Source organism: Chiroxiphia lanceolata, chromosome 2 (genome assembly GCF_009829145.1).
Source record: "Chiroxiphia lanceolata isolate bChiLan1 chromosome 2, bChiLan1.pri, whole genome shotgun sequence".
In the NCBI taxonomy this organism is placed as follows: Eukaryota; Metazoa; Chordata; class Aves; order Passeriformes; family Pipridae; genus Chiroxiphia; species Chiroxiphia lanceolata.
Window position 1 is genome coordinate 65,253,815 of NC_045638.1, and position 72,089 is coordinate 65,325,903.

Genomic DNA, 72,089 nt, shown 5'->3' on the forward strand with positions numbered 1-72,089 from the left:
GAAGCTGTTATTTCAATTTGTCTTCCTCTGTGACAAGACCAATGCAGATTAAACATATCCTTCTCTATCTTTAATATTTGAATCTCTGTACTGACATACATAAAGATAGTGGTTTGATTGTTCTTTGGATATTTTTCTTCTGTCAGACACTGCAGGACAGATTTACAATCAAAGTCTCTGGATGTATTCAACAAATCAACTCCTAAATTACAGTTTACAGCTATAGTTTTGAATACAACCCTGGGAAAGAAAAATTAAGCAAAAAAGTTTAACTTAAACCTTGTTGCAATAGTTGTTTATGCAGAGTGATTTTAATTGTGTTGCAATCAGGTATTATTTGCCAAGTACTGACTTCCAGCTAAGACATAATAAACATCAGATGAAAACTAATAAAAAAAAAATCCTGTTACACACTGGATATATTGCAATTGCTGCAGTTTTAGTCAGTTAAAAGATTTTTCTTTACTCAGTACATTAAAATTTATCACACTGAAACACTACAGGGGAACCACAATTACACCAAAAACAGATTATGATTTTGAAACTTGTCACCATTCCACATTTTTGGTGGAAAAGGAAAAATATTCCTGTGTGGAATATCTGTGACTGACCTTCTATTCATTTTGATTTTAAGAGCATTACAAAGCCTATTTGCATTTGTTTATAAGTTTAATATAGAAAAGGTAAAGATCTTTTGATAACCCATTCCAAACACTGTATTGTGTAGTAAGCAGTTACAGTAAATATGTCACTCAAATTGTTCCAAGAAACAGTGAATGGCGGGTAGACCTGACACAAGTTGTATTTATTAGATGACACAAATTCTTAGAAATTATACTCTACACCATTACACTTGCTAGTTTCCAGAATGGATATGGTAGTTCAATGCAAGTAGCATGGAAACATGCACCTGAAGCTAAACTGGGAACTGGATAACAATGGGCTTCTTGGAGCATGCACCCACCATGGACAAGATTTCAAAGTGTGTTGGCTTACAGATGAGCTGTTCCAACATAATGTGTTGGTCTAGCATAAAAACCAATCATTTATTCAGAGTATACACCTATCAGTTTGGGTATAAGACAAATTATTCAAACATTCCTGTTAATTGACAGATAGTTTAACAATTTTAATTTAAAATCTCCCTTGGTGGCAGATGAAATTAGGGATGAAATTAAAAAGTTATATTGAGTTGAATGATAAACCAGACTTTACCACCTATGAGTATCCACAATGGGAATTTTCTAAAGGGATTATTAGGGGAGGGTTAATTAGCGTTTCATCTGGGAAATGGTAACAGATGAGCTAAGGTAAATCTACATAAAATCTTGAAGCAATCAGAGAAAAACACTCAAACAAAAAAAAAAAAAAAAAACAAAAATCACAAAAATATATATTTAGCAAGTAAATAAAATGGATAAAAAGTAATTTATGTTACTGACCTATTACCTGAAAAGGAGGCATTTTTTTTACATACTTCAAGAAAATAGAATGTTGAATTATGGACTTAAGAAAAAGAAAAATCAAACATTTACTTATATATTTCCAAGTGGAAAACATGGAACTAAGCTACTGTGAAGTATCCAAGAGGAGGCCCCACAACCAATTCTCAGAATTATAATTATAAAAAATGGGCTTCATTTTTTCAGTAAGTCTTAACATGTAATTATCAGATCTTCATAAAACTAGATGCATTAGTCATCTGTTTAAAATTAGAATTATCAGCGCAGATGTTAAAATTTTAGCGCAGATGTTAAAATGAAACTGTGCATTTAAAAGATATATGATTACATAAGAAAATAAGTCCTCATTTTCCTGTCATTAAAGAAAAATAATGTATTTTTAGACTCAAAATCTCATCCACTAAATAGGACCCAAACTAACTGTAGCAGATAGCTAAGATTAAAAGCAGTACAGCACAAATGTCTTAATAAGATTATTCAGAAGGATATCACAGGACAGAGCATGGTAGATCACCTAATGAGTAACCAAGGCAACTAGAATGTTACCAAATTCATTACAGATGAAACATTCTTTCGAAATACTTATTGACAGGTCAACACAGCTCTCTTTTTTTCCCCTCCTCTCCAGACCTGGTTATGAACCTTGGGTTCCAAAGTTGTTTTGCTAAGAAGTTCAAGAACCAAATGAAGATGCCTTGTCCTGAGCAGAAGTAGTGCTATCTATTCACCACTGTAAACTCTTCTGAACCTTGTCTATAGGCTCAGGAGAAGTAAATGACCTCCATACTTACAGCACAGATATGAATCCACTGAAGTAGCAAACTTCCTCCGATAAATACATATAGCAAGGTTTTCAAACAGGAACATCTGAAAATAGTTTGTCAGAGTCTATTTTTTAAGAATCAGGAGTGCCCCTTTCTTTCTTATCTCTCCCTGGAGAACAGAATAGCATCATGATTTACGTTTCTTACAAAATAAATGTAAGAAAAAAAAAAGACAGGAGGAAAAAAAAGAAACTAAAATGAACAAGGGCCTTCTATGCAGTAAACTTCATAAAATGTTTTGTAACTTTGGTAAATAAAATAATTTTTAGTCTTCTAGGAATAATTTAAAATTCCGTGGTACTATATCCCTCCTCCTTTTTTTTTAAATGTTATTTGAAAATAGAGCTCAATGAAAGTCAGAATTGAGCCAGTCTGCCCAAAACTCAAAAGAAACAATAAATTCTGCACTTTATGACTGTCCTTCACTGATTTAAGATTCTTTATTTTTTTCATTCTTTCTGTTTATATTCATTTTCTTATTACATTTAGAATATGCCTAAAGTAGTAACAAAGTGTTTTGGCCTCCAAGTGATATTAAAAGTCAAATAACTGTCAAGAAAGAAGGCTTATCAACACTAAATCCAGCTTGTGTTACTTTACGGTCTATCTGGAATATAACAAAATGTAGATCTTTCAGGAATTTACATGTGTGATTCTCTTTAAATAATTGATGTTATTTTCCATATGGACATATATCAGAGACAATTTCTTTGAAAGCTGCTAAATTATTGTCATCCAATAGTAATGCGGAATGAAAGCAAGAGAAAGAATACCAATCATAGGATCATAGAATTGTATAGTCACAGCATGGCTTGGGTACAAAGGGACCTTAAACACCACCTAGTTCCAATACCCCTGTCCTAGTTAGAACAGCTGGGACCAGTTCATCGCTGTGTGGGTGTAACCCAAACTGTATATTTTATACCCTCTATGCCATTTCCCAGAAACTGTTAACAATAGACCATTTGCAACAGGTGCCCAGAGCACACCTGACCCCTCAGGCTATAAACTGGGTGTTAAGAGGCCTGTGAGATAGGAGAATGTTCCTGTCCTCACACCCAGGATTCACAATCACCCATTGTGGAACTCCCTGCCCTGGGGGAGGTACTGGGCATTCCTGCCCAAACTTGAGGGTGTATAATCTTGGGGTCTTGGGACTTTTGCTATCAATTGTGGGATCCAGAGGAGGACCAGAACCTCGACTGGACTCCAACCACCGCTCTCAACCAGACTGAGACCACCACTCTTGACCAGACTATGACCACCACTCTCGACCAGACTGCAACCATCACTCGCATCAACAGGTTTTTTCTCTCTTTTTACTTTTGGACTCAGGGGCCCCTGAGTGGGGCTTAGCACGGGGGCCAATGAACACCACTCTGTTCGTGCCCCAGGATGCTGGGTTATACGTCTGGGTTTTGTGGGTCAAAACCAATTGCTTGTCCATATAATTGTATTATCGTATTATTTTTTATTAAATTGTAACTCTGACTTGTGGTCTCTTTCGAGTGGGGTTCGTTTCTCCCACTGGTTTACCTTTAAACCAGCACAACCCCCGCTGGTTTAGTGAAAGGGAAACCTTTCACTAGACCAGGTTGCTCAGAGCTCCATCCAACTCGGTCTTAAACACTTCCAGGTATGGGGCATCAACAACTTCTCTGGGTAACCTGTTCCAGTGTCTCACCACCCTCACAGTAAAGATTTCCTTTTTTTAAGTTTAATCTAATCCTACTCTCTTTCAGTTGGAAACAATTGCCATTTGTCCTGTCACTACATGCCCTTGTAAATAGTCTTTCTTGTGAGCTGCTTTCAGGTACTGGAAGGCTGCAATTAGGTCACACAAAGCTGCCTCTTTTCCAGGCTGAATAAACCCAATTCTCTCAGCTTTTCCTCATGGGGGAGGTGCTCCATCTCTCTAATCATCTTGGTGACCCTCCTCTGGACTTGCTGCAACATTTCAAGTCCTTCTTGTGCTGGTGACCCCAGAGCTAGATGCAGTACTCCAGCTGGGTTCTCACCAGAGACAATCCAATTCTGTTGGGATGAGAAACAGTAAATTTTCCTTTCATTTCCTACACAGGTGAAGAGATATTTTTACACTTGGAAAGTTCAGATATTCTGCTCTCGGGAGATGAAGAGAAGTCGATTGATCATCCCTGCATCATCCTCTCCATTGTCTGTAAATTGAAATTATATTAAGAGAGTACATCCACATGTGTGTTTTCCCTGTGTTTATTAATCTGTTACCACCAGAGAGTAGTTGGGAATGTGTATAGCTCTTCTTGTATTAAGTTATCAGAAAGGATATTAAATCTTTTTCTTGCAAATGATGTTTGAAATGAGCACTGACAATCACACTACCAAAGAGTAAAGATGGAACAAACTAAACAACAACTCTGTTACTGAAAAAAAAAGGTTACTTGATACACACTTTCTCCCTCTCCAGTTATTTTTTCTTGTGCAAACACTCATCCAACCACACTAAACCATCTATTTAACCCATATATGTGTTAAATTCAACCAGTTAAACTGATAAACATTTGACATTTGAATTTAAAAAGATCAATAAAACCTGTTTTCTTTTAAATTTGTGGATTAATGCAGTATATGCCATTGTTTATAGCACTTCAACCCTAGGCCCCTGAAGGTAAATAGAACACTGAAAATATGAGCTCTGTGTCCAGTATGGTATCCTAAAAGCTAAAAATCCTGGAAAATGTATTTGTTATAAAAGCTCAGGCCATTTTGTCTATGAAAACTCTTAATGTGCCTGATTTTCTACTGTATGATTCATCTTCTGAACTATACTACATAAATTTGTGCAGTAATATATATATGGTATTTATTTCTATCAAGTGTATGTGGCTTATTATAATCTAATGATCAAGACTAAATTAAACAGTAGGTACTATAATGGAGTTAAAATTAGCCTGGTGTGACAAATTTCCAGTTTCCAACATTTTTTTTTTTCCTTAAATTTGCTCCAACAACTAGTCGAATGGTAGACAACAGAAGTTTGAATCCATATGCACTATGAAAATTAGGGATTTTAGTTGCAGGGAACTCCTCCCTTTGAAGTTCTGAACTTTACAACAGGAAGGACTGAAAGGAATAATTTTTAATGAAACCATAGTCTCCTCCCTTTAGCAAATGACTCACTGATCAGAGCACTCAGCTAGAATATAGGAGACCGTCTGCTACTTTTATTCACTGCCTAAAGGGAATTAAACTACAGATATGAGACAGACTACCTTCAATGTATTTTACAAGGACTTGATTTGTTCACTGCCACTTTTCTTGAAAAGGACTGTGATGAGGCAACAGTGTAGAACAGGGAATGCCTGTCTGCCTTGCCCCAGCTGCTGCAGTCTACTGGGACCTTTTGGAGAAGGGAAAACTGGTTCCTTTTGCAAACACATCTGAACATGGCCATATGAGAAAAAAAAAGTTGTGCATTGGCAACTGGGAACAGGAAGGGAATGAGAAAAACACAGATTATAGACCTAGCAGTAGAAATGAACAAAGGAAGGCTCCTGAGAGGGAAAGACCATTCGCCTGAAACAGAATGCTGATTCACAGCCAAGCTGCTGAAATGCCAGCAAAGGGATCCACAGAGAGTTTGGTTTGGCCAAGGAAGGCATTTAAATCTCCTGGACTGTAAAGTAAGACTGAGAGAAAGTGTTTATGGCTGCTTAAGGTTTCTGCCACAAATATGCTGGAAGCTGTTGCTAAGTGTTCTCTGATGAGACTTGTGGCACTTTCAATGCCTTTTTCTAACATTTCTAGTAAAGATCTGTTCCTTTTCTTAATCAGAATCCATGCTTATCTAAGTTCTTAAACCTGCATCTGATGATTTGCCATAGCCATACATCCTTTCAACTGATAAATATATTAATAATAAAATAATCTCAAACAAATTCTTCTATAGCTACTTAGAGATTGTTCGATTTCATTGTATTCTAACACTGAATTTGGGTGCCATAATGCTCTATAAAGAGGTTTACGCTCTTAATCTGAGACTCACACCTCACTTTTTTTTTCCATAAACAAAGAGATTTTTTCTTTTGTTTAATTCCTTTTTTAAAAAGAATATTGAAATTTTTAAGGCTCTTTAATTTCTTAAACTTTGTTCTTAAAAATTGTAAAAACATCTAGGTCTTAATAAAAATGTCCTTATTTGACTTTGGCAATGTAGACAAACTATATGCTCTTTAAAAAGGTCTGACTCAGATATGAAAAATATACCTTCTTTTTTTTTTTTCTGTTCACATAACCTGCTTGTACATTACTCTAAGATCAAACAACTGTTCGATGAATCACGCTATGGTATATACTGACACTTAGTTTTGATTTAACACAAACTGGTTCAAACTTAATTAATTTTGTTATCAATTTCTCCTTGCAAATGCTTAAGGTTTACTTATAAATATTGTTTTCTGTTTCAACATTTATAGCAATGTAGAGAAAACAGTGGAAAAACTGGACCTTATTTTGCTTTCTTTGTAAAAGTATCAGGCTTGTTTCATAGTTGAAAGAAAATTATTACTGACACTGTTTTTGATTTAATTTTTCTCTTCAGCTCTTTGCTTATCTTTTAAAATTCTGAAAGAAAAAAAAAAAGAGTCCCTGGGCTGCATATGAACTTTTCTTCCCTTCCTCCCCCACCTCCCACCTGAATTGTCCACACCAAAATGATTTCTGAAATTCTACCATCCACCTATTGCAATTTCCTATTTTCCACTCACCCATCTATTCCATTCATCCATCTATTTACCATGGTGGATAAGGGGAACAGAGTGGTTGTTGTGTGCCTAGGCCTTAGCTTGGTCTTTCACACACTCTCCGATAGCCTTCTTTTCATCTGATTGGTGAAATATGGGTTGGATACATGGGTGATAAAATGACTGATAAAGACTGCCAGACACAGAGAGTTGCAAATTTTCATGGAAAGTGCAGCTGGTAGCCAGGAATAAGTGACTTTTATCAGAGATCAATCATAGGACCAATATTTTGTGGTGTCTTTAATCACTATGTTGATGTCAGGGAGTACACTTTAATCAAACTTACAAATGATGTCACTTTTGAAGGAGGAGTTGGTATGATGGAAGGCTTCAGGGAAACCTCAACAGCCCAGAGAACTGAGCTAACAGTATCTCCATGAAGATCAGTGAAAGCAAATTAAAAGTCCTGCCCCAGAGGAGAAATAAACCCAAGCACCAGTACAGGAAGCAGTTTTGCATAAATGGACCTGGAGGTTACATCAGACAAGCTGAGTGGGTCAGTAGTGTACCCTGGCATTGAAGAAGGCCAACTGCATCCTAGGTACAGAAAGAATTTAGCCAACAGGTAATAAACCCTACCCTTTATTTAGAACTGGTGAGACCACATCTGGAGTACTGTGTATAGTTCTGGTCTCCCCAGCATAAGAAGGATATTGAAACGTAGTCCAGCACAGGCCACCAAGCTGGACTGGAGGTGGTGACTGGAGCACATGGCATATGAAGAAAGGCTGAAAGATCTGAGTCTCTTCATCCCAGAGAATACAAGTTAGAGTGAGATCTCATTGCTCTCAACAGTTACCCGATAAAGGATACAGAGAAGACGGATTCAACATCTTTTAAGAGGCATGCAATGATAGGATCAACTTGGACCATGGGACCTTCTGTTTAGATAAAGAGAAATGTTCCTTTACAGTGAGGGTGATGAAATACTGAAAAAGACTTCCTACACAGATTGGGTGATCTTCAGTCCTCATGGGTCTGAGCAATCTCACTTAACCAGTTCTTCTTTCAATAGATGGTCTCCAGACGTCCCTTCTACCAAGAAATAACTAGAATTCTATGAACCCTCTTGTCTCTTGCTGTTGCTGTATTTGTTAAAATTTTTCAAATCACGAAGGAGGCAAGTGTGATCTTTCTTTTTTATTTACTCTACCATTGTCTCTTCGCAGTAACTTGAATATCATTTCAATAAAATCTCAGTATGTCTTTCCTGAGGCTCTCAATTTGGTGTATTATGGAAAGACTCTTCAATCTTACTGTTGTCCACTGTTGTCTACAGTCTCAGATCTCTATTACACTTATCAGAGTAGCATGAAAACTTTATTTGGTTATCGAACAGCTTTTTTACTGTTTTATTTAGTGAAACTGCACAGCAGAATGTTCTATATAAATAACAAAAGTTAAGCAATCTGCTTGCTCTGTTGCAATTTTAATTAGACCTAATCAAAACAAGCCATTTTGCATGATAAACTGAACAAATGATGGGAAAACAAATTACAATGATTACTGATAAAATACCTTCATTATTATCAACTACTTGACTTTGATAGCATACCCATGAATATGTAATTGACTGTTCTAAATTGTTTTAGAGAGTTCATAATTATTTTGTCTAGTGGACATTATTTTGTGCTAGTACTTTGAATGTGGCTCTATTTTCTACATAAAAAGAAATACATTAGATTTGTCATTTCTATTACTTCATCTATAAAACCCAAGCAGCTTACTAAATTTTAATAGTGCACTTCAGTGTTCTAAAATGGCTGTGATTTTGTGTGCTCTTGTATTTTAATTAACTAGATTCAGTAATAGAAGTTCAAATTGTCCTATTTTCAGACTTAATTAGGTTTAGAATTTTATTCCCAAAAGTTTTCCATTTGTCAAGGTAATAATTTTCACTCCTTAGATATGATCCCTAGGTATATAGGTAAATATAATGAAATACATTGTCAAGTTAGTTCAAGAAATGTGTCTTATAATTTATTTATTATGAGGTTATAATTTGTGATAAATTGCTATCATTTCATCTCCAAAATGAGAAGACTTGAATCAGCAAAATAGAAAAAACCATAAAGATACTTTTTTTCCTGGAATCTGGGGGAAGAAGAGGGACAGGTACTGATCTTTTCTCTGTGGTGACCAGTGACAAGACCCAAGGAAATGGCTTGAATTTGTGTCAGGGGAGGTTTAGGCTGGATACTAGGAATGGGTTCTTCTCCCAGAGATTCATTGGACACTGGAACAGGCTCCCCAGGGAAGTGGTCACAGCACAAATCCTGACAGAATTCAAGAACTGTTTGGATGTTACTCTCGAGCACATGGTGTGACTCTTGGGGGTGGTCCTGTGAATCTTGCGTATTTTTCTGTCAACTGTACTGCACCAGATTTAATATGAAGGATGAGGGTACCTCAGACACATGCTTTTTAACCAGAGAAGTCCAATGTTGACCCTTGAAATCTATTTTCTTTCACTGTTCAAAATGTCAATGATCTCTCAATTCTCTAACAAAAAGGATTACCTCAACAATTATTAATACTGAATTTTAACATAACAATAACTGAAATTTCAATGTGAGACTGCAATGGCATATAAAGGCACTGCTAAAATAATATCCCATACATTTTACTGACTTGACAGTGGTGAGTCTCATATCACATTTTCAGTCTTTCCTTGGACTGAGATGGTTGGAGCTTGTAAAAAGACCCTAGTGACCAACTGTCTATTGCTTGACTGTAGCAAATGAAGCCCTGTGAAAAACCACGTAAGGCAGATCTCTGATGCCCCTAGGCAGTCACTTCATAATGAACAGTAGCCCTTTCTGTCAGCTAAGACTGTGGAGGCTGTTGTGCAGCTGTAAGACTTTGGCAGGTAACTGAACAGGAGGGAGCAGATTGATAAAAGAAAACATAATTCGTTGAACAATGTGTGATAAAAACTGGCATAACCAGAAAAATCCTCCACTATGAGCATTATACTCCCAGCAAAAAAGCGTGGGATGGTGCTAACCATTAGCAACCTTGCACTCTGAACCATGCTTAAGGAAAAACAAGTCTGTTAAGTTTGGGATTCAGAGGAGTGCTAGCTGGGTGAGAATGGCACCATAGGAAAGAGGAAGACTCTAGGATGTTTTATATAGCAACTATAACCATATTATTAGTGAGGTTTTTCTATATTAATTAGATAATATTGACTATTACACTGTTAAATATTTGTTGGATGAACAAAGAGCTCTTGTTTCCCTGTGTCTGATAGCTTCCCTTTAGCCCACAACAAGACTTGGAGTGCAACCACAGAGTATGTCTACACCAACTCCATCGTGGACAAAAAATTTTTTCAGTTTCTGGATCCTACTGTGGTTTAAATAGGACTTGGGCACCCCACTGTTCATATAGGTCAGTTTCAACAAAAGCAAAGAATAAACACAAATACGAAGAAATTTATATTTTGATAGTGGAGGCATCTTCTATCATTAAGCACATATGAAAGCAATGTTCACTGTGTAAGCTCTTTTGGGCTGCAATTTCTGTCTATGTCCTACTTTGTACTGAGTTTTAATTTAATTTTAAAATTAACCCTATATAATTGATTGAGGAAGTGAGTTTTCAGTGCTGAAACAATGGTTGAAAGATTGGATCTTGCAACCCATATATTGTTCAAATTTAGTTTTGGGACTGGTCCCAAACTATGACCTTACACAGAAGTTTTTTGAGAGAGTTTTATCTTGCTCATTCAGATAACGTCCTAGGGCCACTCTGAACAATTTGACCATATAAATAAGCAGATACTTAAAATGCTTCTTCACACCCGCTATTTCACTCTTGTAGATGTAACCTCTATGTATGACCATTTGCCAATCACCAGGGAACAAGAAAGATGACTCAGAAAGAAATCAGGGAACACAGATTCAGTATTTTTGTCTCCCATGTGAATGTCATATCCATTAGCTGAAAGAAATGCTTTCATGTCTATTCTCCTTCTGGTAAAATGAATATTAATGTTTTATTATAAGGTACCTAAGCTTCAGCAAAAGAAATATGATGTACACTTGCATAGACTATCGCAGAACCTGTGCCTCATGAATTTTATTTAATTAGTATTCTTAGTAATAACCTTTGACTTCAAGAAGTTTCTCCTATGCTGCTCATTTTAACTGGACTCAGTAAAATCTGAGTATATCAGGATTGTGGGAGCAGACCTCTGGGAATTTAATTACAGAATGAGCAGGCCATAAGGGATCTCAAGAGGTCATCTAGTCCATCCCTCTGCCCTAAGGCAGGACTATTTATGCTTATGTCATGCCTGACAGATAGTTGTCAAACAGGTTCTTGAAGACTTGGAGTGACAAAAATTCCACAGGTTGTCCAGGAAATCTATTCTAACTTTTCAATACTCTTTATCACTAAAAGCTGTAGAATTTCTGTGTGGCTTTGGTATTGCTTTTCTAAGGCCCTACATAATTCTTCTAACTGTAATTTAAACCATTATTTACTGGTTTATTTACCATTAATACAAAATATGTAAATATATTTGGATATTCAAAAACAAAAATAGAGGAAGGTTTCCGTTCTAGAAATTATGTAATGTCAGGTGTCTCAGTATTTCATACAGCAAATACTACCTTATATATTTTTTATTAAAAACCTATAGAAGAATTAACCTGATCTGTTGTAGATCTGCACATACCCTAAGTACCGAAGTTTTTTTCACAGAATGGAAGACAGAAAACAAAAGTTGTAGAGTGGTGCAGGTGTCCAGGGCACAAAAAAATGTGTGCAGAAGAAACAGGAAAAATAATGATGATGCATAAAATGCAGCTTTAAACACTTATTAGCCTTTCGTATGTACAGATTGGTGATTATTTTACTGAAAGAGTTACCTACATGTGCATTAGCCATTTACTTTATGTGCACAGTTTTCTGTATTCATTCACACCCAGGCATATTTTACAGTCTGGTTATGAAAACTCTGTCAGAAAAGGTTAGTAAGAAAAGTTTATGAAAATAGCAGAAAATATTTTGGAGAAAAAAGAAGGAAAGAACAGTATTGATTGAACAGAATGAAAGAGAAAGAGAGACAGGATATAGGGGAAATGTAAAAAGTTCAAAACCAAATTAATATTAGGCTGAGTGTTATATGTATCCTCTTTCTTTAATAAATATATTGTTTAATAATATAAATGAGAAAACTAACATATTGTGTGAATATGGAAGGAAATGCCAGAAGTAATAAAGAGAATGAAAAAGACAGTTTCAATGTATAAACTACTAAGCAGAAGAGAGAGTTAGAATGACTGTAGAGTAATGAACAAAAAAAGAAAATAATAAAATAGAATAGAATACCATAAAAATAAAATAAGATAAAACAAAAAAATTGAGTACTATATGAAAAACAATAAGAACTTTCACAGAGACTGAGAAAAAAAAAATGTTTCAAGAAGAAACATTTTTTTCAGGAAGAAAAGAGGTGACTGAGGCTGCAGAACATGTAAAAAGCAGCCAATTCATTTGTCTTGTATAACATTCTAAAAGTACAACTAATCTCCAGCTGAGCTAGGGCAAGGCTCAATAATTTTCAGACAAAATATCCAAACAGTTAAAGGTATTGGCTCTCAAAGCATAATACTGTTTTTCACACATCTTTACACCCAGACTCAGTACAGTAAATAACTCTTTTGAACAGTGTTTGCTCATCTATTTTTTTAAACATGGAATAACTTGAAGATAGAAGGTTTTTTTTTTCCTCTGATGTTCTTTTTAGTATTTTCAGATTTTTTTTTCTCTTTGATACTCTCTGCTAATTCTTCACATTAAGCATGGACAAACTTCCAATATTTTCTGTTTTAATTTTATAGGAGACATTCATGAAAATAAATTAAACTTTGACAGAAAATTTATACTGGTTATCAATTATGGTCTAAATAGAATAATTGTCTCTGCTATTTTGATGATGCTTTTATTGTAATATTAATTGATTAGTGTTAGAATTCATTGTTGCCTTTGGAAAATATTTCTATATATTTCTAGGTATTAGTGCAGTAGATAAAGTCGATACTTTATCAGTGTATCTAGGTAAGTAATTTAGATCAGATCATCCTAAAATATCCATGTATTTATGGAAGTTATCAAAGAAATACTTTTTTTATCATGCTTTTAGATTTCCACCTTGGTTGTTCAATAATGGGAGATTCTCATTTCTACTTTTATCATTCACGAATGTTAAAACTCATTTAAATCCTCTCCATAGCTTTCTCAAACTCTTCAGAAGTAACTGCAATGTAATGTTTAACATAAACTGTACATGTCAGAAAGAGATCTTCCATGGGAAATATTGCAATGGTTAAGATGGCAGTGCAAGACCTAGAGAGAGAAATAAATTCCCTTATTTAATTCTATGTTGTTTGGTTGTGGTTTTTTTGATTCCACTGTTTCTCCAAATTCTGTGCTAGAATGATCAAGTGGTTGAGAACGAGCAAAGGTTTTGGAATTTCTAAATTTGATAGACTAGCTTAGAAAGAAGAAACGAGTGCTTTAAATCTGTTAAAAACAAACAAATTTGTTTTTAACAAATTCCTTCATTAAGGGATTAATTTCAATGGATAGAACAATTAGATTTGGTTTACTATAATACAATGCTTCCTTTATTGATAATCTGAGACATTACACATTTCAGCTTTCTAAATGTTTATGACTACAGAACATCTATTATCTCAGAATGGTTTTGTACAAGTTTAAGACATTGGCTAGGTTTTAAATAGGGACAATCATGTTACTGAGCAACTTATTTGACAGACTTGATCTGATTATTGACTTATTTACTTCATATGTTTATTTTCATATATAGTATAATATCTTGGATCCATAAAAATAATGACAAATATTATCGTGAGTACATAACAGATTATATGCCTACTGAGTTAGCTTTGGAAGCAAATATCCTGGAGTGGAAAATTAGCTCATGGAGTGATAAGAATTACTTTTCCATGATGCTTACGTACAGGAAAATCACCTGGACAGACATCTACTCAGTTTTGACTCCTAGAGTTTGTAATCCTAACAATCTTTTGGAGTGTGTTTGGGTTTGGGGTTTTTTTTAGGAACAGAATGTTTACATATTCACAAATACATGTATATATTTATCAAGTCATTGTTATACTTCCTTTAATCCTGGCACTAAGAAATATTTAATTTCTATGTTTAAACTTAATTTTTTCACCTCCTGAATCTCCAGTGATTCAAGTGACTTTCAAAGTCAGGGAATATTTTGTGCAGAAAGAGTTGTGAACAGTTTTACTTCAAGAGAAAGAAAAACACCATGAGAAGGTGTCCTGCTTTTGGCCAAGGACAGGGTTAATTTTTGCAATAGCTGTGAGGGGGTGAAGCCTGGAGCCCTGTGGGCATGGCCAGGACCCTAATGTTGTCTGATACCTTCTCACATTGTCAGGGGTGGGGGAAAGGCACTTTTGCTCACTTTCAAGAAGAGCGCTCCTTCCAGTGGGACAATGTAGTTGGCATGAACTGGTTGGTAGTTGTTGTGGGCTTTCCCTGTTAATTATTTCTTTGTCTCTTTTGTTGTTAATATTGTTATGGTTACTGTAATTTTCTTATCTCATTGCTGTTTCCAGTAAATTGTTCTTATCTCAATCCATGATTTCACCTTTTGTACCTCCAATTCTCAACTCCACCCCCGGAGTGGGAAGGGGAAGGGAAGTGAGTGGAACAAGTGAGTAGTGTTTGGCTTGGAAGAGTCTCAGTGGGGGCATTGAATTGGAGAGTACTATTCCTAAACCACAACAGAAGGTGGAGAAAAAAGGGCTTAGAAAAAGAGAAAAAAATAAAACTTTGATAGATGTCAGAATGTACCCAGAAAGATTTTCAACTTTGTTCTTATATAGCAGAGGTGAAATAGTACATCAATACATATTGTTAAATAACAAAGATAAAGTAAACATAAATTCTAATGATGCCTAATGATGCTGAGGGAAAAAAAACTCTGAAGCAGTTAATTGAGGATGACATAAGGAAAGGGTTTAATTTTTGCCTAGGTATAGATGTTACAAGACACATGCAGGCCATGTTTAGGTGTTTCAATTTATAACACCGCCCGACTAATCCAAGTTTTGTCCATCCCGTAGTTTTTGCCCTGGTCCACCCCCAGGCCCACCCCCTGGGAATTGGGTCTGGGGGCTTTTCGGGACCACCTCTTCAGCACCTTCACCATCTTCAGAGCACAAAGGGTACATGGTCACCCAGTTCTTGACTGTGTTCTGTCATTTAGGCCAAGATATGAGTGTTCTCTAAACAGCATAGGCCTGCCTTGACAAAAGACTAAACATTTTCTACTGAATTCAGGGGTAGAATTGATATGGGGAGTATGGAATGGGGTGAGAGGGTTGAGGAATGTGTAAACTAAAGGGTGCTAAAGGGTGAGGAATAAGGGCTGCTACTTCTAAAATCTACTTTTACTACTTAACTACTTATAAAACTAGGAAAATAAGAAAAAAACAGGTGGACCTTGCGGCATCACTAATGTAAATGATTTATTGAAATTGATATTTAAAAGTTCTTCAAAGGTCAGTCAATTAACTACACATAATAGAATTCTTCAACTCCAGTAAGGAAAGCTCAAAAATATTTACCTTCAAACAATGATTGGATTAAAAAACCTGTTATTCTTTATCTGGATTTAATAATGAATAAATTTCAGTAGAATCAAATTTCACAGATTCTGTTTCTGTTTTATTCCACTACCAGAAATGTCTATTGATTGCACATAGACCTTGTTAAGCAGCTTTTAATGCCATTTTAGTCTAGGAAGGAACAAAGTCGGTAAATAAATAGTTTGAAAAATTCACGATTGACAGTGCATTATTCAGCTGTATGTCATTTTGTATACCTATATTAATTAAATTAAAAGATATATTTACATTTAAGTCACTAATTTCTGATTCAGACAATTTATAAAACATAATCTTCACCTTTACCCTTTCTTTATAAAGCCAATGTTCAAATTAAATTACAATTAATAAAATCCTGAAGTTGTTGTCTGTCTCTCAGTCTGCATGATATCTTACCATAATAGTGTCTTGACGCTATTGATCAAGTGACAAACTAAGATAGATTGTGCTGAGCAGACAGGGTATTTTTTAATTGGTAGAGATTGCTCAGAGACAAACTTTCTTTGATAATTCTTTCTTACCTTTGTTTTTATAGTCACTTTCTTTCTAGCTGTTGAAAGGTATTTATGATAAAAATGAATATACAGTCATCTGATATTAAAGACATAACTGACAGTAGTAAAATACTCCTATTGTAAGTCTGAAGAATTACACTAGCTAGATGCAGTCATCATCAAGGAAAGTAACAAAAAAGGAAAAGCAACAACCCATAAAAATTACTAACCTTCTTTCATATTGATGAGAAACAGAGCAATTTGTTCTGGTTTTGACTGGGACAGGGTTAATCTTCATAATAGCTGGTGTGGGGGCTGTGTTTCAGATTCATTCTCAAAACACTGTTGATAACACAGGGATGTTTTAACTATTGCTGAGCAGTGCTTACACAGAGTCAAGGGCTTTTCTGCTTCTCACCCCACCCCACCAGCGAGGAGGCTGGGGGCGTGCAAGGAGGGGACAACTGATCCCACCTGACCAAAGGGGTATTCTGCAACTTATGGCATCATGCTCAGCAGTGGGCCTTTGTTCAGTGTGATGGTCTCTGTCTTCCCAAGTCACCGTCACACATGATGGAGCCCTGCATTCCTGGAGACAGCTGAACACCTGCCTGCCAATGGGAAGTCCTGAATGAACTCTTTGTTTTGTTTTACTCATCCATATGGTTTTTGCTTTACCTATTAAACTGACTTTACCTCAAATCACAACTTTTCTAGCTTTTACTCTTCTGATTCTCTCCCCTATCCCACTGGAAGAGAGTTAGTGAGTGACAGTGTGGGACTAAGTGGGGATGGGGTTAATCCATGACACCTATATTTTCGCGAAGCCTAGCCATGAATATTTTACACCAATATTGAAGCAAAATAAAATATTAAGAATACTGTTGTCCTTATCTCATGCAAGGATCCTTTATATCTAATTTTACATTGAATTATTAGGTGCTTGTGTAGCAACTGATAAAAACTGAAGTTCTGGTATGAGGTGCCTGAAGTAATACTTTAAAGTTTAGTTTACAGTTTAAACAATCTACCTCAATCTCATTTGATAATCTTTCTTCTGGCAAACTTGTGAATTGTCTTTAGTTAAACTACCGTATTTACTGTGAGTCAGAATGAAACCATCAAATTCATCATGTGTGTGACCTGAGGCTATATTTGAATGTGAATCTCCAGAGGACAAAACTCACTGATACAATGGAACTTAGACATTGATGTTATCTCACTCGTGTACATCTGTCGTTATGCTGAAGGACTTTTATATGAAAGAAAGATTTCTTTCCCTCAGAATACATTATATATAAATATACTTAGTATATTTTAATGCATAATATGAATAGTGGTTTCAGAAAAGGACAGCATTTATTTCCTTCTGTTTTTCAGTCAACTGATTCTTAAGCATTATATATATTGTAGATAATTATTAGATATTTTATCCTTTTAGAAATCTTCTCATATGCAAAGGAAGATATAGTTTTCCTTTGATATTATAAAATCTTCTTATTTCTGTTAAGTTTGATGACATAATGAAAGCTGTAAAACAGGATATTCCTTGATTCTGTCATCACTGAAGGGTTTTAACTCCATCAGTTTCTCAAATGTGTCCAGTACTAGATGAGAAGAAAGAAGAAAAAAAAATAGAGAAGTACCATTACCACAATAACATGTTGAACAGATACTTCAAGAAGGTTCCCTGCCTCTTCCCCCACCCACTCCATTTTCCTCTCCCTTCTCTTTGCTACCTTTCCCCTCCCTGCCCTGCCCTAAGCTGCCCTTCAATTGCTCTTACCGTGAACTCTGGGTGAACACGTGTACCCTCACATGTGCAATTCATAACAGTCAAAATCTCTCTATATATCAGGTGACTCTGGACAGCAGAAGAGGTTTTACCTTAAGTCTGAACCAGACAACAGTTAGAATTAGCTGATTCTTTCTATTGTATAGACTTCCTTAGAATAAGAACAACTAAAAAATAAGATAATTTTTCTTAAAACTTATGGCAGGGTGACTTTTAACATCTGCAGAAAACATTGCCTACACTGCAGTGAAAGTAAATAGATTAGATACACAGAACTTACAATATATTTTTCCTCACAATATCATAATTCAAACCCATATATATGGTTTTGAAAAAAATATAAACTTCTGGTGTAATTTTTGTTTTGCAACTGTTTAAAACTCCACTGGTCACTATTCTCCTAGGAAAATAGAAAAGGCAGTTTAAGGTTATTGAGAATGATAGTTCTCTGAAGTTTGAAATGGCTCAAAAACTCTACTAGACTTCCAGATTTTTTTTCCTACTTACAAAGCTTCATAAACTTCACATTTGATGAGCAGAAGGCCATTTGTCATTTGTAAAAGTTTTGTACACTAATACCTAGTTGAAACATACTAGTTCAACTGAGGGTGAGAGGAGGTGTTGGAGACAGAGAACAAGCTTAATTTATTGAATCTGACTAATCTTTCATGTTGTATGAATACATTCTAGTATACATTTTCATATTCATTCACTTTCAGTTTTTTAGGCATGTTACTAGGGGTCAGAAAATCAGGAAATTGCATTTAGATTAATACTATCAACAGTCCCATCTTTCCAGTCTTCTTTATTCTCAGCTGAGAAACGTTATACAAAAAACCAAATGATTGATAAAATTTGGAAGTCAAAAATAAGAGGTCTAGAATATACGTGGGTTCAGTGGCAGGGTCTGAGGGATAATAGGTTTTCTTTCAGGGATTTTTATTTTAGTATTTTTTTGTTTGTTTTGTCTTCTTTAAGTTAATTGGTCACGTAATTTAAAAATCTCCCATTCCAGTGAAAGTGGAAGTGAAACTTTCATCCCACTTAACTGGACTACCTTATCAGCTATAGTTTCTCCACTTCTGCTGAAAATTCTTCAGTATTATGCCTTATACAATGGTAAAATATAAACACACAATTATGTCTATCATGAGATATGAGGTTGTTCTGCAATAAATAACCCATAAGTACTCTTTTCTTCTTTAGTACAAGGTTGTCTTACTTTTGTAGAATGATGAATAACAGGGACATAGACTTCTTTCAGATCTCTTTAGCTCAGAATTCTGGGCCTAAACATGATGTCTTTACCTTCTCCTCCTAGCAGTGTAAAAGGGATGGAAAAATAAAAATCAGTGCTGTCAGAATAAAGGGGAATCACTATGAGCGAAGGGACTTACTTCCTATAGATTTTAAGTGAGTCAGTATAGGAAAGCAAATGCTATGGAATGATTTTACTCTAGTAATCAGAATTTGCATAAGTACATTTATTTTGTTTCCATCCAGATACCTGTACCAGAATAATGGTATTTTCCAGCAGTTACTTAGAGAACCTTGAAATAAACATGTTTATTTTTCCGAACATTTGCTTTTTAAATGGTTACCACTGCCTATGTGGATATGAGAAATATGAGTTAAAGAGATATATTTCCTACAAATTTCTTGTCGTGTGGACTTATACATGATCCCTTGAAATCAGTGATATCCAAGTGGATTCTCTTCTGTTCTTTTATGAAAAAGGAGAAGAAAATTCTCAAAAGAGTTGTATTTCTGTCGGTGGGTTTATGAAAATAAGGATTTGTAGAATAAAGAGAATGAACACATTAAATAGAGATTTAAATTGAATATGAATTTTTTGTGCATGAAAAAGATGAAAGCAACAGCAATAATGCCTCAGTGGAAATAGGCAGAAAATGATGGTCTGAATATTTGTCATACTTATAGGTTACTAGAAAGAAATTACAATACAAATGCTTTGTTTCTTTTGATTATTTGCAATCTTGCATATAATAAACCTTCTTGCCTCCAGGACTGAAATAGTTCCAGAAAAACTATCCTTTATTTAAAAACATTAGAAGAGTCACAGTGGTTGAGATCAGATTTCCTCCTAATTTTGCTTCTTATATCCGAGAGTGAAAATTAACATTAATTTAAGAAAAGGGCATAGTTGCAATGGGTTGAACAAAATGCTCCTTTCCTTGTTGCACTTTCCCAATTTCTAGCAAGTAAGTAGTACATGTTTTTTGTGAGGGTTAGAAGCAGCTTCAACCCTTGGAATGTATATGTACCTGAATCAAAAGAGTTACTGGACTGAGCGTATAAGGGACAGAGAAAATGAGATGAAACATCAGGTGTAATAATTTGGGACACAAAGTATGGAAGTATATATTTAATTAAGTCAGTTTAATATACCATTGTGTTCTCATGACCTGGACATCAATGAAAGACATAACTTATTAAGCAGTCTAATCCCAAAAAGGAATCTAAAACAAGACTCATTTTCTTGTGGTGTGGAAACATTGCTGTGTCTCACTCATGTGCTGAAAAGGGTCTAAAATTTAGATCTCCCACTTTCTGTGCAAGTACTCTGAACAGTAAGACATTCAATAAAATGCGTGGGCTGTTGGTAGCTTAAGTGACTTGCTTTAGATAGGAATTTGATATTTTGGTACTCTGCACTGATGGAAGTACTTACTGAAATTTCTGTTCAGGCATGAAGCTGTGTCCAGGCTTTTTATTAGGTGCCTCAGGTAGAGTACTTCTTCATTATATGGTCAGTGGGGATCAGTAAGTGATTCTGTAGTCTCCCAGAGTCTCGCTCAATTAGGCAGATACCATCTCCCCTTGAAAGCCTCAAGGCTCCTACATGTCTTCCATGGTTATATAAGGAACATAAGCACTTAAATGCCTGTTGTGTCTTTTTGGATCTGAATGCAAAGAAATCGTGAAGTCAACAATATATTTATGTAACTTCCCTGTTTTTAGCAAAGTGAAAACCACATCCAAACCAGGATTAACCATTACCGCACTGCATCTAAGTGGGTAGAGCAAGAATAACATTACATTGCCTAAGCTATTCCTGAATTAGTATTTACCTTTATAACTGTGCACACCATGCAATATCTTAAGTGAGCATTTATGACACATCAAGTTTTGGCTCCCTGTCCCTTCATATACAGAAGCACATCAATTTTACATGTAAGTACGGGAAAGACCTAGAACCAGGTAGCCCTTTGAGTAAATCAAATAATAAGGAGATTTTTAACTGTATTTGATCAGTGGACTCAAAGGATCGAATATCAGTGAAATTCATGTAGGTGAATTGGTTAATGCTCACATTAGAATCTCTTGATATCTGTAATTCTGTGTTTTCAGGACTCATAGTTCTATTGATATATTAATCAAAGGAATTTTTGTTTAAAGATTTGTGAGTGAGAGACAAGGGCTTTCATTTTGATGGTATTTAAAGTCCAAAGGTAAAAGTTGAATTTATACCTCCAATCAATAACGAACATCATGTACAGTACAGTATAACCAGAACTCTTTTTATTTGGTATATACTATTGTTTTAATACTTGGTTTGTTAAATCCATAAATGCAATAGCATTTTCAAGAACTGTGGGGGCTTTTGTTTGGTTGGTTGCTTGGTTTTTTATTATTATTTCTGTAATCTAACCATAAATATTTCAATTTTTAAATTATTTATGAAACTACTGATATACATATAATGGTTCCACACAATGGAAACTGTGTCAGTCTTTTATATTTTTAACGGTGTCACGTCAGGGCAAACAGGTAGTTTGACTGTCCAAGGTGCTACAGATCTTCTCAGCAGTCTTTTTTTTTTTTAAATTTTATTTTTGGTGAAAGGTTTATCTTTTTGCATTCTCATGGATACCAAGTGATGTTATTGGAGGAAAAACATCTGGATTACTCCTGTGGGATTTATACCTGACTTAAATAAGTGTTAGTTTTCATTTTGCATGAACTAAAAAGAATAGGAACAACAGGAATAAACAGGTAAAATACATGCATAATTGCAACATGTCAAACTGCAAGCAATTGAACAATTCCTCAATATGACTCTAAATTTCTGTCAGCTGCATCAATAGAAGCCTCGACATCTTCCAAACAAATAACTGTATCATGCTGCATATCAATTTGAAATACTTTCATGTTTGTCAGGATATCCTTAACTTAAAAAAAGGCAATACTTCCTTCATATATGTTATACTGACTCCTGAGGTTGAATTTTCATCATTTTTCCAGAGATCTCCTATTATTTCATTGATATCGGTACTTTCAGCAGAATTTAGAAAATGTTGCTGTCTTTGAGAGTACATTTGAATACAGAAACTGCCTCCTAGATTTTGGATAATCTGCTATTGTTTTGAAATATTGCTCATTAGGTATTCTTGTAAAGTTTTAACTTTCAAAAATAATATTGTTTGAAAGTTTAGGAATTTGAAGTCTCTGTATCTGAACTGCAGTTAGGTATTTTAGATGTAACCAAAACTTCCATAAATATAACTAATGTCAATTTGGTATTTTTTAAGAATCATGTATATTTTTCTGTGTATCCTCATTACGTGAGTTTTCTTACTGAAATCTGCATCTATCGTGAATAGAATATCATGGATGTGTCAGTACAGGGACTGAAAAACTGTGTGTATGTGTGTGTGTCTACTCACGTGGATCTTCCAGAACCTTCACGAATGTCACTAGGCATTTTTCTATATAGAACTGAAATGAGTACCCTTAACACAAGAATAGAAAAGGGGCAATGTCATGCTAAAATAAACTTTGTTACTCTCTCTCAAAACAATAAAATACACCTGCATTTCAGACAATGTTATGTGGAAAATGAAGATCGAAATACTGACTTGGTGTCATCATAGTACCACTCGTATCATCAGGGGTTTTCGTGACATTTTAAAAAAAGTTACAAATAACCTTCCAACAGCCATCAGAAGTTTAATTCCAAACTGTGTCTTCAACTGGCTTTGTGGACAAAAAACTACAATCACAATCAAGAACATTCAGAACAGCAGGAGGACAAAAAAATGTCATAAAATACATGTTCTGAGTTCTTTTGGAAAGACTAGAACCGCCAAAACTAAGAAAATCATGTCCATGTATTTCACTTTCTTATTTTAAAGACTTAAAAAAAGCCTAGTTGTGTTTTCTCTGATTCTAGAGATTAAAAGCAAACAAACATCATCTTGTTTATTTTATTTTAATGACAGAAGTTAAATTCATACCAAAGAGACAGAAAAATAGAGAGCAAGGATAAAGAACAAAGACAACTGATCATCAGAAAGTGGCCAAGGAGGCTATGAACTTATGCTATAACAGTAACATAAGTATAAAGGACTGATTCAACCAAAATCTTCTTTCCAATGACCACTGTGCAATTGCCTTAGGACAGTAATTGTCTTTCATACGACATTTGTGAAGGATGATAAGATAAATAACCACAACCACGTTAAACAATGGGAAACAGATTGTCATCAAGAGAACAAATGGTCCTTCTATTTTTGCACCATTTCATTATAAACTAAAGCAAGTCACGTACTTACTGAATACATTGGATTAATGCTGTTCATCCATCTATCCGTTTGCATATTGATATATAGATGTAGAGATATAAAAATATTGATAATATTTAATGTTCTGTTCATACAAAAATATGAGACATGATACTATGATTTATCTTTTTTGGAGCTAAACAGCAGTGAACAAAGATGACTCTAGAATAGAATAGAATAGAATATTTTCATTTGGAAGGGATCTACAACAGTCATCTAGTCCAACCACCTGACCATTTCAGGGTTGACTAAAAATTGAAGCCTGCTTTTTAAGGGCATTGTCCAAATACCTCTTAAACAGTGACAGGCCTGGGACATCAAATACCTCTCTAGGAAGCTTATTCCAGCATTTGGCCAGCCCTTGGTAAAGAAACGCTTCCTCATGTCCAGTCTGAAACTTCTATGACACAGTTTTGTTCCCAAAAATCTGTGCTATTAATTTTTTTCATTTAATGGGTATACTGCAGGCAGGTGAGGTATACAGCCCTAATGATCCCGTGAACAGATCCTTCTTCAGTTCCTTGCATTGCAAATGGTCATGCATGAGACAATGCCCTACTTATCTCCCACACCTATTATTGGAGATAAATGGTGGATCTGCATAACAATGATACTTGCATTAATCATTAAAGTCATTACTTTCCTGACTTGCTATTAATAAGGAAATTCTCTTGCCTGTAAAATCTTGTCTCTTGCTCATACAGCTCAACAGCTAAAGATGATTAGATAAGCATAATAGCCCAGTTCATTCAAACTCAAGATGATACTCAATAAACATAATGTATCTCATCAGCCAGTGCTACAGTTGTGGCATTCCATTCAATTTTCCAGATTCCCATCTCTGCTCAGACAAGGTTTTTCCACCTTTCTTTCTCTATCTATGTAGCAGAAACTCACAATTTATCTAGTGGTTTAATTTAGCCTTGGCTAATAGCTAAACGCTCACTCAGGTGGTCACTCCTCAGCATGACGAGTAGAGTAAATAGGATTAGAAAGCTTCTGGGTCAACATAAAGACAGAGAAGTCACTTACTAATCACTGTTTTGACTAAAACACACTTGTCATTGGGGAAAATTAATTTAACTTACTGGCAATTCAAGAGATTTGGATAGCAAGAAATGTGACAACTGTCACAGAATCATAAAATGATTTAGTTTGGAAGTGACTTCTAAAGATCCAACACCCCCTGCCATGGACTGGGACACCTTCCTCTAGACCCAGTTGCTCAAATCCCCATCCAACTTGGCCTTGAACTTTCAGGGATGGCGTAACCACAACTTCTCTGGGCAAACTGTTCCAGTGCCTTACCACCCTCACAGTAAAGAATTTCTTCCAAGCATCTAGTTTAAATCTACTCTTTGTCAGTTTTTGTCCTATCACTATCTGTTTAAAAAGTCTGTCTCCATCTTTCTTATAGGCCCCCTATAAGAGAGTAAGTCATATGAGGTTGTTTAGCCTGGACTAAAGTAGGCTCAGGAGAGACCTTTTCTCTCTCTACAACTACATGAAAGGAGGTTGTAGCCAGGTGGGAATCAGATGCTTCTCCCAGGCAACAAGCATCAGGATGAGAGGACATAGCCTCAAGCTGCACCAGGGAAGGTTCAGGTAGGACATTGGGAAGAATTTCTTCATGGAAAGGGTTGTAAAGCATTGGAGTGGATTACCCAGGGAGGTGGTGGAGTCACCATCCCTGAAGGTGTTCAAGGAATAACTGGATGTGGCACTTAGTGCTATGGTCTAGTTGACAAGGTGATGATTGGTGAAAGGTTGGACTCAATGATCTTGGAGGTCTTTTCCAATTTTAATGATTCTGTGATTCTGTATGTACTGTCAAGCCGTTTTTGATTACTATTCATGATCACAGCTTTAATATTTATCCTACATGCATGCATACATGCACAGCTTTGTGTATGTTACAAATATTCCTTAAAAAAAAAATCAGAATTTAACCCTGAAATAGTTAAGTTATCTTTATGGTTTAAAATATTTGTACAAGTTAAATTCAAAACATTTAACTTTTAATCCTTAACATTAAAGAGATACGTTTAATGTGCTGCCACTGGTGAAGAAAAGGAGGTTTTTCTCTTTGTCTGGAATCACATTATCAGTTTGGTAACATGGAGTTCAGTTCAGAAATTGGAAATAATTATAGTATTTTGTTACATATCCTTATTATTTTCAATATTTTCAATATTCACAGCAATGTACAGTAAGGTAAGAATTCTAGTTCACTCTTCTAGCGACAAAGAGCTTAAATACTTTAAGCTAGCATTACTCAGAAGAGCTTCATGTATCTAATTGCCAAACACCAGAGTGTACTCACCTTGAGATTATTCTAGGGTGAACATCAAAGTTATTTCTGGTCTCAGATAAGCTTGCATCCTTAACTGATTATTACCATAAGCTTTTGAACATGGAAACAGTGCTGAAATCTCAAGGCAACAGACTTGATAAAGCATATATTTGTTTCTTAACTTTATCCAGGTTGGAAATGAAACCTTTCCACTACCCCTTAGCAGTTTTTTTATCCATTTCTAACAGAGAAATACATAAAACTGAGGAAAAAAAATATAGTACTACAGAAGTATTTTGGTCCTGGAAGCAGGCAAGAGAGGTGAAGTGAAAGGTGGGGGGCTGGGGGCAGGTTGTGAGCAATTGGTAGAAGCTACTGACTGGAGTTCTAGCACATAAAACGTATGCAACAGATTCAGAATAATGGCACTCCCTGTTCAGATTCACACAAAGATAGTACCAGAAGGTATAGCTATGCTCGCATATATACCTCATTGCATAGCTATGAAAGTATAAAACTTACGAAGCCTTCCACTAAACCTCGTTGCAGTCTGAAATTCAGATACCAACAGAAAAGGAGCTGCTACGATGAAATAGGAAACCTTGGGCCATAGAGGCTGGGGAAAAAAACACCATCTGAAAGATCAGACAAGATCCATTGTCCTGATCTCCCCCCACAGGATGTAGAGAAACTTTGCATGATGCTATCAGATATCCCCTTGTTTTCTCCCTCCCTGTCTAAATCCTTCTTTTGGGTAAAAGCTTATCACTCTTCTCTAATGTAACCCTGCTTACCGGAAATATCAAACCTTTTTCCCCAAAATGTAAATACTGTCCGAGAAATGTAAAATCATTTTTCCCTTATGTCACCCCTGTTACTGCAAACGCTGATTGTAGAAACCCCTGTTTGGAATAACCCTGCCTCCTCATTAGCATGTAAGCCCCCAAGACCCTTAAATAGCACTTGTATGTTCAATAAATCATGCCAGTTTTTTGCCTCTATATGTGAGATCATATTAGCTTTATTGGACATTTACAAAACCTGAACCAAGTTGGTGTGGTTTTTCAAGACTTTGTGCTATCATAGTAATCATATCAATATACCACTGCAATTTAGAGAAAACTAAGTCAGAGTTTCAACCTATCAGCACAGGAACTAGCCATTTAATATACTGTCAGGTTGAAAAAACTCTTTTGTGATGTAAAGTATTTTGTCCAGAGAGTTTTGAGATGTAAAGTGTTTTTTTCTAGAGAGATAAGCTTCTTGACTTGATATTTTTGTGTCTAAAGACTTCTAAATTTAAAGTCAGTCTAAGAAAGATATGTCCTTTAAAAATGTAAAACTATGTTTTATAAAAGGAAAATTAACTTTGGTTTAACACTGATGAAACTCAAAGCAATTGTCTGTGGTACCAAGTTGTCTTGTAGAATTATGCTGTCCCTTAATTACTGCTCAGTCTTGCTTTGTTTGTTATTATGTTTTTTGAAACAATTTTGGAGCACTCTAAAAAGTCTCCTGGAATGTTTTCACTCTTAAAAGCTGGTCAATATGCAGGAAATGTTCATCATCCTAAGCATGATACAAGAGATGAAAAATATAACAAATTTGGGGTCAGCTAGTCAGGCCACTCACCTGCAACACGATAAGTACCAGAGTATTCTCATTGTCCTACTCTTCTCCTATGGTGAGCAGGCAGACAGCAGCTTTCTGACAGCACTTGAATTATGTAAATGCACTTGTGCAGAAGCCTAAGGTTAGTCATCTACAAATAAATTCCAAGGCTACACTTATGTTGTGGTGACAAGAGCAAGGGTTACTTGCATTTTTCAACCAAACACAGAGTTTAGGTTCCTAATAGTCTTTTCTAGATCTCATATCTCATTTTAATTTTTCTAATGTATGCATAGGACTTTTTTTTCAAATGGAAGAAAAACTAGAAGAGTCTTTTAAAAGTTAATAGTGTTAAATAATAATAATAATAATAATAAACCATCCGTACAACTATATCTTAAGGTAAAATATGTTAATGTTAGGGCCTGTCTCCTATTTGTAATACCAAGTTTAAACTAAAGATAGTCTTCTTAATTTTCAGTCAAAGAACTTCTGAATAATTATATTTTTTCAATATTTTCTTTCTGATAGTATTGTGGATTATATTTATCCTCAATGTAATATCATTTTTGTAGATTTTTTTCATTCTTTGTTTGACATAATGCCATTTAGCTATGACATTTCCTGACATTTCCTGATTTCAGTGCCACAGAAGAATTTCAATTTATTAGTAGTAAGAACTCCTGCATCTCCAGCAAGCCTTGTCATTACTATGCTTTATTTCATATCTCCTCTATAGTAATACTTTTATTTTATGCAAATCAAATTAAATAACTTATTTTTTTAAGGTGTCTTAACAATGAATCTGATAATTATAGTTGCAAATTTTATAAGCCTCTAGAAGAAGACACCCTTCTGCTACTGAACATCAGTGAAGATGTGAGATCCTAATTCTTTCAGGTGCTTCAAAAATAGTTTCATTTTAAGGTTACTTTACAGTAACTGATTTGTGTTCTTTCAGACTTTTAATTTACTCTGCCAAGAAACTTATACAACTCATAACTGTGAAAATTTACTGAACTAAATTACAAGAAAGTATATATCACTCCTAAGACCCCTAATATATAAACTTTAATGCTTGTTAAACACCAAAAAAATGTAAAAGGTTTTTAAACTTCTTTTAGACTTAAGAATTCCATATATTTTAATATTTTATCTTCTATGCCCTAGACTTTTTTCTACCAATCAGCTTATAGTTGTGATGATTACATTCTGCTCCATACTTTGGTCTTTTTCCAGACAGCGTGAGTCCTGTGGGATGCATCAAAGAAAGCCATTAGCGCACTTATTGGTGTAAAACTTGCATGATGCCATAAATCTTTTAACAAGTGGATTTGGAAGATGTTTTTGTGAAGGTTATGCGTGTAAGGTAAGCTACATTACATGAGCCTTCAATGTGTGCCTTCAACATTACACTTTCTGACATTTAATAAAACAGTGATTGTAAAGAGCCCCATCCTCAGAGGCCTTGTTATGCCAGCACTAGTGCAGAGGGAATACTCTCGGACTGTCTCCTGTGTTTTAGTTGTAAAAGAATATTTTTTATTTTCCTGAGCTATCTAATAAAACCTGATTCTTTAGAAGATTTTGCTTTTTATCCTTGCGGGTTTTAATAAAGTAGTATTTTACCGCATACATAAAACCAAGGATTTAACTTAGAGAAGATTGCATATAAATGCACAGATTTTCCAAAGTAAAATAAATTGTTTATAGCTAATTTATGTTATAAAATTTTATTGTTCTACTCTTGTCAGTCTATAAAAATTTCATACATCATTTATGAAAGTCCAATGTCTTGGATTTTTGAAGAATAAAAAGTGTATGTTCTTATATCTACTGGACTCTTTCTCATTTTGTAACTAAATCAAATGATGCCATGGTAAAGTGAAATTATGTCAGTTCTTTTTAATTAACATCTAGATTCAGAAATCTGGAAATAAAACTGAAAGATGAAGGCTTTTTACTATTGTCCACTCAGGGGAATTGAATTGCAGTGTTAATATAATGCCCACTGGATGTTAGTGGATATTGGTAGCACTCTAGAGTTTTCAGAGCTTCCACTTTTTACAAGATAATTAAGTCTTGCCTTCATTTCTCTTTCACCTCTGCAAAGCAAAACTAGAAAAACAAGATGGTTATCACCTAAATATATTAGGAACCTATCATCACTTCAAAGAGCCTAATAACGCATTAGTGTTCTAGTTTGGATCAGGATGCACTTCTTAAGCAAGGCTCCCAATCACCTCCATGTACTGAGTCCTGACTGATTTCAACGTGTGGTTTCAGAGTAGTAGAAATTCCTGCTGTCCTGCTGTCTAAAACTAAATGGGAAGCTGCACTCCCTAAACATAGCTATGGTGCTGCATCCACTGATGGGCATTCAGTCCACTGGCCCCAGCTCAGGCTTTTTCCTCATAAAATCTCTGAAATATGTGTCCTGGGGACATCTGGTACTCAAGTCAACTGTTCTACTCAGCAGATCTGTTGTTATTTTGTTACCCTATCTATTAATTTTCCTCTGGTCTCCTGTGACCAGAGTCACTAGCTTCAAACTGCACTTCTACTGGCAGGGGATGGCCTACACCACATAACCCCACCTCTGGGGTTACTAAGATTATCTGATTGATTTTTCTGGCTATAAAAAGGAGGTGGCCAGTTGATTTAGACTATGCAGCTACTGGTGTCTAGAGCTGGGTGAGATAGAACCAGACCAGAAGATTAAGTAAAATTTAACTGAATTACTACTTTACTATTCAATAAAGTATGTGCAAACCACAATCTGAACTGGTACTTTCCTTGAATCAAGTCTCAAACACGTTGGAAATAACATTTTAACTCTACAGTCAGAGTCGTCTGGGAAGATGTCTGTACATTGTTGTAACAAATATTAAAATTATTAAGGGAGAAGAATGCTTCTTGTAAAATATTAATTAAACTTTGGATCAGCTACAGTTTGACAACACCATCTATAAAGTTCCATTATATAAGTATTTCTCAATCTTTCTTCACAAATTCACCTCTTGAAGACCACTGATCTGTTTAGACTCCCTAAAATATAACAGATATTATGTAGGTATAATTATGTAGATAGAGGTTATCAGGCTATTAGTTTTCTGGATCATTGTGAATATAACTATAAGCATGTTTGCTAGTTGCAGGCTGTAAGGAGACACAGCAGGATGAAGAAGAAATAAAAATTGAAAGGATGCCTTAGGGCAATTTCAGGATTTTAAATGAAGCAAAACTTCAGTAACATTTCCAAGGGCCAGTTAAAAAGATTATATTTAACAGGATTAGCACTGTCAGCATACACAAGCCAGCATTTCAGTATTTAACTTTTCAAAGCTTATACTTCGAAGTTCAGAAAAAAACCCAGCCCAACCAAACAAAACCAAACAAGAAATACAGAGTGATTAAGAGGAAATATTACCTTAATCAGTTCAAAGACCTGATCTTTACCATTAAATAGAAAAGGTCTTCCAATCTTTAAAAATCCTGTGATATCATGGTGTCAGAAGAAGTCGTCCTGGAAGGATATACTAGAATATTGCCAGTTTTTATTTCTAAAAATATGTTATGAATAATATTTAAAGGAATGGTCACTGTTAGTTGGTCTTGACGAAACAAATCAACTATTTGATTTTTATATCAACCAATGGTCAAAATGGCTAAAGTGAAATATTATATCAAACCTTTAGAAATGTAGAAAGTCTTCATATATTTAGAGATATTATGATCAAGATATAGGAGGAGAAATGAGGCAATTAATTTAAAGAATCATCTGGGTTCTGAATGACTGCTGTTGTGGAATATTCCAGATCAAAAATTATAAAAACCAGAATTCTGAGCTGCAACTTTCAGTTAAAAAAACCCGCAAAAGCACAGCTGCGTTAAACAAGATTGATAGTACTCAAAGAAATGATGGTATGTTAATATTTCTTTTTCTGGAATGAAGACACTGTTCCTTGATTCCTTGACCTGCTTTGATATTTACTTTGAGATTCTCACTGAAAATTGCTAAATATTACACTAACAGGTATAGTTTCATTTTAATCTCATTCATTTCACTGACTTATCAAGGGTATAATTAAAAATCTTTCCATGTTTGATGACATTTTCTAATTGTTTGTTTTATGCTTGTTTTAGCTGGGAAATGTGTTTTCCCTGTCTTCTCTGTTCAGACTGACATTTTATCTACTAACTAAATATTTGTTTTTAATACTTGCAAGATCACTTCTACACTTTTGCTTTTTCCACACCTTGAAAAACCAAAAATCTTTAATGATTTTCACTTTTCATCCTGTTCTTTTAGTAACTGCATAATGAAAATTCTTTACCTGAATGCAGTAGATTAAAAATAATTTTCTGCCTTTAAGCATATTTTCAAAAATATTTTATCATACTTAATAAATACGTTAACTAGCAGATAGTCAATGCTGCTCCTATGTTACTTATTAATTCAGAACTGATAGGTCCAACCAGCTAATATTGTAGAAATATAAACCACTCATTCAGATTTCTCAGTTTTATTTCAGTACAGATTATGTATTTACAAACATAAAATAACATGCAGAAAAAAATTATTATCCTTGGAGAGATTGACTGGATAGAAAAATATCAAGGACTCTGCTCTTAGCATAGTTTAATTTTAGGTAATACTGCAAGGAGCAGGGAGCTGGACTTGGTGAACCCTATGGGTCCCTTACAAGAGAGGTTCGGAGAGGAGAGGTTCAGAGAGGTTCGGAGGGGTTTGGAGAGGTTTGGAGAGGTTCGGAGAGGTTTGGAGAGGTTCGGAGAGGAGAGGTTCGGAGAGGTTCAGAGAGGTTCGGAGAGGTTCGGTTCGGAGAGGTTCGGAGAGGTTCGGTTCGATTTGGAGAGGAGAGGAGAGGAGAGGAGAGGAGAGGAAGGAAGGAAGGAAGGAAGGAAGGAAGGAAGGAAGGAAGGAAGGAAGGAAGGAAGGAAAAAGAAAGTCTGAGTTTGTAGTAGAGCTGTTCTTAATTCACCAGCTCAAGCAACTGAACTTTGTAAATAAGCTCTGAAGAAAAAAGAGAAAGAGATTCTAGATTTACCTCTCTTGTTCTCTTCTTTTTTGTATTCTGTTTACTTCTCAGTGATTTCTTGGGATTCTTTTCATACTATAGAATTACAGAACATGAATGCAAATGTAGATATTCAAAGATATTAATACATAATTCATACAAAAAAGAACTGAACTTTCAGTTCAGTTCATTTCAGTATAGAAATGGCAAAATATTAATACTGCAAAGTAAAGTGATGACAAGCTAATAAGTGTCAGTATTACAAATTTCTTTGCAATCTTAATCTCGATGCACTACATTTCAGTCTTTAATTCTATAGTGTCCAAATACATCACAAATATTCATGAAATTATTTTCATGTGGTGAAGGGATTTCATTAGCCAGAGTTCTCATGTAAGAAATTAATACATTTACATATTCATGTGCAAAAAAATGCATAAGGATGGGAAGAAATCTCTCTTAGTCTATCATCTTTCACTGAAGTCTAGTTTTGTTCATATTTGTTCATATTTTGTTCTAGTTGTTGACAAACAACTAGACTGGAGTGATGTATGTTCATTTCATTACAACCTAATCAAATCTGAGCAACCATGACATATTCAATGTGTTTCTTATTTTGGCCACTATTGAATAACCCAGAGGAAGTTAAAAAAAAAAAAAGGCAAATCATTGGTCACTTGCATGGACAAGTAGTCCGATCAACTTGCTTACCAACACAAGAAGCAAAAAATGGAGAACATTTATATAGAATTCAGTTACTGCACATACTTATGTAAAAAATACTTGGTGCTTATTAAGTGTTTTTCTTTTCACCTCTACTGAAATTATCCCTTAGAAGTGCATAATTAGAGGATGTGAATAAGAATTTCCCATATGTTGACTTTATTTTTTCTCTAATATTTATCGACCAAAAGACAAACTGAAACTGTCCAGGTTATGATGATATGGTGCAACATAGCATGACAACCTCTTGTTCTCACATTGATCATTACTTTTTTGTCCTATAAAATACCTAGGAAGGAGACCTTTTCCTTTAATTTTCCCCCATATGATCCAATGTTCTCCTGCTTAGAACTTCTCCTTGGGATATGATGACTTGGTTCAAATTCCTCATTTAAACCAAATCAGACTGAAGTTCTGAACACAAGACTCCATTTTACCAAGGTGACTGGCACAGATTTCTTTGTTTATGTGGGACTGTATGTATTTCTGTACATGCATATGTGTGATGCAAAAATTTATAATCATTTTTGCAGAAGGGGAGAGGGAGACAGAGAAATGAAGAGATATAACTTGCATTAATTGCTCCAAGAAAGTAAAACTAAAAATAAAAATATTAACACAGATCCTCGCGCTTTTCTTATTTAGATGAAATGCATAAATACCTCTTCCTATTCTGTTCTTTTTGCCAAACCATTCCTTCAAAATGTCTTTGCTGCTCATTTTAGACTGCTTCATCCCGGATCTGTTGAACCCCATTCTGAGATATGTACCTCTTCCCACATCCTGTTAAACATGCCTAAAGTATTGATTCCTCTAGCACTTAAGAATGTAGGTTTCTTTTTTTTGACATGATAGCTTTCCTCTATCATTTTGTGTACTGCTTTGTAATTGTTTAGATGCTAAGCATAGACTTGTTATAGATTTACATTATATAAGATCATTTTTCTTCTTTTCTGACCTTCTTTGAAAAGTTGTCCCTTGCAGTATATTTGTCAGTGTCTTTTCTGACTTACTTGTCTGGCAATCTGTCCCTTGGCATTCTTATAACATCTGTCATGAGTGTCTACTTGCACCATTCTCCAAGTCCTTCATTTGTTGCCTTGTCTGTTCACAGTAATTGCCACATTCATCATAGGTACTTCTTTTGAAGCAGAAACAATTTCATTCCCTGATGTTGCATTTAATGTCTTCTTTGTAGTTCTTTGTATTTTATTCCTTTTCTGTTTTGTGAAATCTCTACACTCAGTAAACATATATACAAGTAGTGCAAAAACCAAATTTTATCACTTCCTTCACATGCTGAGATACTCATCGTTACATAAGTAAAGAATTCACATCTCTATCACAATTTGCAGATATACAAGAGGTGCTGTCTTGCACCTGCTTCAAAATAATGTGAACCAGAAATTGAAGCTGCAATTAACTGCAATGATGCAGTGAAAAGTATAGGTTGGTACTGCACAGAAGTATAACAGAAGGAGCAAAAGGTACATTCACTCAAAAGTACAAATCATGATATTTCAGTTCTCTTTTCATCCTGAGCCTTATGGATGCCAGTGTCCCTGTCTGTAAGAGAACAGTGGGGAATATGGGATAATGTGTTGGAATCCTATATTTTTTAAAGAACGTTTGCCAAATACTCAGTGAGAAAACCAACCTTTGACAATATTTCTTACATGAGAAAATATATTTTTGTTAAGTATGTGACTTCGGTTTACAGCACCCTCTCAGACACATCTAACTGCCAAGCAGATAAGCCTGTCACACTGTTCTGTCTAGAGATATCTTATTTCCTCTTTTAGTAACAGATTGAAGAATCATGCAATAAATAAATTAAACAATGAGCTTACTCCAGTGTGATTCCTTCACAGCTTTCCTAGTAGATCTGACATTGACAGTTATGAAGGTAGATGAAATTAGTAAGCACAGAAGGGGCTTGGGAATGTATTACCTTTTAAAAGCCGACTAATTCCTTACTCTAAGCATCACATCATATTAGACTATGATTATGTGTTGGCATGACATCAATATGTAATGGGATAGCATTATTTTGGATGAATCTATTGTATGAATGGCCACATAACACTTAAGTAACATTGTCATTTGTTAAATTCCCAATTCTTGGGAATTTTGACCCTATTTTTGAAAACTTTTTGTACATTCACATTTGATTTCTTTTTTCTGTTTCATGTTGCATTTCTATGGACTGCAAAAATAAGAATAAAATATAGAGACTAAACTGTAGTTTAGTTTTTTAATTGCATTAGTATTTTAATTTTGTTCTTAAATATATAACTCATGGTATTTATTTTTACCCAGTTTTTAATGAATAATGATCTTTTCAATACTAATACCCTTACCAAGGCTCAAAATGCTAGTCTGAACTAGAGCTCGCCACGATGTTCAAAGGCTTTCCAGTCTAACTCAAATGTAACACCAAGAGACTTTCTTCACTGAAAGATACACTTTACATGAACTTCATAATTCTTACCTTAGGATCACAGTCTGTATTTTTGGCATGAATAATTTTTTTTTTATCCCACATAAAAAATTGTTTAGCTCTCTAGCAAATATATTTTTATTCCCATTAGTGCATGCAAGTTCACTTACACATTATACACATTTATTTTCCTTATAGAAAACTAAACTACAACCAGAAACTGGATCTGTGAGTGAATTATTCAGACAGTAACTCATTCAAATATTTCAACTAAGAGTTGGAGACGGAAAGATGCTCAGTGCAGACCAGAATATGTTTTCTGTTTTCTTCTCAGTGTTTGTTATTTTTAACCAGTCCCCAAAGTGCAGTTATTATTTCACTAATAATTCCATAATAATATTCCAGGACTTGTTTAGTTTGTCAGCATTCTTCACCGTTAAACTTCTTAGACTAGAACATATACATTTCACCTGTGTAATTACCTAATTTCATTCTACTGTAATGCCCATGTGTTTGTAGTGTGTGGTAAAAAAATTGATAGTCTGGACACAGAAAATCCCAGTTTTTAAATAGAAATTTCTGCAAACAAACCATATTGCCTCACCTTATATAAAACTTAGCTGCAGAGATACCTTTTCAAGTCACTGTATAATTCAATGGGTGATGTACCACTTTATTTGCTTACTCTTTCAATAATAAAGTAATACCACATGCAGCACTAACTCTTTGTAAAATGAATTGGTGGTCTCAGGCAAATGTCCACAACTCAAAGTCTGCTGAACAGCAATCAGACAATAATGACTTTTTGGTAAGTAGTTAATGATGCAGGGGTTTAGAGGGCCCATACCTGATTAAGTGTGCAGGGTGGATGGTGTGCAGTTAATGTAATGTAAAGTAATGATAGAGTAAGTAGAATAAGAATAAATAGCTTAGTTGCCACATTGTAGGTTGAATGGGAAATTCAACTGGCATGTAGAGGCCTAAGAGTTCATAGCAGATGGCCTACAATGTGAACCTCTGAGTATTTATTTTCTATACTCACCAAAGTTATGCTTCCACTTTTATATTCATTTTTCTCTTTTTAAAATGGAATACTTGTTCTCCAGTCCAGTTCACAAAGATTATCTCATTCTTAAAATGTATATATCTATAATTCAGGGTTGTTTATTTTTTTTTCATGACATTACCCAGGCTTTTGGGTAACTTTTAGGTTAAACATAACCATTATTTCTACTCTACCACTTTAGGCAGAAATCTGAAAGGAAAGTTCATGGGACGGTCTTACTGGGTAAATGATTCTCCTTTAAGATTAACCATTCTTCTGTCTGTTGCAAAATATAATGTAAAAAATAAAGTACAGAGACAATACATTCAAAACTGATTTTAAAAGGACACATACCTTTTATTAAAAGGAAAAAAACCCACAAACTTAAGCAGTATATAAAGACAAAAGATGCTTCTTTATTAAACAAAATGAAACAAAGTATTTAATTTCAGTAACTGAGAAAGCAATGAGAAGAAAACACTAACTATTCTCAGAAGAGTTCAAACACTCAACATAAATTAAACCTACCTAACTCTTAAAGGGTTTACTGAGCTCAACTAAGAATTGTTTTAACCTTTCTCTTTCTGATTGCTTTGCTCTTTTGTGTAGTTAAACAATATTTCACCAAAAGGCATATTTCCTTTCCTTATTCAGAGGGAGCTCCCGTGATCTTTCAATGAGAACTGTCCCTTAAGATTGCTTTTGTTTGTTTCACAGAATGTACTGAATTGGAAGGGACCCACAAGGATCATCAAGTCCAACTCTAAAGTACATGGCCCATATGGGAATCAGACTTGTGACCTCAGTGTTATTAGCATCATGTTCTAAGCAACTGAGCTAATCTCAGGATCTTTGAAGAAGCTCTAATGTGTCAGTACATCCTTCAACTGATCATAGATTCCAAAGGCAAGAAGCTCTATAACACTAGTCTTGGGCTCTGATGTGGAGTGAGGTGCAGAACAAGAGATGCTGCAATCCCATTCAAAAAAGGAAGGTATTTCAGCCTGAGAACAACACAAACATATGGCATTTGAAAGAAATAGTCAAAAGAGATCAGGATCCAGTTAATTTCTGACTGAAAAACAATCTTTAATATTACTTCATATACAGCAACATATATTAATTTGCTCATGCACTTCAAGACTGTAAAAATCTCGCCTGCTGATGATTGCAGGAAAGGATCACATGGTGTTAATCACAACCAGGCTTAGCAGCAAAATATTTGAAATTATTGAATGTATCATCACATCCTTCTCCTACCATGGATCTTTTCCCCTCTATTTTTTAGCTATTTAAACTGTTCAATTATTAAAGTATGCCAGAAAATACTAAAATATTAAGTGTAATTCCATTTTGTTTATAGAGAAATTGTTTAAATTGTTTCATTGTTTAAATAATGAATGGGTGATCAGAGGGGTGCTGTTTTAAGGGGAAGAATTTTATAAACACAGTCTAAGAAATACTTTCTTTAAAGCAGATGTAATATTTTTACTCATTATTAAAAAAAAGAAAACCAACCCACATGTAAATTATGTACAAAAATATAAATGCAAGAACAGGTTTCTACATCTTCACATTGAACAAATAGAGACATGGGGATTGAGTTCTTTCACTCTGTATGGGGTCATTTAGCAAATCCATAATTTGCCCTATTAACTAACACAGTGGAATAAAATTTAAATTATACATTCTCCTGAGACTATCAAAGAAATCCGACATCCAGAAAGATAAAGAAACACAGCAGCATTTTACCAAGCCTGCAGACAGCTGAACAGATGTCACAGCAGCCAGTAGTAGAACCAATCAAGGAGATAGAGATATGAATGTGCCAAGGGAGCAAACCCAGCCCCAGATGCCAGCACTAGAAGAATTCACCTCTTAACATCTGGTTTTACCAAGCATTCTCCATATGTGGGTGTATGTATTGGCTTTGTGCCTCATACACACAGAAAAAGAAAAAGTAGTAGAACACATTCAATGCTACCAGGAATAAGCAAAAAATCTGCCAAGTTTTTGCTGAAATTCTATGAATCTGACAATTGTTTTTCTATTTGTAAATGCACAATGTGTCCATGTTGCAGCTTTGCATGTGTATGTTTTAGACTGTCAAGGCCCTCCACCACCTTCTTGCCCTCCTTTGGACACTCTCTAACAGCTTATCTCGAAAACTCCATAAAAAAAAAGAGTCTGGGAAAATAAACACCTGAAGAAAAGCACAATGATCGGTGTTGTGGTGGGGGAAAAAAGGGGTTTTCCCCTAGAATTAAAAAAATGGTAACCTCCGAGGGAGTGGTGTCCCTTGGGGTTGATCCAATCAGCTCCCCTGCAAAATTTAAACATATCACACCAGGCCAGAAAAAAAGGGTGATGTTGTAGTTGAAGGAGAAGTGGTCATGTTCTGAGACCACGAAGAGAAAGAGAGGGGCCAGGAGCCCCATTGGGGGCCAAGGCCCCCCCAGCCCCAGCTGAGTGGCTGCAGAAACTTGGAAACAGTGTTAAACTGGACTGAGTACTGCAGCTAAGGGCTGGGGGAAGTTTCCTTGCTGTGAGTGGACAGCCAGAGATACTGAAAGCGGCAGCAGAGCAGCAGTGAATGAATTGTGGAAAAAAGCCAAGGAGATAAGAAGAAGCAGCAAAGATGGCATGCAGCCAAGCACAAAGACACAGAGATGTCTAATGGAGAGAGAGAGAGAGGACTAAGCTCTACAGAGACGGTTTGGAGTAAGAACTGAATCAAAAAAACCCAAAACCCCTTTGAGACCCCTCCTAGGAGGAGGGGAGTGGACTCCTACTTGAGGGTAATCTTGGAATGCAACAGCACCAGAGAGAGAGGAGCTAAGAAGCTCAGATGTCATGGAAGCTGGACCAGGATGGCCAGAAGGAATGCGGAGGAAGTGACCTTGCCCTCCCCACTGTTGCTGTCAGGCTGGCAGACAGAGACAGAGCAGAAGAGCTCTGATAGAACACTTAGGGCAAGGACTGAACTGAAAGCTGCCCTAAACGTTCTTACTCAAGGGAACTCAACCCTCGAGGAAGGGGCCTTCATGGGGGTCTTACACCCCATGATATGACGTAGTGAGGCGAGCTTTTGTTCCGGCAGTCACAGTCCATGGGAGAGAAACCTTCGCTTGGAGTTGAAGGGCTGAGAGGGGTGAGAGGAGACTCCCTTGTGTGTAATGGAGAGAGAGATCCAGCTACAACAATCCAGCTACAACTGCTGCATTGAAGAAGAGAGAGATTGCTACCCTGAATGTGGAAAAGATCGTTCCTTCTTCCCTTCTGAACTTTTACTGGAGGAAGAAGAGATTTGATCCAATGTAAATATTGCTTTATCATAGGAGAGATAGTTAGGATTGTGTATATAATGTATTATAATATTTATTTGTGTAGTGATTGCAATATAATTCCCTTCCCCCTGTATTGAGTCTTGTGTTGTGTCTGGAAAACTCCTCTCACACTGGGGTGAGTTGTGGGAGGGGCGCTTGGACTCGGGAATTGGATTTCTAGGGGTCTCAAACCACCACAAGTGTTTACAGAGCCATCGTGCTGTCTAGTCTTTTATATGGTTCCGAATTATGGGTCGTTTACTGCCACCACCTATGTCTCCTAGAACGCTTCCATCAACGCTGTCTCCATACAATCCTAAACATCCACTGGTCAGATTATGTGACCAATACATCTGTCCTGGAACAAGCAGCAATCACAAGTATTGAGGCCACGTTGCTGAGAACACAGCTGCGCTGGGCAGGACACGTCTCAAGGATGAAAGATCACTGTCTCCCTAAGATCTTGCTTTATGGTGAACTTGCCACTGGCTGCAGCAAAAGAGGAGGCCCGAAGAGGAGATACGAGGACTCCCTGGAACAACATCTCAGCCTTGACCATATTGATCATCATAACTGGTCTACTCTGGCCTCAAATTGGGAGGTCTGGAGGCACACTGTCTTTAGCTCTTCTTTTGAGAATGCACGTAGGATCACTCTCAAGGAGAAAAGACAACACAGAAAGATTTGCGTCTTGCTGATACCATCCAAGGAGTCTTTCTTCTGTGCCCTTTGCAACTGGACTTATTTGGCTTGCATTGGCCTCTGTAGCCACCAGCACACTTGTAGCAAATGTGGGTAGAGTCCTTCCCAAATCTTTGTTCGTAAAACCTAGCCATGATGATGACCTCTCTCTTATATTACAGTGGCCAGAACTGAGCACAATATTCCAGGAGAGGCCGCACCAATGCAGAGCGGAGCAGGACAATCACCTCCCTCGACCAGCTGGCGATGCTTTGCCTGATGCCCCCCAGGACACAGTTGGCCCTCCTGGCTGTCAGGGCACTGCTGACTCATATTCACCTTGCATCACTGAATACAATCTCTCTCTTGTTCATTTGCCTGAATACGATGAAAGTTGTTCCCTTCTTCACGTAGCTCCTTCACCCAACAACACAGCTCTTCAACCACAGAACACCTTCTGCAAAAGAAGTGTTTGTCAGTCCCCTGAGTCCAAGGCTTGGTGGATGCAGTTTGCTTCCAGAGTGGGAGGGAAGGTCTATAGTGAATGAGTTGTATCATGACTTTATAGCTAGGACCAAGGTTCCATATTCTGCAGACTTGGGGCCGCCTGGAGCTACTTTTATAGGGGTTTTTAGCATTGCTTTTTCTCATTGTGTCTCATATTAAGCTGGAAAATTGCTCAGAGACTAATCAAAAGAGTGACTGCCTGTTAACTCTGTGACAGTTGAAGAGTTTAAGAATATTACCACATATGACACTCCCAGGGCTTCAGCTACACCAGGGCAGGCATCAATTGGTTGAGCTCTAGGACTGTTGCAATAGGCTACAGCCAGCCCAGGCCAAGGCAAGCCTTATGCTACTGATTAGCACAATGTGTAGGTTCTTGGGGTCCTGAGCAGGTAAGTTTGTGCTCTGCAATGTGGAGGATAGCAAGAGGTGGGGGTTTTGGGGGGTTGTTGGCAACTGGGAGATTTACTTCAAAGTACACTCCTGATTTGAACTAAAGTACTGATGTAGAGACATTCTAAGTGGGTTAGGAGTTTGTGTCCTTTGAAAAGTGGTTTTGGCACTTAGAGTTCAGGCATCTAAATGCTTAGGTCACTTCTGAAAAATACTAAAACGTACCTTAGAATTCATACTGTAAGCCTCTATTTTCTCTCCTGCATGTCAGACTACACCCCCCTGCACAATTTTTAGAATGTCTTCCCAAAGGCACTACTTCTCACAGGTAGACCCAAGATATTTGCAATTCTCCAGCTGCACACCCTGGCTGAACTGCAAAATGCTTCTGCTGATCTGAGCTTTTGTAATTCTTTAATAGCTTTTATGGCTGTAGGCAGATATCTGCTCTCAAGTGTTTCTGAAGCAGAGGAAGAGAATCCAAGGGCCACAAATGTACACATCACCTCTTCCCCTCCTCATAATGAGATGGGAAAGAGAAGATTGAATCTTCAGTTATCTCTTGCATGTGTAGCACAAAAAGAAAAGCTATATGCCTGCTACGATCACTGGTTCATCCATCCCTGCAGGCACCTTTTTCAGCACTGTTCTAGCAGTCAACATAAAGTTATGTGGTTTACTTTAGAGAATGGAATAATACATAGATCTCAGATGAATATTGTATTTGCTAGCAATATAAAAACGAGGTACTATGGTAATTGTGGTGTTCATTATAGCACTATTTTTTAAATTAGTTTAAGCTGCTACATCTCATTCAGCATGTGCTAAACACTGAAATCTGCACCAAACTGATATTAGACTCCCTAACAAAGAACTTAAGTAAAATGAATTGAAAACCATTTCAAAGCAGCAGACTATCATTGGTGCTTTCAGCAATTCATGACAAATAACAAATAATTTCAAGTCTGAAATTAAGTCTCTTTTCAATTCTACATATCAATGTTACTTGTAATATTATATTTCTTTTAATATGTATATTTTTAATAATTAAAGTCAACATTGAACATTTATTCCTTCACATTCTTTGGTTGGTTGGTTGATTTCTGCTCGGACACCAAAATTCCAGAGAAATATATGTTTCTAGTATTTCTACACTTGATGCCATCAAAATGGAAGATCATCTAAAGTTTTTCCAATCTTTGCTCTTCTTTTAAGATAAACTAATCACTTCGGATTTTCCAGTGCCTAAGTTGGAATAGTTAAAACCACCACTATGATATATGTTTATGAGGGTGATGAAGACACTGCAATCTACCAAGAAATAGAATTCATTTAGAAGTTTAACTTTTTAAGGTAATACATTTAAATATCTACTGTTCAATATGTAGAGCCATTCTAGAACAACAGATTAAGCTGATTTATTTCAGGGCTAGGTAGACAAAGTCTTAAGACTTCAATTTCAGGACCAACAGTTTTAAAGACAGTGCATATCAGTAATTATCTAACTGAACAAAACCTGAGGATCACCTTTTGTTTTTTCTTTATTCTGTCACTACATTCTCTGTGTAAGATAATAAAAGTTACTTTTCGTTTTTTCTCTTACCTCCACTTTTTTTACTCAGTCCATTAAGTTCAGAGTCCTTAAGGAAAGAGGCATTTTTACATATGTTTAGAAAGCTGCAGGAACAGTCTAAAGTCCATGTTCTACCTCGCAAACAGATGTTCAACTTTTCTTAGTTCACTATGTGGTGCCTGGTGCTCTTTTAGAGCTATCTTCTGGCTTCAAGATCCATCACCTTCCTTCAGCCAAATGATATTAAAAGTTATTTTGTTCCTGTAAGTCATGTTTTCATACATATTTGCTTAAAACATCCTTTGAATCTCATACTCTTTAAAAAAGAATCTCTCTGCAATCATCAGTGTCTAACCCTGAGGACTCCATCACGATCTTTATTGTCTAACACTAACTATTTTTTCATATCTAAACAGATTACAAAGTTCAAGACTTATCTATCTTTCTTCTTAGATCACTTAGAATGTGTTTTGAGACACTTATGAACAGAAAAAGAAATTCACTTTTATCTCTAATTGAAAAGAAGAGAAAAATTAATATCTATTACTTCCATTTTTGTTCTCTTAGAGAGTATTAATTCATAACCTATAAGACTCCCTCTTACCCATGGCAGCAACATTTTAATATGTAACTTTGACACTCTAGACATGTAATGTAAAATTATCAAAATTTCCGCTTTCACTGATAAGTCCCTTAAGTAAAAAGTTTCATTATCCACTTTAGCTCTAAGAGATAAAAGAATATTTAACTAACACATAAAAGTTGGACTATTTAGGTTTTATTGGTTTCATTTAAGCTGCTGCTCAGACTAAGAAGCAATTTTCCTTATTATCACTAGCTTTCAAAGAATTGAAAAATGGCAAAGCATGAAATTAATCATAACATAGCCAGGTCTTCTTCTCTTTAGAAATAACTGGTTTTTCTTCAAGAATTTCTATTATCATCTCTTTTTTAATGTGTCAAACATTCACTTTGCTGAAGTTTTTCCCTTATGTCACTTTGTTAACATCAAATCTTTAAGTAAACCTACATCTCAGCAGTGATTACATTGAATGTATCAAAGAAGAAATTTAGAGTCTCTGAAAAGTGTTAATGATGGACTGATTGCTATCCTATTTCTGATATTTTAAAATGCTCTGTAGGGTCATTTTCTGTCCTCTGAATCTTACAAAACTGTAGAGGGAGACCAAGACTAAACAAAACAAGCAAACAAACAAGAATGTCCCTGATATGGGACATGCCAGGAAAAGATTTTTAGAGGAATCTTCTAGGAGAATAAAATACTGTTGAACAAAATTGTTTTAAGAGGAACAGAATCCAGAATTTCGTAGGGAGTCTGAATGGAAACTAGATGATTTGGTAACAATTTTTTAAAAAAAATTTTTTTACATCTCTGAAGAGAAGAAAAGAAGTTAACACATCAAAAGAGAAAAAACAGAGGAACTGACTTAGATGAGAATACCAGAAGATGAAGAAAAATAATAGTCATCCTGTCTCATTTGGCTTATTATCATCTATTCACACATCGGGAGAAACAGATATTATACGCCTATGAATTCTGAAGGAACTTAACTAGGAATCTCTTTGCTAGGAATAGGGAAGTTACGAAAGCTAGCAGCCAACTTCTTGTCAACTACAATGATAACTTAACAAGGACTCTTGGGAAATATGTAGAATCACAAACAAGTAATTTTAGTTTCTCTACTTTGAAATCATTACACCACAGAATAAAATAGGTGGAGAAGGTGGTAAATATAATGGAAAGAGTTAACAAGGTTTGTAGAAAGAAATATCTTTGAAAGAAATAGAGTCTTTGAAGGAATTTATAAACATATAAACAGGAGTAATTCACTATGTAAATGCGCTTATATTTCAAAATGTTCTTGACAGTTCTTCTTCATTAAACAAAAGGAAAAGGTACTCACTTCAAGAGGGTGTCACAGAGAAGACACAATAAATGACAACCCATAGCATTGTGTAACAACTGGCTGAAGTCTGTCTAATCAGCAGGGCCCTTGCCGTGCTGGTGACAGAAGAGTGAAATGTTTGAGGGTGGAAATCAAAGCTCCTGAGAAATCATGGTCATTGCATGCTGTCCTGCTGCAGGTGCTAATCAAAGCAGTGCAGGAGACAGGTAAGAACCCTACAAGCACTGCTAATAGCCAAAGTGAATAAATGACAATAGTGGATCTGGACAACAGGTATCTGGACTGTGAATCCAGATGGTGGATCTGAATAACAACCAGTGAGCCAGGAGTTTTTAGAGTACTTGATTAGCTCACAAGAACTTACTTGATTGCTCATGTCCTTACTCACTCACTAGCCCACAGCGTTACATTTCCTAACAGAAAGGTCTCTGCTGCTCTGGGAGGGCTGGGCAGAATGTTTTATCGGTCTATGATGTGCTGCTGGGCATCACTGGCAAAGGTCCCTCCCTGGGTTTCCCTGTGTTTTGTCTCCACACAGCTCTCTGATCTCTGGGATCTTCCCCTGCTTTCCAGACCTTTCCTCCAGTCAGGATTGTTGTCTTCTTTCCAAGATCATTTATTCCTTACAGAAATTGAATTTTTAGCACCCATTCTTTTTTGTGGGTCATGGTCCCTGGCTTCCTCAGTCTAAGCAACATGTATGCAGAAGAACAATACATTAGCAGACCATCAGTTGCTTGTCTCTTCTGTTATTAAATGGAGGATTCAGTACATGACAGTACTGTTTAACTGTTGCAAAATTTACAGTCAACCTGTACCCACTGCAGCTACCAAGTAGGAGTCTTCTGTTCGAGAGTTCAGAAGCTCAGATCTGGACATTCAACCTTCTACTCACCACCCACCATCGCCATCTACCCGCAGTTATTTGTAGCCTATTAACATACACAGACCAATACTCCCTAAAATCATGAATATGGAACATCTTCCAGTGGTGTCTATAGCTATCCATTTGCTATTGAAAGGGTCCTAGTGATCCGATAAAACTCAACACCTAAATATTGGATGGGTAAACCACTGGTGGACCCTGTGCAATATTTTGTCACTAAATATGAAACCATGTGTACTGTGGGTTGAAAAAGTAATTAAAATTCACTGTACTAAACACCCTTTTTAATAATTGCATAATCTCCTAATTTGTCATACTTATTTTTGAAAATATTATCATTTCCTTATAAGTTGTGTACATGTGATTTTATGTTTAGAATTGTTAATACCAAGCTTGAAAGAATGCATAACATACCAGATAAGAACTCTAGCATTTTCTTTGATTTGATGAATCTAAATGATTGACTGCTACTTGGACGTGCATGAATATGATTTCAGTTAACTTCTAAATGGTTCCATTAATATAATTATTGATACAATATTTATTTTTTAAAAAAATCTAAGTCCAAACCCTTTTTACATATACATGCTATAAATATTTATGTTCTCATATTTTAATAAAATACTTGACCACAATTAATTTATTTGTTTTGGAACTGGAAGGTATTATGACTCGCAAAAATCTCCTCAAATCTTTTCTGCAACTGCTCTTCCCATACCCTTCACAGACGCATATAAAAAAGGAATTGCTTCAAAAGTCTACACTGAAAATAATTCCTAGAAATACATTCTTTGTGTCATTTATACTATGATTATATCTCTACCCTCAGGGCTTATATGTGCTTACTGTTGTACAAACATAAAAGAAAATAATGTCTTTGTCTCAACAGGTTTATAGTGGTATACTCGTAACATAAATGATAGGAGGAGAGGGATCTCAGTTGTCTAGATTGCTTATGGCATAATTAATTTCATTTTGATGTATACATTACAAATCAAGTGAGAAAAATTCCATTTCAGGGTTTGGATTGTAGACATCTGTCTACATTCATTTTATGATTTCTTGTTGTGGGTTTATTCTGGCTGGATTTCAAACTCCCACAAAATTGCTAAAAGTTGGGAAAGGTCACACAGGCAAAACAGACTCAACATGAGGATAATATTAAAATTTATTGCTAACAGGATAGGAACTAAAGAGTGAGAGATAAGAAAATTTTAAACAGCTTTCCCTGTGATAAAGTTCTGATGATCCCATGTATTTCCAAGGATTTATTCGTTCTTGTAGGTGAAAAAGAAGTAGTGAAGAATGTTGAACAAGAAAGGAAAGTTCTGATCTTTTTCACACCTTTTTCAAACCACCCCTCCTCCCCGTACATCAGTGCAGGAGGAGAAGTCCCTTCTTTAATCTCAGGGCTATAGCTCTTCCAAATCTGTCACACTTGAGGGTCTCTCTTCAACGGGGTGCAGGGGGTCTCTGCACTCTGATGGTCCTTCATGGGCTGCAGGGGGACAACCTGCCTCACCATGATCTTCACCATGGATTACAGGGGAGCCAAAGCTCTGAGTCCTTCCCCTGCTCCATGGGGTCCCTCCCAGGGGAATAAGTTCTCAGGAGACCCCTCCAAGTTGAGTCCACCTCTCCTCTGGGCCACAGGTTCTGGGTTGCAGCTCAGTCTCTATACCCCGATAGAATATAGTCCATTTTCATGGAATATAGTCTCTGACAGAGGGTATTATACCAGCATGGATTCCCCACAGGGCTACAAAGTCCTACCCAGAATAAACCTGCTCCAGCATGGCTTCTCTCTCCAAGTTACAAATTTTCCAAAGGACTTCACTCCCTCTTAGGCCTCCCACGGTATGATAGTAATCCTCCTTCATTTCATGCATCCACTTGTTCCATCCTGGGTGCAGCTGCACCACAGCAAGGCCCTTCAGCCTGTCCCGACTCAGTCAGAGGCTTGGCCAGCCTGCCGCTGCCCCTTCCCACTGTGGCAGGGGAGGTAGCAAGGCCACCTGAAGAGCCTCTTCTCTCGCTGGAATTTCTTCTGTGCAGCAAACCTTCTCTTCCACCTCTCTTAAATATGGCATTCATAGAGGCGTTACTAGAACTTTCAATTGGTTTTCCTCCTTGGTCTGCATCAGGAAGCCCACCCTGGAACTAACCATCTTCAGCTCCGGGGCGGGGGGGAAACTAGTAAACCCACGACACTTCTAAAATGAATAAAAATTTATTCTAGTGGAATTGCAAAAACTTTAAGGATTTGAGGAGTAGATTTTCTGAAGTCTTTCTGTGTGTGCATGTGTGTGCATGTGTGCTTGGACGACACTCCTGTACTCAAGAGAACACCTACTGAGACTGTTGTACTTTATGTTTGTAGGTATACATTATCTTTTTTAAAGAAATCAAGTATTTGTTGCAGTCATAAGGAAGATAAATGACCACATGATCTAATGATCTGATTTATTAAGCTTGTCTTTTTTTTTCTAAAGAAATATAATTAATATTCATGTAGCATAATATTTAAATTGAAGCCAAACAAGTACTTTTCTTTTTTTTGTGTGGAAGAATAATGTAAATTGTGAATCATAATTCCACAAGAAGTCTTCCTAAAACTGTTCTTACTACTTTAAAGCTTTTATGTGATTGACACAGTTACAGCAGGGTTAAATTTTTACAAACTGCTAAGTTATATTTCTTTGACACATGCTTTGTATTATACCTTTGCTGCTGTTAGATAAGATAAAGTAAGATTGATCTGCTTTCTTCACATAAAGAACTTCACAGTCCTCATGCGTTTTGAAAGGGTATAGAGTAATCCTTCTTGTTCCTTTACTACTCCAGTTATTTCTGAATTTGTCAGACTGAAATATTAATGGCATGAACATTAATTTTTAATTTTTTTTTTAAATACCCTATGTTACTTTGGAAATTATAATACAGGTAGAAAAATGCGGGGTGGGAGGAAAGGGAGGTGCTACTTTTGAAGTACTTTCAGAAAGGAAGAACACTGGCTGTGGCTATCCTTGATGGACAGTAGTTGTTTTTTCCCCAGTCTTTAATCTTTGTTATAGACAGAGGTAATATCTAATAATAAATTTCTCCTTTTTTTGTGACAATATAAAATACAACTATAAAAAATATGTCCAGTTAGTCAACAGGGCGCCTTAGCATATTTACTGGTGAAAATTCAAAAGGGAATTTTCATGAAAACTTTTAGACATAATTGACAATTGCAAACAAACAAATATTATTATTAAAATGACATTAGAAGAATCAGTGATTTCCTTTTCATTTTATAGATTATGTACTTACAAAAATGAAGCTGAACTACTTTGCACTTGAAATGCCTATTCTCACTGCCTCTTCCCTCTCTACCAAGCTTTATTCTTGTTTTGACATGTTAAAAATCACAAGGATGAGTTATTAGTCAGTGAAGTGACAGTATATCTTAAACTGTACTTTTTAGTAATAGCATACATGAGGCAGAGAAATCTAATGGAAAAAAGTAAAACGTATACACCAGCTTTTCAGAAACATAAATTTCACATGTAAAAAGGTGCTAAGCTTCCTAAGCTTGTGAGACTTCCTTTTCACAACTGGAGCTTAGTTTAACTTGAAACTGATTTTTTAGTAAACCTCATGAAAGAAAGGGAAGCTAATGGCTAGTCAGTATTTAAAGACATTTAAGGAGAAATAAAAAATACTTTAGAGTTCTCCCAAACCCTTAAGTGAAAATAGCATATAATGTTAGCTAAATAAAAGAAAATATGTTTTAATACAAGGGGCTTAAAACATCAGGCATTGGAAACATGATATTTCATATATATGGTGAATAAAAGTCTGCGTAACAAACAAAAGCCTCTCTATGGAGAATTATTTTTTCCCTGCGGAACCAATACACAAGAAGTGAGGAAGATGTATTGTTGAGCCAAATTACACTGAGGGGAAACATAAATAAACTCCGTAAGTCTGTCAGATTCAAAGAAGTCTTTCAGGCTGGAGGCAACACACACATGATGGGTACGACGTCACAGTGCCAGTTGTTATATAATAACAATTTTAAAATAAAATCATATCCCAAATTACATTTACCATTTATTTTTTTATCTTTAATTCTAGCTGAGCTCATAAAATTGAAATACTAGAGAATCACTCACTTGCATATTAGATAGGCAGTGAAACTAAGAATTAGTTTCAAGTATCTTAGGTAAATAACACAGTAAATATACCAGATCATGAATATTCTTTCTTTCACAGGCACACTGCATTTACAGTTGCTTCAGCAGAATATTTAAGAATGTCAGTCTAAAATGTGTATTACTCTCATGCAAATTGTTTGCAATCTTCCAACACAAAAATGCTGACTATACCTTTCTGTATAAAAAGCAAGGGAAAAATAAAATAGTATCTTATTTAGCCAGCTAAAATTAAAAAAAAAAAAAAACTTTTTCCAAAATTATTACAGTTTTTTTTTCCTCTTCTTTAGACTAAGAGGGAGAAGAATATAATGGAATTTGAGATATTATTCACAGTAATATATTTTTTTAAATTTAAAGTACATTAATCTCAAGTTTAGGAGTAAAATTACTGATATTCAGAGAAACTAGGAAGAAACATAGTCACTAGAGCACTTTTCTGTAATGTCAGAATTCTCTTTACAACTGCAGTTTTCTACAACTGCTTTAGACTACAAAATTGAAGTTGGGTTCACCTCACCTTCAAAATACTGTAACCTTTGGTTTATGGAAATAAAATTTGAAACAGTAATCAGTAGTTGCTTTTAATACACTGTATCTCTATAAAGCATCCAAAGTATTCAATCTAAACTGATTTTTTAGATCCAATATTTAAATACCCTTACATAACCATAGGAATTGTTTTCTCAGTTCTATCTAATCACATCTAGTAGTTTTTGGATAGTTTGTTTCTAAACTGTACTTATAACTGATCCTATTAATTGTAGCATGAAAAACATCACACAAAGTCCTAATTATAGTCATTCAATTAGTGTTTCATTATGTAGCGATGTTTAATGCAACTAACATCAGTGAATAGTACCATTTTCTTTCAGCCTGGAAGGTAGATACTCCTGCAGTAGGACTCCTTTAAGGCAATCTATCCATTCACATGCACATATATACTGACAACTATTACAGAAATCTAAGCCAGAGAAGCAATGGCATTAAATATCGAGGAATCCTTTTCGGAACCTGAATATATCCAGTCTGACCCAATTTCATTTGGAAGGAACGGTACAAGAACAGGCACTCTAAACTTTAAACCTAGATATAGCTTCCTGCCCTCCAAATCTGATGTACTGTGGGGTCTGCAAAGAGACGGATTTTAGTATGTTTGAGTTTCTCACCTGAGGTAATGTCTGTGTCACTTCAACTTTCAAGACTGAAGAAAGTTATATTCTCAATTCAAGAAAACTGAGCTTCTCCCAAACTGATGTTACAGTTCTTCCAGTAACTCCCTTCTTTGTAGTCTGATCTTCTGCCTGTGTGAGTCTGTGGCAAATTCACACCAGCTTTTAATAAAAAATGTCAAGGCTGAAGGTCCTGTCTGTCATCTACCATAGGCAAAGAAACAACTGAGAATTCGTATTAGAATTTCTATACATCAAATGAACAAGTAAGAAGACCTGCTTGTTTTCCCCTTACTCTTGGCATTCCACTGACTTTTGTTTGAATTTTCCATTCTCTACATTTTTTCTACTTGAATTATAACTTTAGGTATTTGACCCTGCCTTTGTTTCTTATGTTAAAAGAGAAATGAACAATAGGTGAGAAAACATGGAGATTTTTATTTTAAAAATATTTGCAGAACTACATTTTTATTAGATTAGTAAAAATGATCAGATGGATGGAACACCACTCCGATGAGGAAATGCTGGGACAGTTGGTGTTGTTCATCTTTACATATTTATGTTAGACATTCTGCTTTGTATAATTTAACCATAAATACTGCCACCATCCCATTACCAATCTTAATAGTTAAGTTCCCTTTCACCTATGATTTTCTAAGTATTTGACATAAAACAAGCTTCAAATAGAAAAAAACAGAAATTGAAGAAAAAATTGTAAAATTTATTTTATAGAGCGTTAATTAAAATAGGATTAATGCTGAGGCGTAGAAACTGCATTAGAAAAATCTGCATCTGAGAACTAAAGATAAATTTAATGATACAATTTTCAGAACTTAGAAATAATCTTCTTCTTTTTCCACGTAAACCTCAGCTAAAATTTAAACAAAGTCATTAAAAGGACAACTCATATAGTTTTAGTAATTTTCCACCAAAGGATTGAATCTCACAAATGCTTTCAGAAGAAATTCAGTTGGATATGGGACAGGTCAGTGAATCTAAAGAATAATTTGCTTCCTAGCATTGTTTTTGCATCTCCAAAGCAAAAAGGTCTACTCCTACAGACTCAAAGATGACAGGTGATGTTAAAGAATTGAGATGTGAAAATGAAACCCTTAACTGAGATCATATATAGAGTGATATATCTATACAAAACACCTTTAAAATCCTACTCTAGAATTACATTTCTATTTATTTCTTTTTATATGCTTCTAAGGACTATCATTTTAACACAAAGTTTATTTTAGTAAATCAGTCTCATATCACTAAGCAAATAGCATACTTGCCATGTCAACGTCATCCTTATTATACTCCTCAAATTTTCTCCTTAAATTATTCTCATTATTTATATCCAGTTCAAAGATTATTAGTTTCTTGTAATCTATAAAATAGAAATTGCTTCATTTATTTGTAGACTTGTTTAAATTGCATTTAAATGCAATGTATCTAGTTCTTATATCTTATAAGACACCCTGTGCAGTGCTAATAAAAGTAATTTCACAATATGATATCTCATACATAAGTTGGGACATGTGTCTGTGTCTGGTAGCCCTTTTTTTTTCTTTTTTTTTCCTTTAAATAAGACGGCTAATCTGTGTATAATCCTTTCTTTAAATTAAATTCTGACATTATGTGACAGAATCATGTTTGGAATTAATGTGAATCTTGATATAGGCAAACCAAATAATTACTGCAGTCTTCTGATCCATCTTAATGTTCACACTTATTAACAAAGTTTTAGATATAAAGCAATCACTATCATTCATTTGGTGAGGATTAATTCACCAAAGATAATATAAACCACTGTCAGTGGATTTACATTGCTAAGTTTTTAGGATACAGTTCAGCTAACTCTACAAAGGCAGTCTTTCAGAAATCGCTGCCATCTTGAACAGAAATTAAAGGAAGTTAAAATAAATACTTGAGGCATGAAATGTGTGTACATAAGTATCTTGATTCAGTTATCTACAATGTTTAATAAAATAAAGACTTAGAAAGAGGATGATTCCATTGTATTTTGAAGTTTAATTTATGAGGAAAAACAATCTATACATTAGTGGCTTTATTAGCAGTGGCTTTGCTTTTAACATGTTAGAACAATCTTATCAAAAATACGAAAAGCATAAGCGATTTGGTACTGCAGAAATATTGCAATAAAGTATGCTGACCCTTTCAAGTTAACTTCAGGAGCAATATAGTATACTATCTATTTTAGGTAGGAAAAACAAAATACATTTTCTGAGGACACTTTGAAATTGTAGTTTATCAACAATTTTGGTAGGGAGTTACCTGGAATACAAAGTTCTGTTTTATCCTAACAAAGATCTCTGGGAGACTAAATGCAGATTTCTAAAGATGGGATGGATCAGAAATTAAAATACTCAGACCTGAGAAACATAATTTTAAGATATGCCTTTTTGCTGACTTGCTGTGATTAAAGATTATCTGGCGTTACCAAAATAAATGTTTCTGAATTGGATAAAAATAAATAAATCAGTCGACTGAGATTTGGTTTCATTCCACATAGATATTTTTCTCCATTTGAGGGAAAATAAAAGTTAACATGTTCTGCAATATTAATCTAAAGGAAACATCACCATTTTTCTCTCAAATTTAAACTATTGCTGGTAGCTAGTGGACTATACTTAGATCATCCTCTCTGTAAATTAACTAGTTTATTGCTAACAATTTTTTTTCCCATTAAAACAGTTATCCACAATCACATGGACATCTGTATTTTTGACTCTGTCCCCCAATATGGATGTGGAATCAAAAATCTTTAGCCTTTTCAGGCAAGAAATTTGTTAAAACTTCAAATTATTTAAATATTTTTTTTTCATTACACCATAGCACACACAGTCCAGATGCTGGATTTTGCATTTGTCCTTTCATAAAATTCTGTTGATGCATTTTTCCACCCTTTTTAGGATACTCTGGGTGGCTCTACCCTGCAATGTACTGACTCATAACCTGAAGCTCAGTGTTACCTTCAAGCTTGATGTCAGTCTGCGCTCCCTTGTCTCCTGCAGGTGTTTGATAGTGATTTTAATCAGGACAGGTACCAGAGTAGAGCCCTATTTTATCCCACTTAATCTGAAGATCATTATTACCGTCTTTCAATTCCTACTCTGATTTAAACATTTCATGTAAACTACATTTTTTTTTACTTTTAGTTTTTTGGCAAATTAAATTATTTGCTGAGGAAAAATTAAATGGGAAAACACATAGATGCATAAATGCACAACAATAACCCTTTTTCTTCCTTTTTTAAATGTGTGAGCTTTCTTCAATTGTGGCATTTTAACCACAGAAACCAATAACAAAAAATGGTGAAGGTAGGCAATGACCTTCTGAAAATACAAGATATACATGTAATGTGTCAGACTAATTCTGTTTCCTCTCTGGTTTCAAATTCATAACTGTCTTTGGGGAAAAAAATGGAAAAAGAAACCAAGGCTTTATTTTTCCTTGCAACGTCTCCATATTTATTAAATGCAATCAGCATTTTGATGTGTTATTTTCTGTAGCAGAAATAGCAGAAGAATTGTTAAGGGTGCTTACCCTCATTTCTAATGTTAATTGTAAAGAAATAAATTGTTTATATTCTGTTTTACACAGTGCTGAACACTTCCTGTTAAATATTGCGTGCATGTTTATATTTATATATAAATACAAATGTATAAGAATGTATGTGTTCACACTAAATACACATATCATAATTTGCTTTAGAGGTCATAATGAGGTATAACATATTTTTTATATTGAATTTCCCTATAATTGTGGTGGTGTAATTGTAGGCAATAAAAATAAAACCCTGTTGTGGTGCAGATGTTACCAGGTTTTATGTTTTTATTATATGCAAATTAAATCATACAACTCTGGGTTTATCTAAATCATAGACCTGGACTTCCCCTGTTTCCTACATTCATTTCACAGGAAATACATTGTATGTTCAATCACTCATGGTTGAATAAAAATTATCAGGAGTTAACTTTATATTTAGATAGCCAGACTTCTAGGCCTGGCTTCTGAATCCCCAGGCCCAGATAGAAAGCCTAATGAATAGCAGCTGTGTACTTCAGCCAGTTCGAAGCACACAGAAGAATCCTCCATCTCCACCCAGTACATAATTTCTATGAAAGAGATCTCAAGTCTGTGATTCAGATGAGAACTGTGATGTCACTGGGTGCTGTTAGGGCTTATCAAATAATTAGTAGGCTAGTGAAAATGTATCAACATCTCCAAATGTTGTTGTTTTTTTTTCTAGATCACAGATCACTTTGCATCTTGTTTAACGGAGGATTCCTAACATAAAGTATATCATACCTATGATAAGCACTCTTTTCTGCCTGTCTGCCTATTTATTTTGACTTGAAAACTTTTGACTGTAAAAATTTAGATCACAGATATTTGAAAAATATTTATCTTATAAGAATAGAAATCAAACTAAAAAGCTTGGAACATTAAAAATTATATTTCCAGTAATGAAATTGATGGCTGTGGAAATAATTTACTATTAGAATATTCTGGAGAAGAACCTGGGGGTCCTGGTGGACAACAAGCTGTCCATGAACCAGCAGTGTGCCCTTGGCCTCAAGAAGGTCAATGTTGTCATGGGGTGCATTCGGAAGAGCATTACCAGCAGGTCAAGGGAGGTGATCCTGCCGCTCTACTCAGCCCTGGTGAGGCTACACCAGGAATGTTGTGACCAGTTTTGGGCTCCTCAGTACAAGAAAGACATGAAGCTCCTGGAGCAGATTCAGCAGATGTCCAGTAACAAAGTAAAAAAGGGACTGGAGCACCTGACTTATGAGGAAAGGCTGAGGGAGTTGGACCTGTTCGACCTTGAAAAGAGATGACTGAGAGGGCACCACACCAATGTATATAAGTATCTGAAGGGAGGGTGTCAAGAGAATGGAGCCAGTCTTTTCTTGCGGTGCCAAACAATAGGACAAGAGGCAACAGGCAGAAATTGATGCACAGGAAGTTCCACTTGAACATGGGGAAGAATTTTCTTACTATGCTGGTGACCACACACCAGAATAGATTGCCCAGAGAAATACTGAAGTCTCCCTCACCATAGATATTCAAGAGCCATCTGGATGTAATCCTATGCAATGTGCTTTAGGATGACCCTGCTTGAGCAGGGAGGTTGGACTGGATAATCCACGGTGATCCCTTCCAACCTGACCCATTCTGTGATTCTGTGATTAGATGGAAATTAAAAACAACCTGTTAGTTCTAGCCAATGGTCCACCTAGGTGAATCATGGATTGACTAAAGAAGAGTACAGGTAACATAGAACAGTGCCTTTCTAGTGCTTATTATTAATAGTAAAAATTGATTTGGAAGAAGAAATTTGAAGCAATAACTTTCTGCTAAGAGATAAGTGAAGACTCTTCTTGATTTCAGTTTGAACCAAAGGTTTAGGTAAACTGTTCTACCACAAGATTTAGAAATCCAACAGTGTTTTAATATGCTTTTAAATACATATTCAGAGGGCTGTTACCAAATAGCATTGTATAGTTTCTTAAAATTAAAGACAATATTTATAGTTATTGTGGTAGTCTTTCTCTTTCAGTTAATGTTATATTCAAATAGATAAATATTTTGAATTGTGAAGATGTACAAAGCCATCTTGATGATATAACAGCTTTGGTCAAATAGTCCTTTAGGTGAATAATTGTGATATTCAGGAAGTACACATTTCTGTTCTTGGGGTGTCTGAAATTGCTCTTGAGATCAGAAGAGTATTTGAAGCAAAACATTTGTCACAATAGAGTTACTAAGAATAGTTATTATAGATTCAGTAGAAGAGAAGGTAGGCTCCATTTTGACTCATACTGACTGCAGAATTTAGTTGTCTGGAATAATCTACGTGAAAGAAGAAGGGGTGCTCTACCCTTCATGGCTGCATTACAAGTTGCAGTTTTGATGTTGTAGGGTTATCCTTTCTTCAATATTATTTCTACCCTATCTGTTCTAGATATGTCAAAGAAGCCATAAGAGACTAAATTTGTTAGATTAAAGCAGGCATACAAATCATTATCTATTACCTTAAAATTACGATGTTCTACTGCTGCTGAATTATAATATATTCTTGTTCATAATAAACTACCAGTATTGAAGTATATCATGCAGAATGCATGTGGGTAGGAAAAGATTTTTTTTTTCCTCTCAGATCTTGATTCTTGCTGTTTTGAAACTTCTGACAACATAGACTCAACAGTAAAGGTATCGCATGTAGAACCTAATTTTGTTAGCTAAGGAATCATGAACAGACAAAAATTGCTGTTGCACACTAGGTTAGGAGAAGGTATTACTAATCTAAGAACAACCACACAAAAAAGTCCCAGGTGCTTATCAGCAAATTCAATTACATTAACAAAAAAATGGCTTATAAATGCAAAGCTAAGAAGGCGTTTACATCGTTCAGGTGGTTTTTTTTACTGTTGCCTTTTCATGGATATTTACCTGAATTTGATGAGATAGGAGTAAAAGGAAACATCAAGTATTCATAGGCAGACCACATATATTAAAAAGAATGAAATTGCTCTGCATATAGTAGCTTACCCAGCAGATTGTCACAGCATGTACTCTCATTAGGATGTCTGCTTGAAGCTTAGATTTCTGGTACAAGGTAAAAATAGAATATTCAGGTGATGGAGGCTAGACACAAGTATTTATCATTATACAAAACTGTTTTTCAGAGAACTGTGAAGTCTATAGGTCTTTTGTAATATATATATACTGACAGTTATTTTAGGCTGTTTTCAGATGCACTTTATGATTCTTCTTTATGATTTCTTCTTTAAACTAACCAGTGACTTTCACTCCATGTTAATGGAAATTTGAGTTTTGGGGATAGCAGAAAAAAGCAGGGAAAGTTGATTGTTTTGAGAATAGTTTTGATACCAATTTGTATGCATTTGAGTTAATTTCTAGCCGGCTGGGACACAGTGTCTCTTTATATCATTTAGTTTTTGTTCCTGGAAAAGCCAATTTCTAAAACTATACCAGAATTGCACAGTACATGGAAAAGAATAAACCTGGATGAAACTGATAGCTGTGACAGAGAGGGAGGGAAGCAGAAGGGAGAAAGGGAGAGAGGGAGGGAGGAAGGAAGGAAGGAAGGAAGGAAGCAGAAGGGAGGGAGGGAGGAAGGAAGGAAGGAAGGAAGGAAGGAAGGGGTCAATACGGGAGTCTGGCTTTCTCAGGCTGAAGCCTAAGACACAATAAAAGGTGCCTTACTTGGAACTTATTACTTATGGCACAGAAGTATGGCACTTCTTTTAGATGCTTTCTACCATTACTACCAAGAAACATCTCCCTGTATCCACTGAAAATGAACTTCTGTGTGCAGCCTGATCCTCACCAAAGCAAGTGACAGACATCCTCACAGCAACAGTACCTTAGAGAACATATCAATAAGATTATGTGATAAAAAGGGAAATTAAAAACAAAACAAAACAAAACAAAAATCCCACCAAAAAACCACAACCCTCACAGTAAAACTAGATAGACTGTCAAAAAGAACAAACAAAACAAAGGCTTTTTTTTTTTTTTTTCCAGAGGATTCAATGCAAAAACAAGACTATCTGTGGGAAAGTGTGTTTGAAAAGTTGCTCTATCAACACATGATTGTAACAGAAGCCATCTCCTATGAAGAAAGGTTAAGAGAATTTTTTAACCTGGAAAAGAAAAGCTGCAGGGAGTTCTCAGTGTGGCCAAGAAGATAAATAGCATCCTTACTTATATCAGAAACAGTGTGGCAAACAGGACTAGGGCAGTGATTGTCCCTCTGTACTCAGTAGTGGTGAGGCTGCAACTTGTTCAGTTTTGGGTGCCTCACTACAAGAAAGACATTAAAGTGCTAGTGTGTGTCCAAAGGACAATGAAGTGGTGAAGGGTCTAGAGCATAAATCTAGTCCTCTTATAAAGAGCAGCTGAGGGAGCTGGAGGTGTTCAGCTGGAGAAAAGGAGGCTCAGAGGGAACCTTATGTCTCTCTACAACTGTCTGAAAGGAGGTTGTAGCAAGGTGGGGGTGTGAGTCACTGGATCAGTAAAAGTATTATTAGACCTGTGATATAAAACCAATTGTGGGTTTTCAGATTATGTATAACGGGAATGATTTTCTTAATTACTTCTAGACACAGATAGACATAAAGTTGTATGACCATTGTGGGGTGAAGGACAAGTGGTCAGTTGAAAGGAAAGGATATGTAGAAACTATAAATACTCAATTTTCTGTTGTGAGATAAGAGTAGTTTATAAGTAGTATTAAAATGAAAGCAAACATTGAACTAGTAAAAAAACAAACCATCTGGAAATTCTTATAAATTCAATCCTATAATTCTGTCCACTACAAAATTTAATCCTTTTTTTTTTTTTCTGCCTGAAAAAAATAGCTTTCAGAAGTTTAGTCCAGCCTTTCTTCTGAAACCTCTGTTTAATGTTACATATGTACAATCTTCATGCTATAAGTTAAATTAGAATTAATGCTTCTGTCTGGGAGATATTTTCTGGAAAAAAAAAAAGATGTCACATGCATCTAATACCCTCTGCAAAAGTACCACGAACATATCTAGTACCAGGGTTTGATAAAGTAAATAAGGATTTTATACTAGACTGTATAAACTAACTCACTCTTTTTGTCAATACCATTTCATACAAAAAGAAACAACTGCAAAGTAAGTAATAAAGCTGACCTAATTTTGATGCAAGAAAATCTATCGCAAGGATTTATAGTGCTACCATGTTCCAATCAATTCAGAAGTTAGAAATTTTTAATCTTTCGATCTAGAGAAACTAGCCTAGCACAGAATAAAACAACTAAAGAAGAACTTCAGGGTACAAAAACACTCCTTGTAAGAATTAATATAATAAAGAAGATACATCATAGAACTTTATTATATACTGTAATAAAATCTTTGGAAAGATGAAAGACAAATCCCAAGAGTAGTACAATCTGCTATAGTAGAAAACAAAACAAATAGAGATTTATATTACCAGCTCAAAATCTTTGCATTATGAAAAGGAAAGCTTATTTTAAGATCTAGAGCTTCATAAACAGGTACCTCAAGGATATTATTTATTCTTAAAGTATTTATATACAATAAGGATCTGCATTTCTGAGGGTACATCTGCATTTTATCCAAATGATGTATGTCTAGCTTGCTCACAGCCTCTCTAGATCATACAGACTGCATGCTATAGCTTAAGATGTCCCATATATTGTCCCTGCATAAGTTAAAGCAATTCTTACTTTTGTAGTATGGAAGGTCATTTCAAGCTTTGTGGTGCTAGCAGGGAAACAGGAAAATACATTTTGTCATAAAGGATATTTATACACAACAAGAGTGTTTCAACACTGCTTGAGCACTGAATAATATGGAAGGAGACAAACTATTTGCAGTTTTACTCATACTGTTTAATGATTGCTTGTGGAAAAGTGGCTTGGGGTAAAATTAAAGGAAACGGGGAAGCTTTGTTCACATCTTAACAGAAGTTATAACAGTATGGAAATTATAGCCTGAAATGAAGTTGCTACTCCCTGGATGGAATGCTGATGGCACACCCAAAACTTTCCATGACAATTTCCTACGCAGACAGTCTGCAAGCACACGTTAAGAGGATGAAATAGAGAGTGGAAACACTGTGGCCAGGCTCTGTTGAAATCCTTGCAGGAAGGGGAACTCAATGGTACTTTGTAGCTGATAAAGACCATAGCAGCCTTCCTCCAATGGAGATAGAAGATATCTTGATGCTGAACCAGCAACAGTGGTGAAATCACTCACCATGGAAGAACTTGGTTTGTTTTAACCTAATTGTAATAATAGTGCATACCTCCTTCCTGAAATTACTTGCCTCCAAGGTGCAATCACTCCTCGTTGAGCAAGCGCTGTGGATTTTATCATATCTTTAAGTGTGAAACAAGAGAATTTTACACCAATTAGCAACAAAGGTATGTATGACTAGAGTCACTCAAGCTTCACCTAAATGTAAAGGAATAGTATAAAAGTAAAGTTAGGAATAAAGAGAAGTTAGGGAAGACTCCATTTTAACTTCTGGGATCAGTAGACATCCTGAACCTGTCTTCTACCCCATAGGGACACCTATCAAGTAAGAACTATATTCTATGTGTACTGATTGATTATCTCAGGCTAGCTTTGATTGGTGATTAGAACTTGCCTGTATATTGATTTGAATACGTTTTTGCAGTCACATAGAATAAATGGCAATCTTTGAACCTTCATCTGTCACAATTTTCTATTACCACTGCAGATAATAAAGAATGTTTTTCTGTAAACTGTTACTGTGAGTCCCTCAAGGGTACTAGCAGTCACCGACAGTGGGTAACATACTCAAAAGTGTGGAAGTGTGGAGAACTGGGAGGGAATCTGACCTATACTGTTGGTGTGTGACCCTGAACAAGTGAGCTGGAATATCATCCTATCCAGCAGGCTGCTCAGAGGAAAGTCCATTTAATGGGTTGGGCACAAGGGCCTCAGTTTTCCTGGGACAGTGATAGAAAAATAAAACACAAGGGTTTGAGGAAATCTCCCCTTTTCACATGACAGTGCTATCTGTGGAGTGAACTATTACCCAAAACATATGCAGGAAGTATTTGAGTAATCCCAAAGGCAGTCCAGAGACAATATTTATGCAACAAAGAGACCAAGATCTGGGAGTGAACAAGAATAGTATAGCTGTACCTTAAAGACCAACCTAACTTTGGGCAATTCCTGCTAGGGACAAAGGGAATGACTGGGATATAGGTTCCATATCCACATTAAAAAGTTAAATAGTGCTATGGAATGTTCTTGGAGAGAATGACATGTCTACACTACTTGCTTCTCCAAAGAAAGTGGACATATTTGATATCTTTCCAATTGCTTTACTGAAAACTTTGGTAAGTCCATATATATGAAGGTTTTACTATATTTGGGATTGGTTGAATGTGCATGTAATTTCCTAGTAGATTAGAAAAGTATCATCTTGTTGAACAAGACAGATGAGATTACAATTGTTATTCATAGTTTGTAGCATTCATATGTTAAGATGTTGTGATGTACAAAAACAGATAAGTTTTGCATGTCATTTATTTCTACCTCAAGCAGAGTCAAATTGTGCTCAGCTGGTAACTATTTCTGTCTGATAGTTATAAAAAGAATAGAGAAATTTAGCTCAGCTCCAGGGACACATCTCCATCTACCTATAATCTATTTCCTAAGTGAAATCAGTCTTGTTCCCTGCATTTTAATTTAGTTCAAAATAAATTTGGATCTTTATTCAATGCAATTGACTCTAGCATTTAGATGAGATGCAAAAATTAGGCATATTTGCATTTTGTGTTCTTTCTACATTACAAAATAGAAAATTGGAGACAGCTCTTAAGATCTGTCCACTGGACATAGAAGACACCTTAGAGTAACAAGGTTCCTAAGTTAATTATTTCTTTAAGTATGTAAGTTTGCTAGTATGAATTTAAGTCATATAAAAACCTGGTGGGGATTTCAGAAGAGCTTATTTGCAACTCAGTTGCTTAAGTCCTTTAAAAACATACTTTACATATCTTTGGATAGGATTTATCTGGCCAGTTGAAGATGTATATTCTCTAGTCACTAGACACTAGAACCAGTCATCCTTTTCTCTGTTTAGAGGTACTTTTGTAGTAAAATTCATATTGTTGTGGTGTAAATGTACATCATAAACTAGACTGAATATATAGTAAAAATGCATTTATTTCCCCCAAAAAATACAAAAGGAATCAAGGGAACTAGCTTGTACATACTTACGTTTAGTCAGATATATTCTGACCTTACGTCCAAGTTATTTTCATGGTTTTTCAGTGACCAGAAAACTTGGTCAGAACAATAGTTCTTTAGCAAAGGTAGTCATGTGACAAGGAAGAACCTCAAATAATGACCTTTTTCAGTGTAATGCTGCATATTTCCCTCAGGTATTCTTAAGAAGCTGTCCCCTTCAAACTGAATATTGTTTTTAATGTTTTTTTTTTAACTCCCAAAATTCACCACATTTGCCAAGGACTGTGACCATCTGACCCTGGCTCTATTTAACACAGTAATTAGCGTTTTTATTTTATGATTCAGACTGACAAAATTTAAAAATTAAATCTTACATGTTATTCTTATAACAAGCTATCATAGCTACTAAAAAGGTTTTATTGAGGAATAATTCCCTTAGCTTGATGCATAACTATTGTAACTATTTGTACGCAGTATATTTTCAGCATTAATCCATTATCCCTGGAGGGAAAATGAGCCTCTGTCTTTTTAAATCATTGATATTGACTGCATCAAGCACTTTTGCAATAATCTGGCAATTCAAATAACAGTCACTAATTTTTGTTTAAAATGATAGCATAAGTCTCATTTAGGACAAAAAAGTTGTTATAAGCCAGAGAAGAATAAATTATAGCCAAATTTTTCAAAAATTATTTATCACAGCTGGCAACTTAGAAAATATTTTTTTCCAGGTTAGTCTGGTTTTAATAAGGCAACTAATTTTTACACTGTAGGTATCAACTCAACAGGCTCTCCCAGAAATATGTTAAAATATATATTTTTTTGTTTGATTATAATTTATATCACCATCTATACAAGGAACAATTTGCCTCTGGAAGTAAACACCACTTACAGATATAGACCTTGAGCTGGAAGGCACAAAAACATCTGGCATTTTGAAGCATAAAACCCCAGATTTCCTGATGCTCTGGATTTTATTCAGATTTACATGGGATTCAGTGAAAATGAAACCCTGAAATGCAGTATTTTTTGTTTTTCTTTTGAAATAAAGTTTTCTGTCTAAGTTATATGAAGCTTTATCTGATGTTCAAAGGTAAGTGTGAGGAATAAATGGGATGTGTATGACATTAGCATATAGCCACAAAAGGAGATCTAATAGTATGAAAAGAAAATGCCTCTATTCCTTCTCATAAAGGGTAACGGACTGAATCTTTGTGCAAAGTTAGGTAGAAATCTAGTCCAGTGTTCTTCATAGTTTATGAATACTTCTCATTATAGCTGTCTTGATGAGCTCCACCTTTTATGTTGAGGTCCCTGTTGACAGAGACTGGTAAATTATCGTAGAAAAAAGTAGTCAAATCCTAACTGAGTAGTCTGCTGTCAACAGGATGATTTCATGCCAGAGAATATGGCATTTAAAGAAGCACTAGTAATGATACATCAGTCAGAGCCCATTGAAAATGTTAATCTGGAAAACAGCAAACTCTAGATAAGAACAATTAATTACCTGTATAAGAGAGAAGGTAAGGAAATAAGCAGGTCCCCAGACCCCACTGATGGGAAAGATTTGAAATATGGACTTCTTTTGTAAAGAGAAGAGTAGACAGTAGAATCCAGAAAGACTTACAGGAGATGAGGTGAGCTGACAGTGACTCCACGCTCCTCAAAAAGGGATATCCATCTGTCCTACAAGCCTCCTACTCAGTTCTCTTCTGAGAACCACACACTACATCATTTCAATTTACTAGTTTGGTAGAAAATTATTCCAACCAGTGAAACAGAAAACAGTTTTCTGACAGTCTAGTGAGCAGAATGAACTTGCTATGTCATTAGTAAATGTCAGTTCCAGCAAAAAGGAAGCAGGGGAATAAGTTTCCTATGAATGCAGAAGGTTAAGAAGAAATGGGCATGGAGATTTTTCCTTTGCAATGGCAAAGTATATTAGTTTCACTCAACCACCTTGACAAAAAAAATAGTATGAGATGTAGGGGAAGAAACTCCATTTCCATCTTAATATCCATACAAAAATCTTGAATAATCACAGTTTCAAATTAGAAAATATGGCTACAGAATTTCCTCACTATATTTGTGTTTCTTGCCTTCATAAGATGCAAAGTTTCTTTAATGACTTCAGCCAGTACCTAGAGCTTGCCATCCTCGGAGCAGTCTGAGAAAACAAATAAATGAAAAACAAAACCAAAGAAGTAAAAACAAATTTAGTTACTTTGGAAGTTTGGAAGTATGATATCAAGTACACACAACATAACCAAACTATTCTACTAAGAAACCCATCCCATTGGTATTTTAATCAAAAAGAAGGCTTATAAAACTTAATAAATAACAGTAAGATCAGAGATAGAAAAAAAAGTTTTTTCCTTCTGTTTACTTACATTTCACAAAATTATTAAGTCATTTGTCATATGAAATGTCAGTCTTTGAAAAGTTCTCTCAAAGTAAATCATTATTGGGTAAATCTCATAACCCCCTGTAGAGACCAGATTTGTATCTCACTGATTGAGGGGTTGAATCAACCATTTTGTGTGTGTGTGTGTGTGTGTGTGTGTGTGTGTGTCAGGGGAGGGGCCACGGTCAGATCGGCAGCCTCATGGCAGTATCAGAAGGCACATGTAAGGCCTGCAACCAACAGGGTGGATTGCACGGAGCGCACATGGCAGCATGGAGAGACATGTGGCTGGGCTGTCAGTCAAGGAAGGCCTGCCTGGTAGCCCCCAAATCCTCTGATCGGCTGCAGCACCACTCACTGGGGCTAGGGGGACACTGAGGGGTCAGTGAACCAGATGTCCCACATGGCTGGAGTGGCCACAGTAGCCAAACTCGATAAACAGACACACACAAGGTCTCCATCTTGCCCTGGCCTACTCTCCTGGAACCTGCCAATGTGTGACTTCTTGATGGCAACCATATTTTTCTCTCCTCTCTCTCTTTATTCTTTCTTGTCTTCATCTCTCTTCCTTTACTCTTTTCTTCCTTTTGAGGGTAACTTAAAACAGATTGTAGTCTTTCACTTGAATTGTAATGGGTTAGTGTTTGCTGTGTGCAAAGGAGATTCCCTACTCCACAGCAATGCCTCCTGGCTGGTAAAACCCTTGGAAAGGTGTAGAAATAGAGCTCAGAATGATGTTTGGAGGTAGGCGAGTGTCATGGTTTGAGATAGCCCAAATTCCAATTCCCTAGCTCCATCCCCCCTCCCACATCTCAACCCAATGTGAGATGGGTTTTTTTCCAGACAAAACACAACCAGACTCAGAATGGGGAAAGGGAATATATTACAATGACTATACAAATAAATACTACAATACATTATACACACGACTACAACTATCTCTACCATGACATAAGTATTTACAATGGATCAGATCTCTTCTCCCCTCCAAATAAAAGTCCAGGAGGGAAAGAAGGACAGATCCCTTCCAGTCTCTTAGGGCAGCAGCTTCTTCAGAGTAGCAGTCACTAAGCAGCAGCATCTTCTAAGGCAGCAGGCTCTCTCTGTCTCTTCTGTTTTTTTGTAGCAGCTGATAGCTGGATCTCTGCCAGCACACACGAGGGGGGTATCCCCCTCGGCCACTCGTCTCTCCAAACGAGTGGTCTTCCGTGGGCTTCGTCACCCCAGACAAGGTCGTATCACCACGTCATATCACGAAGCACAGGGGGTCTTCGTGACGGTCTGGTATCTTCAGGAGATTCAAGCTCCTTGCAGGGCCTCTGTGCCCTGTCTCAGGCTGCGAGCTTCTTTGTAGCTTGCAGCAAGGGAGGGCCCTCAAGGCCAACCTCCCACACTCCGTCCTGGCTGAGCTCTCAGGACGTCCGAGCTTCTCAGCTCCTCTCTGCAGTGCACGTTGCACTTCAAGGCTCTTTCAAGTAAGAGTCTATCAACTTCCTCCTTCCAGGAGGTCTCAAAGGAGTTTTGGGGGGTCTGGTATCAGTTCTTACCCCCAAGAACTCTGTAGAACTCAGCTGCTGACTCTCCTTCCCTCAGGTCTCCTTCCAGGAGTCCCTTCTCTGGTGCTGCATGTCTTTGTTGCTTCTTCGGTTCAGTTCTGGCTGCTGCTTTCTCCGGCCACTGCCACGGCCACTGCCCACGATGGAGAAAACATCTCCCAGCATAACTATAGGCACCTAGCCCAGCATTATGCTGTTCCAGGTCCCCACAGGCTCCAGCTGGGGCTGGGGGGCCAAAGCCCCCCCTGTGGGGCTCAGAGCCCCTTCCTCGTGGCTCACAACATGGCCACCTTCTTCTCCCCAAACTACAACTCTTCTCTTCCGGTCTGGTTGTGATATGTTTACATTTTTTGCAGGAGCGCTCATTGGACAGAAATTCAAAACTTCCAGGGGTTTCCACCCCTTGGGGTCTACCACTTTTCTTATCCTCTGGGGGAAAACAAAGTCCAAACCACTACAGCGAGGAAGTCCTTTTGTTCCTAGCAGCCTGCTATTTGTGTAATGCTTTTGTGGAATCTTTTTCCTTGGTTGTATGTTGGTCCTGTAAAACCTTTTTGCCAAAATGCCCATTTTCTCACCAAATTAAAAGAAATCTCTTAGAGAAAATGTGTAGCTTTTTTTTGGCCACAAACTCAAGGTATCAAAAAAGCAAAGACTTTGCAAGAGTTCATGTGAGTGAAATCTCTTGAAGTCTGAAAATAAAGTGTAACACCTGGTAAAGTTTAAAGCTTCTGGACCAGCGTGTAACATTCCCCTAGTCAGAAGCATAATTTTTGAAATTCGTAACAAAGAATTATAATATGCTTATATTGAGTGAAAATGTTGTTGAAGACAGAGTAACACTGTTAAAATTTCTATGACAGTAGACCTTGCTGCAACTACCTGCATCACACCATAAAGTAGTGACAATGGTGAAAACGCAGTCTATACGGTCTCCAAAAGCCATACTTATCCACCAAGTTAGAAATCTCAAGAGAGAATGTTGTGTCATGTCCTTGCTTCATTACTGTGCTGCAGAAGTTTCTCTCACACATTGGAAAGACTGCTTCAGACACCTGTAGATTTGGGAGAGGAGTCTAATGTCTATCCCTGAAGTACACTGAAATTCTGGCTTTATCTGTCATCTTGTTTTGTCTTTATTTAAGCCTATGATACTGTATCTTCCTTAAACAAATTATTTTATTTATTCTGAATAACAATATAGATATAAAGCTACTGGACAGACCCCAGAAATGGGCCACTGGGTTGAATAAGAGGCTGGAGCATCTCACGTATGAGGAGAGGCTGAGAGAAGTGGAACTATTTAGCCTGGAGAGGAGCAACCTTAAGGGGATGTCATGCAAGTGTATAAATATCTGATGGGAAGATACGAAGAAGACAGAGCCAGACTCTTTCAGTGGGGCCCAGTGACAAGACTAGAGGCAACAGAAACAAACTGAAACACAGGAGGCTCTGTCTGAACTTCAAGAAACAATTTTTTACTGTGAGGGTGACTGTGCAGTGATGCCAAGTTACCCAGGGAGATTATGGAGCCTTCATCTCTGGTTATTAAAAAACTGCCTAGGCATGGTCCTTGGAAAACAGTTCTAAGTGACCCCATCTGAGCCAGGGTGTTGAATAAGATGACCTTCAGAGTCCCCTTCCAATCTCAACCATTTTGTGATTCTCAGAATTATTCAATCACATCTATGTAGTGGAGATGCAGTATAAAATTCATGTGTTTTGCTAGAAGAGTGATGTTGAAAGAATTCACTGCTGCTCTTAATGAGAGGCATATATTACAGAGAGGACTTTGAATGAATGCTAATACTGTAAAAGAACATTCTGACATAATGGTATAAATGTTGTAACTATTACTGCTATTGTTGGAGACAATGTTAATCCCGTTGCAACTTTTCAACTAAAAAAAAAAGCTGCAGTAAAAAATTTATTTGCTTTCTTGTAACTTGCAACTGAAACATTGTCTCGATTAACTGATCAAAAATACTATAATAAAAATAAGAATTTTCTGTTCTGTTTTGTACCAAGGGAATTTGGACTGGTATAAAATAGATTACATTATGTAAATGAACTGCTGTGCAAGTAATCCTGCCTAATTAAATTTGTAACTGTAAACTATAATTGTTTAAATAAATACATCTACCTATTATTGTGTTGAATATAAAATAACAACAATAAAAAGTCACATCTAACAAATATTTGAAAATTTTATAACTTGATACACTGTAGCAGGGTTGGGGTTTTTTTCCCAGCTAATTTTTTCATAGAGTAGAAATTTCTTTGATGGTCATATGGGAAGGTTTTGCTGAAGTCATATTTATGCTACATTTTTAGGGGAAAGCAGTTTGTTAGATTTCAATGAGGTAGGTAGATAAACAGCCAAATTTCTGTGACGACCTATTGATTTCTCTTTTACAGTATCACCTAAGTAAATGGAAATTTATTGAATAAATATTAAAAGCTTATTCTCTATACTGGAATAAAGCTAGAATTGATGCATTTAGCATGGTTTCTAATAAGAAACTTATTTGTAGCAACCTGAAATTCCAATTTTTACCATACTTGATAAATAGACAAGAAAATTACACATTAATTAAAATATTCCCATGTTGACTTTCTTGTACTATTGCAGTCTTTTTATAGGGTGCTTCTTCATATACCTTCTGGGATGTTTCTTATTTACATGGGATCCTGCAGGGCTCACTGCTGAGATTGTTTGGCTGTACAGAAATTCACATCAACTTTAAAAACTAACCATTTAGATTCATTTTTTCTAGCAAACAAAGGAAGTAGAAGATGAAGGCTTGTATGCAGCAAGGTCCCAACATAGTATGCTTGAACTCAGAATCATTCTATTTACACTAGACTAGATATAGTCATATTGAGCATTAAATGAGTCCCTAAGTTAAATACTGTGGTCAGCTCTTCCATATATAGGTTTTCAAAAATCTGACTTGCAGGAGTTTCCAGAAAACTCTATCAAAAGTCAGGAAGAATTAAATTCCTTTCTGTTGATTCAGATTTGACATTACCCCCATCCATGTAAGAATGTCATTTAACTAGTTATTAAAAATTATCTGCCTGCTGCAATATGTACCAGATGCTCCAATTACTTTTAACACATACTTCACTTTTCGGAATTTTTTATCTGAGATGAATAAGGCCTTTGCTATTAAAAACTCTTTACTACTGGTACTGGTGTTGTGCAATTGAGTTCTGAACCAAATATCAGTGTCCAAGAAATAGTTACAAATAACTGTATGACATATATAAACAATATTTATGTCCATTAAAAAAATTATTTCCATATTTTTTTAAATAGTACAAATATTTTTAGGTTGTCATATTATTCTGTGATTTATGATTTTTAAGTAAAACTCAGTGTCAATACAGAAGATTGCTTTTCAGCACTTCAGTTCCTTTTGTTTCACTTGCTGCTCCATTTATTAGAATATCCTTAGTCTATGTTAGTTTCTAATATGGTTTTCTAAGTCTGTATCCCTTTGGAATAAAAATGATTTATCCCTTGCAATGTATCATACAGAGGTTTGAGTCCACTTTGCCATCACATGTTTCACTGTTTTGTGTGGAGATTTAAGGGGTTTTTTGTTGTTAATACACCTTAGTGTTTTGAAAGGTTGTCAATATCTTTGTTTCTTTTTTTGAATTATTGACTCCAGTTAATATCAAGTGCACAGTTCAATCAATTTATTTTGTTGAATTTGAACAAAAAAAAAATTGGAGTAAAATGATCTGTCAACATCTATTATGACAGAGAAGCAAAGTAATTTTAGAAGTTTTATATTCCTGTCTGAACATTAGATTAAAACATTATGCAAATAAGGGAGATAACAAGAGTGTTCTTAAATTTACAAAAACACTAATAATCTCTACAGCTGCTTCTGTTGACATAAATAGAAATTTAAAAGTTGTATTAATTAGCTCACCTTTCAGACATAATATATTTTTGCAATGCATTACTTGGGTTATTAGGCAAATATTCTCAAAAATGCTGTGTTAGTTTTTGGGTTTGTTTTAAACTGAGCTTTGCAATACACCTATGAATTGCTAGTTTCACATGTGGAAAACAAGGAGAGTCAGCTAAAAAAATAAGTTCAGAAAATTCTGACTGTCAATCTTGGTCCCATTCAAATTAAGCAAAATTTTATCCTTTTATTTTTATATTTTAATTTTAATTCAAAGTCATTATGTTCTGGATGTTTACCATTGTCCTGATATCATAGTACATGGGATCACTGAGAAAATTATGACCTCTTAAACCAAAACTAAACAATTAACCCCCCCCCAAATAAACTCTGTATGTAATTTGCCTACATATGAAGAAAAATAATCAAATCAAACTCTGACATTAAATTTAGACTTGGTACCCCAAAACACATTAACACATCATCAATTTTTTTGCTTTGATTATCACTGAACTCTAGGATGGTGTAGAATTAACTTGTATATATTTGCACACAGGTATTATTTATCCACACTGAGTATTAGTAAAGTGCGTAAGCGAGCCACTGGATCATTTTTACATTTTCTAACATTATAACTATCTTCTCATAAAAATAACAAAAAATTACCCCAAGTCCTCACTAGTAAAGCAATTATATTTGATTTACAAATGCTATATAAGGAATTATTACAATACAATTTACAAATTTTTTCCTTTTTCTTTTTTTTTTTTTTTTTAATGAAACTGTCTAGGCTTTGTCCTGTGAAGGTTGTTTAGATATATTTATTATTTTTCCTTTAAGATACAATCTCAAAAGAATAGTCTTTGGTGTAGCCAAAAGGTTTAAGAATTTACCATTCATTACTGAAAAAAAAGACTAACTTGAATCTTTAAGGAAATTGATTACCTAATTTGTTAGATTAGGAACTGATTACTTAGCCAACTAAATTTTGTTAAAATATCTACA

At 35.7% G+C, this 72,089-nt stretch overlaps 2 long non-coding RNA genes across 3 annotated transcripts; one reads left to right on the forward strand and one right to left on the reverse strand.

The window, feature by feature from the left end:
* Positions 1-30,981: 30,981 nt before the first annotated feature.
* LOC116782823 lies at positions 30,982-34,515 on the reverse strand. The gene is made up of 3 exons (XR_004355366.1): positions 34,297-34,515; positions 32,591-32,656; positions 30,982-31,084 (listed from the first exon to the last, which is right to left on the reverse strand). It is a non-coding gene; the product is annotated as an uncharacterized LOC116782823 (long non-coding RNA).
* A 7,007-nt stretch (positions 34,516-41,522) lies between these two features.
* On the forward strand, positions 41,523-59,089 carry LOC116783022. 2 transcript variants are annotated; one of them, XR_004355434.1, is made up of 3 exons: positions 41,523-41,674; positions 45,259-45,382; positions 59,003-59,089. It is a non-coding gene; the product is annotated as an uncharacterized LOC116783022 (long non-coding RNA). The 2 variants fall into 2 exon arrangements; XR_004355435.1 differs by having other exon boundaries at positions 41,608-41,674; positions 45,256-45,382.
* Positions 59,090-72,089: the final 13,000 nt, after the last annotated feature.